General features: G+C 44.0%; 1 protein-coding gene across 6 annotated transcripts; it reads right to left on the minus strand.

Moving 5' to 3' along the window:
• Positions 1 to 227: 227 nt before the first annotated feature.
• On the minus strand, positions 228 to 50,163 carry lcor (ligand dependent nuclear receptor corepressor). 6 transcript variants are annotated; one of them, XM_029122225.2, is made up of 7 exons: positions 50,077 to 50,163; positions 18,593 to 18,658; positions 13,878 to 13,957; positions 12,168 to 12,294; positions 9,662 to 10,087; positions 7,010 to 7,106; positions 228 to 4,162 (listed from the first exon to the last, which is right to left on the minus strand). In XM_029122225.2, the coding sequence occupies exons 5-7, from the start codon at positions 10,035 to 10,037 to the stop codon at positions 2,980 to 2,982; spliced, it is 1,656 nt and encodes a 551-aa protein (XP_028978058.1). In that variant the 5' UTR covers positions 10,038 to 10,087; positions 12,168 to 12,294; positions 13,878 to 13,957; positions 18,593 to 18,658; positions 50,077 to 50,163; the 3' UTR covers positions 228 to 2,979. The 6 variants fall into 6 exon arrangements, with proteins under 6 accessions (XP_028978058.1, XP_010863890.1, XP_010863892.1 ...); XM_010865588.4 differs by having other exon boundaries at positions 9,662 to 10,090; XM_010865590.4 differs by having other exon boundaries at positions 9,662 to 10,090; positions 50,081 to 50,100.
• Between the last annotated feature and the right edge of the window lie 670 nt (positions 50,164 to 50,833).

The raw sequence follows: 50,833 nt of genomic DNA on the forward strand, positions 1-50,833 counted from the left end.
ATCTAAAAGGCTACACAACAAGTGCTTTGTTTATACCCTATCAAGGAGTATCAATCGAATATAGCTTTAAGTCAGTGCTGGACTACATTTGGTCAAATATCTACTGATTGGATGGGACAGATAACCAATTAGACACTTCGAATGCTCTGCATTGCCAAAGTGTTGGACGCATTTTATGCATGACCCGTGACCACGTGCTGCTAATGAAATCTTCGTGGGGGGGGGGGGGGGTTGTTCCAATTTGCTACAACAAAATAGCCAATCGACCCACGGGAGGGATGATCGAAGCCTAAGACAAATCTACCAGAATGGGGGGAGATTTGCCACTAGAGGCTTGGAATATGATTATAACGATTGCATACCAAATGTCGAATCCTTCAGAAGACACTACAGTGTTGGCACTGGAGTCCGTGTGAGTTAGCCAGAACAGACTGGTGCATGCCATTTTGTAGAAGAGAAAAAAATTCAAATAACACACACACATTTGAAGGAACGAATGTCAATTTCATCAGTGTGGAAATAATGGAGTTTTTTTTGTTTCGATGTCTTCAAAACATCTCACAGACTGGGTGAGCACCAGGCAGAAGCGAAACAGCAACATTTACCACAGCAGAGGCAAAGGAAATTCCAATACAAACGGGTTTCATTTTGTGTATTTTCGTCTCTCGAGATGTTCACACTCAAAATAAACGAAAGCATATTTTCGAGAACACTTCTAAGTAGGCTGGGTTTTTTTTTTCTCTCACCCCTGTCAAAAAGTGACAACAGTGATGAGACAGTCGTTTTCCCCTGCCTAAACGAGCGGAGCGGACAGGGTGCGACGGTAAAACCAAAATGACGACTAGTATAAAACAGAAATCTGACCAATTCAAGCAGTCAGCCAAAGTACTGAGGTGGTAACTGAGAGGAAGCAGCATACGCTTGGATCTAAGTTGCAGCTCTCTGGAAAGTCTCTTAGACACTAAAGCTTTCTTCTCTCTTGTTGCTTTCGGGTCACCCACTTCATCCTCTACCACCAGTAGATTTCTCATTCTCGCTCATGTTATTTCGTTTTAAAAGTGCTATTTTCAAAAGTGTATCTGCAAACTTCTGTCCACTTCTTCTTTGCCTACAGGCTGTGGAACCGCTTAACCACACACACAAGTACCCTGCCCTTCAATTTTAGGTCCTGCAGGAAAAAGGATCATGTTTTTTTTTTTTTTCACGTCAAGAGATTCCCCTGCCTCAGATACCCTGAGATCAAAATGAGGAAAAAGAAAATCTTCCAGAAATGCAGACTGGCTTTAAGTTCAGTGTTAATAATTTATAATATACCAAATCTGAACTCCCCTCCCAAATGCGAACCTACCCCATTTAACTGCAAAAATGACCACTCCCTCCCTCCCTCCCTCTCTCACCTTACAAATTCACACTGCCGTATTATAGAGTGATTTCAAAGTGAAAGGTAGGGAGATTACTTGTTTCTAACTCCGCTCAATTGGATGCTCTTGCTTAGCGATAATTACAAAAGAAAAGCCAAATGAGATGTTTTCTGTGCAGTGCCAGTGAGGCCAGTGAAAGCCTTCACTCCGTGCGTGGTCAGCGTGTGTCGGGGGGGGGGTGCCCTTCTCACCTCCCAATCCTGGTGAGCTGCGGTAACATGCCGGTTTTCCCTCCGTTTGTCACGGTGTACAGAAACCCCCGCCCGGCCAAATAGCTGACACATAACGCACGAAGCCGTTGTTCAGAAGGAACACCGGAAGTGGCTGAAGCTCTCCAAGGATCGGGTTCAGGAATGGATGCCCCTCCTTGCAGGTGAGTAAGAAGTTGGTCTTAACCGCAGATCTATGGTCAGATCAACAAGCCCTAATCCACACTGTAGCAATACATACATAAAATGTCAATCTGATCAGGGATCAGTGGTTGAAGACAATCACCTCCAGGAGGGGTGAGGTATTGTCTGAATAGGTCAGATCTAAGGTCAGTTCTGAGGTTTCTCCCAGTGAGGTCATGATTGGGGTAAGGTAAATGGCCCTGAACATGCCTAAGAGAAGAGTCGCCCAGGCATCAAGGTCAGACCGGCAATGCGAAATGCTAGCGCGGCAAAGCTGAGGTAACCTGGTTTGTCACCACCGAGAGGCGCCTATCAACGCCAGAACGAAAGGGTAGTGCAAAAGAAAGAGAAAACAAAAAAATAAATAAAACAGTACTGTAGAACAAAAAAAACAAATCTGAACTAGCATAAAGTTAGCAGTGGTCCACTGAAACTCACAAACATGCATCCCTGATTGACTATTTCGTGTGTCATTTACCATAGAAAGTACGGGGTCAATGTTGCTTTCGTCCACTTCTAAACAATAGAGGAATATCGAAGGTTTGTTAAAGCAAAATGGCGACCTGGCAATAGAGAGACAGGTGTTTGGTTCAGCTTCCTGGAGAGCTTCCCGTGGAACGATTAGTTTTAGAGTTGTTTAAAATCATAATAGTTCATTGTATGATGGGGTGGGGGGTCAAGGACCTTAAAAGTTTGATCCAAAGGGGTTCATTTTTGCCCACCCCGCCCCTAATATTTACCTAAATTGGGTTATTCCACTGCCCAGATTGCATTTTAATCCAATGCTGGCCAGTGTATCAAGTTCTGCAATTAGGTATTGGTGGTTTGGGGGGAATAATCAACATGCTGTACAAAATGTTGCCGATAATTGTCACATCACTTATGGCTTTTGCCGCATTTGTTTGGCTGCTTGATATAAAAGCTAAACAAATGCCTTGTGCAGCGTCAAAGTGACCGCCGCGAAACCAGCCGGTCGGTTTAGGTTTAGTTCTCCAGTTGGTTTAAGAATCCTCCTCATATTCCTGCGTTTGTGCTCACCCAGAAACTGCAAATGTATATTGGCACAAATAAATCTCCATTTCTTTCCAATTACTTAGTCTCAACGTTAAGATTTTTTTCTCTAAGAAGGAGTGGACGGAGGTTTTGTTGTGTTCGTCATTTCTCAATTAATTCTCAAATTCTACTTTTATTCTTTGCTCGTCGTTTAGCTCGCAGGGCCCCGGCGGCGCGTCGTCTCTCGGCGTGGCGGTTGGCGTAGTCTCCGATTCGGCGGCGGAATCCTGCCCTTCCGTCCGCATCGTCAGCTTGAGCTTCTTCTTGGGAGGGTTCTTCAGCGTGCCCAGGCGCTCCTTCACCTTGTACTCCAGGGTGCTGTGAGGAATGCCGTAGATGTTCTGGGCCTTGGAGACGCTCATCTTCCCGTTCATGACGACGGCGATGGCCTCCTCCAAAATCTCACTATTGTACTGGCGGTAGCGCCCCCTCTTCTTCCTGGGCTGCTTGGAGCCCGGGTCACCCTCGGTGTCTGAGGAGGCGTACGGCTGCCCGGAGGTCCCCTGGTCCAAGTCGGAGTTCCAGTAGTCGGCAGACCCGTCTAAAAAACTCCCCAGGCTACCACCGCCGGTGCGCCGGTTCTGCTTGGGCAGGATGGCCCTCAGCTTCCGGTTCAGTGCGTTTTCTGCCCCGCCGGGACCCATCACCACAGCGCCGTAGCTGTACACGTCGGAGGCGTGGGGGTCCCAGGACAGATCCATGCCGCGCACCTGGGGGATCTTCAGGTCCACGGGGGGGGTGCTGTGGCCTCCAGGCTCCCTCTTCACCACCACCTCGGGGTGGCTGTGCTGGTGGTGGCTCTTGGCCTTGGCGTTGCCATGGTGGTGGTGGTGATGGTGGTGGTGCGGGCCACCCCCGGAGGGGCTCCGGGAGGAGAAGGCCCCGCGGTGGCTGTGGTTCTCCAGGAACAGAGGCAGGTCTTTGAGGTCTGAGAAGGCGGCGCTGGCTTGCTTCAGCTTCAGCAGGCTGTCCAGGCGGTGGGCTTTGCCGCCAGAGGACCCCCAGGAGGAGCCGTCCCGCGCCAGGAGTGGGTGGGACTGCCCGTGGTTGCCGTGGTTCCTTTGGTTCAGGAACCCTGACGACTCTAGGCCGGCCAACGAGAGAGCAGGAGGCTGGCCGTGGAGGCGGTGCTTCTGGCTGAGGAGCTCCTCCTTGACGGACAGCGAATGGGCCAGCGGAGGCTTGGGGTGGGCGGAGCCGATGTGGCTATCCATCAGCCCATTCTGTGGGTTTCTCGGCAGCAGGACATCATCGTCCTCCACGTCCTGGAAGGCGTGGTCAACTCTCAGGGAGCGCCTGATTGGAGCAAAAATAAGAGGAGTGTTATCTGGAAAGAAGTCTAATGATATGATTTTGATAAAAGTAAATTTTTTATAAAATTTACACCACTACTACTACAAAAGCTTGCGTTTATAAGAATATTACTTGGATTGAGGTGGATCTTTATTACATAAATTCCATGTGTCATAGCAGAGCTTTTCTATTTCAGTACTATTTTGCTGTAAACATGCAATTTCATGTCAAAATGAGTTATTTTCCAAAGACTTGATAATTATCTGATCACCAGATAGCATATAGATACAAATAACTATTTATATATTCACTTTGTCCTACCAGTTATAAAATGTAATATTATAACTGAAGTGATAGGATTCCAAGTCTGGGTATCACACTAGAGATGAAAACCCTTTCAAGAAAATATTTTGTCTGTTTTGCAATTAGCTATTAATAGTAATTAATTTCAGACATAGCAGCTGACATCAAACTGATTATAACTTGTTAGCGGCGTACATAGGAGAGAGTAGCTGCATACTCCCTTCTCCCTACATGGTGAAATTCCTCTGATCGCAGTTATCATTTTCCACACTGCAGAATAATAGCTAAGACTAACACATAACGCATATGGAATCATGTAGCAACTAAAGACAACGTTCAATAGATGAATTGAATAGAATGTCTTTTCATATTATAGATTCTATTCGATTAATTTAAAAGTCAGTTTGCCGAATCTCTTTCCTTCTTAATTGAGCCAAGTATTTGTGTTGTGACAAGGTAGGGCAGGCATAACACCATCCTCATGTCTGTGCTGTGGTAGACCACATTATGGCAAGAAGAGGTCAAACAAGCAAAGAGAAATGACACCCCCTCATTACTTGAAGACGCGAAGGTCCATTCAGCAAACTTCAAGAACTCTGTACGTTTCTTCAAGCGCTGTAGCAAAAAACCATCATGTGCAATGATGAAACTCGCTCTCATGAGCAACGCCGCAGGATAGGAAGACCCAGAGTTCCCTCCAGGATGAGGATGAGTCCATAGAGTTACAGAGACACAGAGTCACCGGCCTCAGGAATCAGTAATTCACTGCGCCCCAGACTGCGGCCTAAACAAATGCCTCACAGGGTTCAGGAAACAGACGCTTGTAAACATCAAACTGTTCGGAGGAGACCGCGTGAATCGGGCATTCATGGTTGAACACACAACTGAAGGTCAGTACCAATGAGAAGACGAGACTTGCTTGGGCCAAGAAGCAGAATAAATAGACATTAGACTGGTGGAATTCCATCCATATCTACAGTACACACGCATATCTATTCACATATACAGATGGTAATGGTAACACACACAATACAGCTATGCGTCCATTTGTCCAACTAATTACATTCACTGAACAAAGCGATTGTAGTCAGGGCGGTATTGCATTTGTTACACCATTCTATTTTCTGATGTTTTTTCTTCCCATCAATTAAGAAGCTTGTGACGGACAGAGAAAGAAGCAATTAGCGCTGATTTCCTGGGGGTTTTAAAACATATGTTGTGACAGAGAGTCAAACTTTTATGGAGGTATTTAGCATTAGGTTATATGTAATTAAGTGTCTGTCTCTCTCCTAATTCAATTTGACACAAATAACACCTCACGAAGACAGAGACAAACATATTGGAACTTTTGTTCGTTTTTTTTCATCTAGCAGGACTGAAAAAGTTTTCAATCTTTTCTTACGTTCATAAAAAATATGTAATGTAAGTTACCAAGTTACAATGAAATACAATTAGATTAAAACAATCACTAAACCATCTTTGGATGGTAGATGTTCTGGGCGCTTAAACGCTATATGTAATGGCTCAGGGTTAATACATAACAAACACATTTCACACACACACACACACACACATCAACATTACACAAACATTACATATCCAATCTGTGAGTGCTAGTAGCCCCACGGACTCAAAGATTGGATCAACAATTAACCCAGAACAAAACGAATGTTCAAGCACGAGTAGGTGTAAGCTCACTACTGTCATTTGGGCTGGATGAGAACGTGTTGCTAAATCACGTCGGCGTAATTCCAACACCGTCGAGAAATGCACCAGGGGTCTGAGAGGCTAAGGACACCCAGAACAGAGGGCGTTGGAATCAGTTGGACAGGCTCAGACAGGGCCAAGCGGACACGGTCATTACTGAATGATGCACTCCTCTGACTAAACACAACAGGTATACTAAGATTGCATTTTGTGTTGACGACAGGGTGGAGGATTCAGCCAAAAGGAAATGTTTAATGACTAAACTAGTCCAGTTGTTTCTAATTTTCTTCGGACACTACAACCAGAACAATGACGACAGCAAATAATCCCCAGAACAACAGCTTCTGTCTCTAGCTGAGCAAATAAAGCGCCATAGTAAATCAGTGTCTGACTACAGAAACAGCTAAAGAGGAAGCACTTATCCACGGCCGTTGCCAACAAGCAGACAGGCGGCTAAATGCTAATTTCTAGGACCACAGACGTGTCAATCAAAATGGCGGAGGCGTCTATTAGTTTCAAACGAGTGGAGCCTGATCACTACTTTAAATGAGGTAGAGAGGACAGAAAAAATGAAAACCAACCGCTGGAGGTATCCCCGACATCTCTGACCTTTGACCTCTCATTCACAATGCATGGTGGAATACCTAAATAACATACGCGCATACTGACTATGGATTAGTGGCAGTTACCCTGCTTCTTTGTTTCTCAAAGAGCTTTTCATCGGATGTCACATCAGGAGGGTGTTTACTTTCACGACAATGAAGCTTTTAACAAAACACAGCTTTGTGTGTGTGTGTGTGTGTGTGTGTGTGTGTGTGTGTGTGTGCGTGTTCGTCTTACCCCTTGACAGCGGGCGATGTGGTGTAACTGCGAGAGTTTGTTAGGACGGTGCCGAGAGCCCCGGGGACCTTCTTGGTAGAAAGGTCAAGGACTCCATCTGAGGATGAAAAGACGCAACCACGTACACACGCACAGAAACACACGCACACGGCCGTTTTAATGTCCAATGTTGAGCGCCAGAGTACGTCTTAATACAACACAGTCTCAGTTGATTTCAAACTTTCCCCCGTGAACGCGATTGACACTGGAAATGCTCCGTTCAGTTACACGACTGAGTTACTCCGTGCATTACCGTGTCGGGCGAAGACAGAGCAATACCATGGATCACTCTAGTGAGGAAATGGTGAAAATAATCCTCCCTTCTGCCGGACTTTGTTCACAGAGGAGCAACGATCATTAAGGTACTCTTCCCAATGACTAAACACACACACACACACACACTCACATGCACTCACAGACTGGTGCACACACACTCCCCATCTTCCAACTGGTTAATAAATCCCAAACTGAACTAATCTAACCAGATATATGTGTGTGCATATATAGATATATATATACTGCGAGATTTTTATATATATATATATATATATATATATATATATATATATATATATATATATACACTCACCTAAAGGATTATTAGGAACACCTGTTCAGTTTCTCATTAATGCAATTATCTAATCAACCAATCACATGGCAGTTGCTTCAATGCATTTAGGGGTGTGGTCCTGGTCAAGACAATCTCGAATGTCAGAATGGGAAAGAAAGATGATTTAAGTAATTTTGAGCGTGGCATGGTTGTTGGTGCCAGACGGGCCGGTCTGAGTATTTCACAATCTGCTCAGTTACTGGGATTTTCACGCACAACCATTTATAGGGATTACAAAGAATGGTGTGAAAAGAGAAAAACATCCAGTATGCGGCAGTCCTGTGGGCGAAAATGCCTTGTTGATGCTAGAGGTCAGAGGAGAATGGGCCGACTGATTCAAGCTGATAGAAGAGCAACTTTGACTGAAATAACCATTCGTTACAACCGAGGTATGCAGCAAAGCATGTGTGAAGCCACAACATGCACAACCTTGAGGCGGATGGGCTACAACAGCAGAAGACCCCACCGGGTCCCACTCATCTCCACTATAAATATGAAAAAGAGGCTACAATTTGCACAAGCTCACCAAAATTGGACAGTTGAAGACTGGAAGAATGTTGCCTGGTCTGATGAGTCTCGATTTCTGTTGAGACATTCAGATGGTAGAGTCAGAATTTGGCGTAAACAGAATGAGAACATGGATCCATCATGCCTTGTTACCACTGTGCAGGCTGCTGGTGGTGGTGTAATGGTGTGGGGGATGTTTTCTTGGCACACTTTAGGCCCCTTAGTGCCAATTGGGCATCGTTTAAATGCCACTGCCTTTTTTTTTTAGCATTGTTTCTGTCCATCCCTTTATGACCACCATGTACCCATCCTCTGATGGCTACTTCCAGCAGGATAATGCACCATGTCACAAAGCTCAAATAATTTCAAATTGGTTTCTTCTACATGACAATGAGTTCACTGTACTGAAATGGCCCCCACAGTCACCAGATCTCAACCCAATAGAGCATCTTTGGGATGTGGTGGAACGGGAGCTTCGTGCCCTGGATGCGCATCCCACAAATCTCCATCAACTGCAAGATGCTATCCTAACAATATGGGCCAACATTTCTAAAGAATGCTTTCAGCACCTTGTTGAATCAATGCCACGTAGAATTTAGGCAGTTCTGAAGGCGAAAGGGGGTCAAACACAGTATTAGTATGGTGTTCCTAATAATCCTTTAGGTGAGTGTATGTATATATATATATAAATAATTAAACAATCAAAATGCCCCAAATATTTTAATATAGTCTATTTGGGGCATTTCGATTATTTAATTATTTCCCTGTCCTCTAGACCTAACCCCAACCTTAAATATAACCCATAACTTCTAAGTCTAAAAGTTTTACCCAAAAATCAAAATCTTCCCTGGTTTTCCTGTATTTGTGAGGACACACAGACACACTGAATCTCTCTCTCTCCCTCCCTTCCTCACACACACACACACACACACACACAGGCATTAGGTCAAAGGCATTCACGGATAATCCTTCCCAAATGGACAAAGGGGCAAATGGGGTTCAGGGTTAGTAACATTGGAACGTGTTTATCGGGTGGAAATCTCTCTTCAATCTTCTGGAATCTGCTGGAACAATAAGTACTTGACTGGTCCGAACAGACAGAACACGGTGTAATATCCCAACATCTTAGTTTCAGTTAGGACAGTGGGAGGTTTGGATTGGTGCAGTCTGCTGGCGATTCTGGGGAAATGAATGCTGAGATGTCTCTTTTATTATCCTCCTGAAGAGGTACGGTGTCAGAAAGGACTGGTAAGACAGGCCTTATGCTCTCAAAGCACCAGGGGGTAGACATGAGACACAAAGGGTGAAAGACCTCTAGGGGCGTAAACCAGGAAAAAGACAGACCTCTATAGGCGTACACCAGGAAGAAAGACCTCTATGGGCGTAACCAGGAAGTCATCCGGTTCAGACCAGTTTCTCTCACTTCCACTGTCGTGACACTGCTGACTATCTACACCTGACCCGCATCCGGTTCTGGACATGCCATCGGGCCTTACCCTCGGTCCTGGTCTCCGTGGCGTCGGGCCTCCTGACACTGAGGTCCAGCGGGGAGTCCTGGTCGGCCATCAGAAGCTTGCTGAGGACCGGGTTCTGTGCGGAGGCGGCTGCGCCGTTCCCTGCGTCCGGGGCGGTGGCGTAGTCGGGACTGAGGCCCGGCCCGGGGGTGGGCGACGGTGGGCTGGACGCCCCGGGCAGGGCGAGGGGGGCGGCGGGGGCCGGGGTGAGCGACGCCGCTCTCGGCAGTAGGAGGCTTTGGTCCTTGACGCCGTTGGGCTGTGGGTGACGGGCGTGTTCGGGGTGCCGGGGCGTGTCCTGAGAAGAGCTGGTTTTTGAGGTATATTCAGCGGCGAACTGGCGGATCATCCTCTGCATTATCTCGCGGGCCACTAGAGGAATGTGTGGGTCCGAGAAGCTGGGGAGGACTGCTGGACACGGACAAACACACACAGTCAGGCAAACACAAGACATTCGAATGCACAGACGCCCACTGGTATCAAGCAGACCAGAAGGACAAACGACTCAGGTTTAAATTCACGTATGTACTGAAAAATAAACATATACTGTATATGTCTATAGAAACCTTCCAAAATAAAGTGGCAATCAGCAGTTCAAACAAATCGTTCATTTTATACAAAGCAAAAAATGGACGCCCCTTGAAGTTAAACCTAAGGTACGTAATGGAGATGTAACTGAACCGTCATAATAATTGATGGCACCCTTCTGTAATACTACAGACACACCATCACACGTGCCCCTTACGAGTCCTGGATTAAAGTAGTACGCCACAGAGGAGGTGGGCTGTCACCTCAAACACTGCTCTCGTCTCCCCTGGTGACCAATATTCAGCCCTAAATAACAAAGCCAAGTGATTTGACAGACAGGCTTTTTGGAAAAACATTTCCTTCTGCAGAGGAATTCCACATTCTGTTTCTGAAGGGGACACTTCCTGAGCACTGTTAGGTAAACACTGGCCGTGTCCCAACCCGGACCCTATTGCACCACATTCCCTATGTGCTGCAGTATAAAACCTGCATTAAAAGTAGGGCGCTAAGCAGGGGATAGGATGTCATGTGGGACACAGCCTGTGTGGGCCTGAAACATGCCCTCCGGAGGGAGCTCATTGTCATTAGAAAAACTTTGGGATGAAGGGAGGAAAGAACAGCCTCGGATCAACACCAAATATCACTGGGACCTGAGAAGCTAGACGATAGAAGGATACACCCAACATCACTAGGATGTGAGTAGATAGAGGTAGAATCATAAAAAAGCTTAAGGTCCTGAGTAAATAAAGTTGGTAACACCAAAAATCACTAGGACGTGACACTTTTAAGGTAGAAACACCAAACACCACTAGGTCCTGATGAGATAAAAGTAGAAACACCAAACATCTCAAGAAGCTGAGGAGATAAAAGTCGAAACACCAAGCATCTCAAGAACCTGAGAACATAAAAGGAAAAACATCAAACAACACTAGAACCTGAGGAGTTAATGTTAGAAACACCAAACATCACTCGGACTTCAGGAGATAATGTTAGAAACATGAAACATCACTTGGACCTGAGGATATAATGTTAGAAACACCAAATATCCCTAGTACCGGTGGATATAATGTTAGAAACACCAAACATCACTCGGACCTGAGGAGATAACGTTAGAAACACCAAAAATCCCTAGGGCCCGAGGATAAAATGTTAGAAACACAAAACATCACTTGGACCTAAAGAGATAAGACAGAAACACCAAACATCCCTAGGCCCTGGCACTCCACTCAATAATATGCCAGTCTTTCTACAAAGGTTGTCAATGGAACAGCAGAAAAAGTAGCAGAAACATACTTTTTAACATTTACATTTAGTTTGGTTTACATTTAGTTTGGTTTTTGATTGTACGCTTTCCGAAACCTGCCAAATTATTCCGTTCTTTTATGCATGCGATTCGTTCTGTTGTCAAGGTTTTACATGTTCATTTCACCCGTCTTTTTTGTTCAGACAGCAGAGGCAGGGCACAGCATTGTGGAGCAGTGTCAACGTCTGGAGAGTTTTCAACGGTAGAAAGAGGACAGCGTGTGGGCTGCTGGATGGCTGGAGCCCAGCGTCGGCAGACAGACTAGGCACAATATGTCCACGTTGAAGAGGGGGCAATCCCATCACCTGGAGACATGTGTAGGGGTGGTAACCATGGTGATATTTCCAAGAACATGGCTTAAGGCACATTCGCTGTAGAGTCTTTTGAAGTGCGGGTTACAGTTGCGACATCAAAAAGTGGGGAGGCATTTGTTCTCGTTGTTGGATAAGGCGGGATCAGATCAGAACCGTCCAATTGTGACATTACAGCACACCAAGACGATCTGCTGAAATAACGCAGCTCTTAACTCCCTGATGGTTCTAGACTCCCTGATGGCTCTAGACTCCCTGATGGTTCTAGACTCCCTCATGGTTCTAGACTCCCTGATTAATTTTAGTTTCTAGTCACCCTGGCGGTTTTACGTGGCTCTCCACTCACCCTTTCTGTAGAAGACAGCATTAAGGAATTCTTCGGCTTGCTTCTCCAGGCGGTTGATTTTGGACGTGTCCTGTTTCAAATCCTCTGACTCCGATAATGCCTGGGGGGGGATGACGGCCAAGTGTTCCTGAGAAAGGACACAAGACAAAAGAGAAACTGTTTAGGATTTTAAAAATAGTTCTTTGTGACCAAGTGTTCCTGAGAAGGAGAAAATCATACAAACAGGGAGTATATTTTTTTAGGAGTCGACCCTTTATTTATGCAAGCCACACAGGACTAAATGGGTTTTATTCAGGTGTTCCCGGGCCACACACACAGGAACACATGTAAGTATGTTTTAAGGACGGCATTGTTTAGTTAAAAGTCACATTGTTTAAATGACAATAGGTGGGAAAAACAACCGAAGCCCATTGAAAAAAAAAAACTTGTGGCACAAGGGTGAGTTTTGGAAAAGACCCAAAAATTGAAATGGATACTTGTGAGCCATGGACTTGTGAAGTCACTGTGTAATACAAACAACACAATGATCGGTGGGGGGGGGGGGGGGGGGGGGGGGGTTATGCCGCTTATCTCACTGCTCCTGGAAACCAGTGGTGTGAATAAAAATGACCAAAAGAAATCTGGGCCAGGCAGTTTGTGGGCCAGGGTACCAGCCCCCCCCCCCCACACACACACATATCCCCACCCCTCCCCCATCGCCCTGACAACCCCCACTCTTCAGTGCCTGTCTGTGGGGAGCCTGCATACCTGCGGATCAATTCATCGACGGTTTCCGTCCCTCCGTGGGTCCTCTGACATTTCAAGCAGCGTAATGCACGGTTCAAAATCCCCCCCCTCGTGTCCTCACGTGCACCCAAGGCCACAAGCTCTGCGTAACGAGTGACCAGGGACGGACCTGCCCCAGTCTGAAGTCATAACGCGTCATTAGACGAGCAGAGTACTATTTGGGATCCAGCTCAGCAACGAGCGGAGGTCTGGCCCGCCGACAGGTCTGTGTTCACGGATCAACACGACCGTGTGATACGTTCTCAGTGCCAGATGGCCGACCATCTGGGTTGAAGAGGTCAAGTTGAGAAAGTGTAAACAAGAGTGGTTACCAAGGAGACGGGAGAGCGTTGGAGTTGGGGCTTCTTCGGGAGGCCTGGTGGTTTCTCCTGCCCGTATTTATAAATAAAGGAGCAACGTGTGATTAGCAAAAGGTGGCTGGACGGATGGGGTTTTGTTTCGAAATAAAAAGGTTCAAAGACTAAGACTAAACAGAGGACTAACGTGGTGCCCCTAACGACATGCTGAGGAGTAATCAATTAGCAAAATAACAGAGGAAGAGAGGTGACCACCAATAACGTCCACTAAAGACAAAACATATTTCAAGATGTTTTTCAAAATATCCCTCCTCTCCTCCCGGTCCCCGTTCCCTGATCCGGTCCCTCTGATCCGGTCCCTCTGATCCGGTCCCGCTGATCCCCTCCCCCGTAATCATTATGAAGTGCCCTTTCCACAAGCTAAATTGGGGTCATGACCGTGACAGTCGAGCAACAAAAATAATAAGAGCCAAAAAATACAGGAGTAAAAAGGGGATAAAACAATCGAGCATTAAGAGAGAGGAATTGTGCACAGGAGTGTGTACATGTGTACACGTGTTGCGTGTTGTGTGTGTGTGTGCGTGTGTGTGTGCGTGCGAGCCAAAGCAACTTTAACAACATCAATTACCTTCACTTTCTCTCGTCTTAAGCAGCAAAAAATACAATTTTCATCAAACGACCAATCCAACACTCCCTCGGGCTCGCAATCTGTGGGAGAGAAAAAACACATACGTGCACACAAGCACACACATGTCAGAGGGACGGCAGTTAGAAAAGCAGGCCACTGTGTGAGTGTGTGTGTGTGTGTGTGTGTGTGAGCTGAAAGAAACCATAACAACCCACAAAACAACTTCACGCTTTTCACAATAACACCCTTCGGAATATGAAAAGCATTTAACATAGCGACGCATTGCGTTGAATGGCATGTGGGTTCCTTTTCATACATTAATAAAACCAGATCTGAACTGGCCACACAATCCGGAGGACGACCTTCAATCGATGTGTGTACGAAATCCCTGACAGATCAAACTGGACCAACACTACGTGTTAATAAACCAGAACACACCTGAAGGCCAAGAGTCTCGGCGTTTATGTGTGTACGTGTGTATCAACCATGTGCGTGCACGGCTAACCGACTGCAAACACTCGGTTTGTGACAACCCGAGCGTTTGAGCGAGGCGCCACTTCGCCCCAGGACTGGTCCGAGGGGCTGGACTGGACGCAGGGCTCGAAGAGCCGCGCTCTGGGAAACGTGGCCATGGCGTTGGAGATGGATGCGGAGGCAGGTGCCTGGAGCTTCCACACAGGGTAGTTAACCTTCAGTCCCACACCGATCTTACCGCCCCTCATCATATGTACACATGTGCGTGCGTGCGTGCATGCGTGCGTGCATGCGTGTGTGTGGAGGAGGGGTGGAGTAAATAATATGCAGATGAAAACCGGAGACATTTCTCCTTTTTTCGGCCACACGCAAGAAACCACGCGTATAATTTGGCCAGAGGCGAGAGGGAGGGAGGGAGCGAGATGAAGAGAGAGACAGGGAGAGAGAGAGGAAGGGAGAGAGAGAGACGGAGAGAGGGAGACGGCGTCAACACCACCACTTTGTAACAATGATGACTGTATGAACTCTATGTCTGGGTCGTTGCCATGGTGCTGTGCTTCTTTTAACCATCAGTTCAACCCACATTGCTATTTAACAGGAGAGAGAGGAGAGAAGATGGAAAGAGCAGGTCTTTAATGAGGCATCTTCTGAACTATAAACACCTCCAACTATAAATATCAAATTACACCCTGGCGCTTAAAGTTGGAATCCCTAATTGAAAAAAACAACAAAGTGTTGTTCCCGCCCGTTAGGCTTCAAAAACAAAGGGACGGGGTTGGAAAAATATAACCACTCTAAAATTCACAGAGCGATGGATAAAAGGACTGACCCTACACGATATGAAATGTATAGTTTTAACCATGTTTTCTGTTGACGGTAAAAGTTATGGGGCGGTTTCAAGACAGGACTCAAGACAAATTCTGATTCTAGTCCAGGGCTAGGATACATTGGTGACAGGGAAACTATGGGTATAAATGTTCTGTTCTAGTAGGTACGACAGTTGAACAAATCTCACCTCAAGTTATATTTTTTAAGCATGAATGGAAACAAAGCTTTTATAGATAAGTGCTAAAATGGGCACAGAAACCAAGGGCTCTGGCATACAATAGATGGAAGAATTGAATCAAGTTCATGTGCCTCAATCATTGATAGAAATCAAATGTATAATGGTGGACTATTAAATATTACTGTTGTGTAACCTGTATCAGCACTGTGGAACAAGTTATTCCTAGGTTGGTCATAATATATACACAGTTGGTAAAAATGGGCTAAAGTCCCTAGTAGCTATGTTGTAGCGGCCTAGCGATCAAAATAATTATCTACGTTAAAATAAATGGACTGACAACAGAGGCCTGTTATTTATGAAAAGGTCTCGGTTATTAATATGGCGCTACCTCTTTCCGGCGTGTTCGTTTTAAATATGTCTACCGGTGGGAGAACGACAGTACCGGGCGCTGCTCCGTGACTGCAGGCTCCAGGTAATGAGAATGTCATACGCGCATCGGGGATATTATGATGGCGGGTTTTGTATTATAACCATGCATGTTTCCGAGTGTAAATCACATTTGGTTTGGGTCAGAGACTCTATGGCTAATTTGAAGATGAGCGATGGGGGTAAAGATTTAGGTGGTAGTCATTGATTTGATATTGGTTCTTGGCAGGGGCTCTGAATTAGGAGTTGGACTTAAAGTAACTGTTCAGTGTATCCATACAAAATGATGAGTAAAATAGTTTTCCTGCCAAAGAACGTTCATCAGGTATGTTAAAGAGCAGATTTACTATCTAACAATGGTGTGGGCAAACCTTAACAAGAGAATGGCGAGGGTGTATATCCGTCATAGAAAGTATCATTTTTAGTAGTACGCTGATGGGCCAGCCCCTAAACTTCGGCCACCATAGAGTTGGTTTCTTCGAGTGTGTAAGGATTCTGGTAGGTACTTCCTGGTTTAGCAAGAAACGCGCAAAGGACAAGAACGGCATCGGATCTGCTTTGAGAAAAGTAACTGAATACATTTTTTAAGGTAGATTTAACTTTAATGAAATCTGTGGAACATCATATTGTAACATAAGGAAGTTACATTACAACACCAGACCTAATCTGTACTTTCTTGTTCCAACATGGAGAAAGTCAATATCAATTTTCACCTCCTATTTTTATTCACCATCTAGGAATATGCCACAGTATAAACACTTGAATGAACTGACATCACTCGACTTGAAAGAGTAGACAGGAACTTGGCAACTGGAAACACTTCTACTTGCTGCAATATTGTGTGTTCTTTTATATTGCACGCTTGGGGCCATCTTCTTTTACCCATGGTGCATCAAAAGGTCAGAGATGAGTGAGTGCACCCCCATGGATTCCGTAGATACAATAGCACTAAGAAAGAGCCAATTAACTAACGTCCAACAGCTAGCATGACCCGCTGCCCTGCTGTACTCAACTGTTGAGAGAGAGAGAGGAGACACAGAGAGAGAGATGGAGATAGAGAAAGAGAGGAGTGTGTGTAGGCTTGTGTGTGTGTGTGAGAGAGAGAGAGCGAGAGAGAGAGTGGGCATGTGTACGCATTTACTCTGATGTGTTTTTACCTTTGTGTGGGTGTGTGTGTGTGTGTGTGTGTGTGTGTGTGTGTGTGTGTGTGTGTGTGTGTGTGTGTGCGCGCGCGTGCCTCTATCTGTATGACCACAGTACTGACATACATTTCTCTCAGACCAAACAGACCCACAAAAAATCTGAAATGAAATTGTATCTGTCAGGCAAAAGAACTCACTGTGAGATTTGTGACTCGTGCTGTTGCCGTGAGGAAGTTGCCAACAGGGCAGAAAGCAACTGTGCAAACATCATCACCATCCGGTGTTTCCCCTCATGTCATTCACACTTTGACTAGATGCACAACATTTTATACGAAGTAACATATGAAATGCCTTGACCCCTTCGAAACGTTCTGTGTGTATAGCGATTACTTACAATTTCTGATTTGTTCATAATGTTTGCCGCACCAATGAACTTCAAATTTACCGGGAGAAGAAGGGAAGAATAAAAGGGAGAGAAGAAAGAGGGAGAGAAAAGAGAAAGAGAAGAAAGACAGGAGAAAGATGGAGAGAAAAGAGAAAGAGAAGAAAGACAGGAGAAAGATGGTGAGAAAAGAGAAAGAGAAGAAAGACAGGAGAAAGATGGAGAGAAAAGAGAAGGAGAAGAAAGACAGGAGAAAGATGGAGAGAAAAGAGAAAGAGAAGAAAGACAGGAGAAAGATGGAGAGAAAAGAGAAAGAGAAGACAGACAGGAGAAAGATGGAGAGAGGCCACATATAGTACCAGGACAGCAAAACAATTGAATCTACTTTATCAAAAGAATGACACAAAAGTTATCAGTAGAAGAAACATATTTGACACATTGGAAACAATTCAGGTCCATTCTATTCCAAGTTCTGAAGAGATTTCAAGTGTGGGACAAATTTTTGGTCTCAATTTAGGGTTAGAAATTAAAGAGCACCCTTGTTTACAGTTAGTGTGATAGCAATATGCATTTTAAATGATAAAATATACAAATGAGATATTTATATTTTCTCCATATTCAATAGATTTAGTATTAATTGAATAAATGATAAATTAAGACTACAAAACAAATCGTGAGTATGTGAAACACTATGAATTCCAAAGGCATTCTACCCTCAAATAACTACTGCACAGTTTGCAGTTCAAGCTCTTTGTTGTCGTTTTGTTTCAAATCCAGCTGGAATACAGAGCCAAAAGAACAGATCTTGGGGCGAATGTCCTAAATACTAAGGTACTGAACTGCATGTAGGAACTGGGCAGGGTTTGGGACCATGTGGCTGTAAAAGCTAGTGGCAACCCTGGTAAAGCGGTTGATCTGTCATTTTAACACCTAGACTCTGGTAAGTTGAAAGGTGTGTGAAAAAGTATAGGCCCTAAGATGCGAAATGGTTAACTGCTGTTGTTGTAGTTGTTGTGGTCCATGTGGGTGGTGAAGATGTCTTTGGGTCAATTGAAGTTTAGTATTACACTGTGATACCTGAGTTTGTTGTCAACGATTCAAGTGGTTCTGGGTAAAAAATAAAGAAATAAAAAATCCAGCAATGCAGAGTTTGCTGGTTCGATTCCCGCGTGAGGCCCAGTCAACTGAATTGTGTGCAGTATTGTGTTAGTTTGCTGGCATGTACAGTCTTATACAACAATTCTCAGGTGTTTCATGTGACAGTCAGGGGACATGCTTACTGTACCTTGGAAAATTGTAATATCTTTGACTAGTCCCGGCCCGAACAGCCCTTCCAAAATGCTTTCAAACCCTGAAGCGGAGGACAGAGAGAGAGACAGTGAGGTCAGGGTCCAGGAAGCTCTGTGGAGGGAAACGTACAGTGGCTGGGAGGGCTGGAGCTTTAGGGCACCACCACTCAGACAGACAGACCTCCACCCAACCTCACACACACACACACACACACACACACACGTTCCCCCCCGCGCGCGCACACACACACACACACACACACACACACACACCTTGGCTTTTCTTTCCTGCTGGCCTCTTTTAAAAGCAAATCCCCTCTTTACCTAACGTAATTCTGCGAGCTAATGTCACTCACTTTTTATTAACTGTAAATACTGGATTCAGCTGTTGCTTGGCAACCCTGTGAAGTAATACAAATACATACATATTGCAGTTTTCGCCCTCTCTCCTCTTCCCGGCCACCTCCTCCCCCTCGTGTTCCCCCCCAACCACCTACTCCCTCTCCCAGACACCCTCGCTCCATCCCCTTCGCTCCCTAAAACCCCATCCAGAACGAAGGGGAGGGGGGCCGTGGATCACTCGGTGGAAAATCTTGGGGAGTGACGATTTGGTAATAGAGGGCTAGGGAGATGGGATGTGAGGGAGGTGGAGGAGGTGGAGGAGGTGAAGGAGGTGCGGTGGTGGAGGTTGGCTTGGGAAGGTGGGCTTTTGCACTTAACGCCAGGCCTAGGGTGGTGTCAAAGGAAACGTAGGTAGATCAATACGACTTAAAATAAAATGTACTTGTTCTCCATCTCATTCTCTTTTCCTCCACTCTCCTGTCTCCTGTCTCCTGTCTCCTATCCTCCAGTCTCCTCTGTATTTTTCTCTCTCCCTCTACATTACCTTTGTTGCAAAGGGCCTTTATTGGCCGGGAATTTTTATTTATTTACTGACATTGCAAAACCAAGTGAAATATCTCTGTCCCGGCTCTTTCTTCATCATCTACCTCTCTCTCCCTGGGCTAACAGAGGCAGAGTGCTGCCAATTGCTGTTAAGAGGGAGATTAAAGGAGCTTTAGGAACAAGTCAAGTTGTAACCCCGGCTGGTACCCATACAGACCCGGGGCCATTTTGGAAAAGACGAGAGAGCAATGGATGGAAGAGGACGGGCATGGGTTTGATTTGAACACAACACACAGCACATTGTGTTTCTGTACAGAATGCAAAACAAAAAACACACCCCCTGAATCCAGAATTTACACAATGCTCAGTTTAAACTTCGGTCAAGGACGCTGACAGATGATATTTCAATGAACTCTCACCAATTCTCCCTCGCAACCAGGTGTAATGAGAGTAATGCAGGGACATAACAATGCAGCAGTCTTAACTATTCACCTTTTACCTCTCTCTCTTTTCACTCTCTCTCCCCGTCTCTCACTAACTCCTTCTCTCTCTCCCTCCATCTTTCTCTCCATCTTTCTCTCCATCTCGCTCTCGTTTCACCCATTTTCGCCTCTTGTTCAGCCGTCTCTCTCTCGCTCAGTCTCAATTTTAACCCGCCCAGCACAACAATGGCAAAATCACAACATTCTGCTAAAACCTGCTCATGTAAAATTCATGCCTGGTTACAAAGAATAGCAATTTTGATAACTGAAAACAAATGCTTCAAAAAAAAATACTCTTCCAAAGCACCCCCCCCCCCCACACCCCCCCCCCCCCCCCCCCCCCCCCCCCCCCCCACCATCACACAAGCGGCAGAAGCAAAATACCTGCCCCTTTCAAGTCTAGAGAAAAATAATTAGGGAAGAACAGCAGTGCGTTTAAAAGCTAGGTTGAATGTTTGTAGCACAGAGAGACATATTGTAGAGGTTTTACCTAGATACATACAGAGAGTCATTTAGCAGACACTTATCCAAAGCATCCAGATCCATTGGTTTTCATATGGAAGGCATGCTGCATGCGGTGCCAGGAATGGCGGGATTCGAACCCACCCTCCTGGCCCCGCACGCAGCATGCCTAGACCACCTGACCCGGAGGGCCTGGAGAGAAGACCTAACATGAGCGTGTCATTGGTTCAGGCTTCACACTCAATAACCCAAGACCCAACCACAACACAGACAATGGACAGTCTCACAGACTAGAACAATAAGTGCAGATTGAGGTCTCACATTCTATATTATCTCTCTCTCTCTCTGTCTCTCTCTCTCTCTCTCTGCCTTTCTCTTTCTCTCTCTCTCTCTCTCTCTGTATCTCTCTCTCTCTCTCTTTTCATAGTGTATGCTGGGATTGAGTGTGGAGTTTTTCCACTCCAGGGTTTGTTAAACTGGTTCTTACTGTTTTCTCTTACATAGTTCACGTTTATCGTGCGTTTGTTTACTGTCACTGAGCACCGATAGGGGTGGTGTTTTTTTTTTATGTTCACACGGCAGCTGCCGGTCTGGGGCTGTTTGGAACGGGCCCTTCGAGGGTGGATACGTTTTGAGACGGAGGAGTGTAGTTTGGACGTGAGTGAGATCTGTTTGAGAGTATAATAAAAGACACACAAACTTGATGTTTACACAGCGAAGAAATGCGGGCGAATACAGTTATGCTGTCTAATGTTCCTGTTCGCTAGAGAAGAAATATTGAGGAGTTTTCGCTTCATGGTCAGCTTATGTCAGCAATTAAGAAGGTTCCTCTGGGCTGTTAAGCCCATTCGCAACATGCTGTTTCTCTTAGGAAGCAAGTGCATACGATCTCGAAAGACACAGAGGGATTGAATCTTGTGTTTGGTTTAGGCTTGACGCTTTTGCCTATTCGATTTTCGCTTCTGACGAGACCATGAAATGCTTTGGCTGTGGGTGAGTGGACAAGGAGAGCAGGAGAAGGAACAGGTGACGCGACAGCATTAATGAGGGAGTTACAGGGGGGAGAGGAGGTAGCTGATGGAACTGCGGAGGCGGTCTCTGAGGAAGTACTGTGTGGAGAAAGATGAGGTTGAACCAGTGAAGGATGAACTTGGTTACATTCATGATGTCAAAAGTAAAAGGTTTGACTAGTAACTGCCACACCAAAAGAAAAGTCACATGAGTAACTAGCGAGTTACACTCCCAAGACAATGAAGGGACACAGATGCAGTCCTAAATATTTCAACCTTTTTTGGGGGGTTTTCATCCACTCTTCCACGGTTTATTTATTTCAACCATAAGCAAGCTGAGGATCGCTTCCTCGAAAGGAAATAGGATGAGGGACTGCAAAAAAATATCTATGGTGTATGATGTAATGAAGTGTAAAGGTATATATGTTTTTTTTTTACTCACAATGATAAGACCAATAAAGTTATGTGGCAATAGGACAGGTGGGGCGATATAGTCAGAAGAGTTCAGCTAATGGGGGTAGTTGAAAGTTAGGGCCATGAATGAAAACATTGTATGATGATTGTGTACTCCCTTGTAATGGAAGCTCAGAAGAATCTTTTCAGAGCAACCTCACATAGCCTCAAGTCCCCATTTAGCGTGTCTTATTGCTACTCGAGAGCTGTCTTGCAGTTACCAAAACAAGTTGGTAACTGCAAGACTGTCCAACCACGTCTGAGACGACTCCATCTCTGAGGCCAGGTTAGAATGGTTTTATTGTTCTGAGCGTCAATCTCCGCTGTGTAGGTTCTGCGTGACTATCCCTGCAGGCTGCTCTGATCATTGGTTAATAACAGATTTGTCAGGAGTTCAACAGGATCTTTCAGTCCCGTCAAACCCAAGAGTGCCTAGTGAGTCCATTTGTTGGTGGACAATAGTTGAATTTCAAATTCAACAATTTGGAGAAAAAGAATATACAGAAGGGTACTCTATGGAGGCACTGAAAGTGTTCCGAAAGATAAGGGTGTCTCAAGTGCTAATTTTCAGATAAGATAGGGTGGCTCTTCAACACGTACGTATGTGCTGTACGCAATCGCTATTGAACCAAGGGGTGTACCTTTCAGAAGATACCCCTCCGGTTTGTCCCTTAGCTTATGCTGAGGATGTGCTGACTGTTGTGAAAAATCAAGAACAATCTGACAGTTGGAGCTTGTTCATATGTTTGGGGTCATTTCTTCTTGTAGGACAATGGTTTTTTCAGGGGGGCTGAAATGGTTGTATGAGAGGGGGAGTGTTTTTGGGAGTGTTCCTAGGAGATGAGCTAGGTAATTATGCATTGTCTGACATAAACAGCAACTTGATAATATATATTTTTTTTTATTTAGCATAACATTTAAGACATGCTGAAGTGAGTGTTAGCTGAATATAGCCTATTGATAGAACTGCTATGCTCTCAATCAGCTGTTCACAACAGCTTTTGGCACAGGAGTCTACCAGCATTAGGTTAAAGTAGTCTGTGTCTCTGCAACAACATAGAACTGGCTTTAAGAAAACTCTTAATATTGTTAGCTAGCAGCTACGTACTTATAAACAGTAGCTATCTAACTTTGATGGGATAGATGTATCTTTGTATGTGCTGCAGTGGTTGGCCCAATACCTGTAATTTTATATGAAGTAGATAGTTGCTGGTTTAGCTAATGCACTAGCAAGCTTAGCACATTATGCTAGCTTTTGTGACATAGTCAAATATTAATAATTGATGACGCCAAGCACAGCTCCAAACTATGCAAGAACTATTCAGGGAACAAGCAGTCTGTTATAATAAGCTGGTATTCTGTCTATAATGGAGTGGCCAGCACAGTCACCGGATCTCAACCCTATTGAGCTGCTGCAGGAGCAGCTTGACCGTATGGTACATAAGAAGTGCCCATCAAGCCAATCCAACTTGTGGGAGGTGCTTCAGGAAGCATAATTACCTCAACAAATTGTCAACTAGAATGCCAAGACTGTACTTGCTGCAAATGGAGGATTCTTTGACGAAAGCAAAGTTTGAAGGACACAATTATTATTTCAATAAAAAAATAATTTCTAACCTTGTCAATTACTATATTTTCTATTCATTTTGCTATGGTTCCAATTCAAACTCATTTAACGTATGTTTTCATGGAAAAAAAGGACATTTCTAAGGTACCCCAAACTTATGAATGTAGAGGACACAGACAGCAATAAAGTGTTTTGTTCATTTGATACAATTTTAAAGCAAAATACTCAAAGACCCATATAGCCTTGGTCAAAACACAAAGGTGTTTTTCATTATAAGCTATGACTAGATGTTTTTAAGGTGTACGTGCATGATTGTACTATATGTGAGAGACACATTTATTCAGGGCCAAAGTGGATCTTAATGGTGAGCTGATATATGGGAGTTCTTCAGTCCTTCACTCTGGTTGGACAATGGAATAGGAACTACGATATCATAATAATTAAGAATCAAAATAGATCATTAATTATGACTATTATAACTATTGTTTTTCAGCCATTATTTGATAGTTTGAAGTAAGCTGAATAGGCTGTGAGAAACTCTCTCTCCCCTCTTTCAATTTAAAGGGGCACAGGAAACATGTTTACAGCAAGCGTGTATATCTCCATTTCTCACTCTTTGTCTCTATTCTCGTTTAAAAAGGGGATCATTAGCAGTCGAATCATAAAACGAAATAAAGTGAAGCAAACACTCAAAATATTCAGTATAAAGCCATCTGAAATATTATACTAATGATACAAAACACAATTTTGTAACAAAGTGCAAATGGACTATAACTGTGAAGGGGAAAATCGGTAATGTGATCCACTGTTTCCCTTTTGTCATGGCGACAGTCTTGCTGCTGTGAGTGAATATGGCATTTCAGACAAAGGATACCGGGGCCATGTTTGATTATTTTTTTAAATTATTTGTAGTTCCATATGGACAGAGGGAAACGTGTCTCAAAATGTATCCGAAATTTAGCAGGAGATTAGGAAGAGCAGCTTTGGTTTCACCTCTCTTTCTTGCGCTCTAGCGAGAGAGATCGAGAGGGGCGCGCTGAAATAGGGAACATTTTTATAGTTTAGTCGGCAGACATGTTTAGCCAGCCACCGGAGGACGTTACGTCCAGTGTTAGCGCAAGGATACGCCACCTGTAATACATTTCTAATGTACATTTGTTAAGTAGATATCTCAGATACAGCAGGGAGCTGGCTTCAAGAAAACTCTTAATAAAGTTAGCTACCAGTTACTAACTTAAAAACAGTAGCTAGCTAACTTTTGGGTGATATATTTATCTTTGTATGCGCTGCAGTGGTTAGCCCAATATCTGTCATTTATATGAAATAGAAAAGACAAAGTTGGTGGCTTAGCTAACACACTAGCAAGCTTAGCACATTATGGTAGCTTTTGTAACATACTTCCTGAATACTAATTGATGCACCATACACCTTAGCTAGTTGTAAAATGTCATAACCATGACTTGCTTTTCCAATAATATTATTTGCAGGTATATTGTTTTAGATATTGGTAATTTCCACCTGTGTTACCTAAAAGACCTTCTCAAGATGGTGCCACAACTCTATGTTAAGTTCAACCACTGAGATATATTACAAGTTATACAACTAGCTTGAGCAATATTTCATACTGGCCCACCTTGTCACTTTAGATATCCTCAGCAAAAAGAAAATGAACATGAAAGGGTAAAATATGAAAGTAGCTCATGTATGTTCAGTGTCAAAAAATTCTAAAGCACTGAAGAAATCTATCTTCATATGTGCTTTAATATGAATGAATATACTTAGAAAGCAATATTATGTTTTTGTTCTTGTGATTACATTTTACAGCAATATACTCAAAGACCCATATAGCCTTGGTCAAAACACAAAGGTGTTTTTCATTATAAGCTATGACTAGATGTTTTTAAAGTGTACATGCATCGCTGTACTCTTTGTGAGAGCCACATCCATTCATGGCCAAAGTGGAACTTAATGGTGAGCTGATACATGGGAGTTCTTCAGTCCTTCACTCTTGTTGGATAATAGAGTGGGAACCACGATATAATAATAATTAAGAATCAAAATAGATTATTAATTAAGACTTATTACCATTGTTTCTCAGCCTCTATTGGAGAGTTAGAACAGGAGATAAATAGGGGCTTTATTCGCATGTGAAACATGTTTACAGCAAGTGTGTATATCTCTTTATCTCACTCTCTCTATTTTTATAAAAAAAAAGGGGATTACTAGCAATCCAATAAAATTAAATAAATAAAGTGAAGTAAACACTCTGAAATTCTAAATAAACAAAAGGTTCAGTATAAAGGCATTTGAAATCTTATATAATTAGCTATGCACAATATTGTAACAAAGTGCAAATCGCCTATAAATGTTGAGTGGAAAACTGGTTATGTTGTCAGTGATCCACTGTTGTCCTTTTCTCATGGCAACAGTTCACATATCTTTCGGCTGTGACTCCACACGGTATTTCAGATAACAGATACAGGGATTTATCCATGTTTGATTATTTGTAAAAATTATTTGTGGTTCCACAAGATCAGAGGGAAATGTGTCTCAAAATCGATAAGATATTTAGCAGCTTTGGTTACACCTCCCTTTCCCACGATCTTCTGAGAGAGAGATCGAGAGGGGCACACTGAAACAGGGGAAACGTTAACGGTTTATTAGGCGGACTTGTTTAGCCAGCCACCAGAGGACGTTAAGTCCAATGTTACCGCAAGAACACACCACCTGTATTACATTTCTAATAGAGCATCTTTATTAGGTAAATGTGTCAGTACCGAATGTGTCAGTACCGAATGTGTCAGTACCGAATGTGTCAGCACCGAATGTGTCAGTACCGAATGTGTCAGCACCGAATGTGTCAGCACCGAATGTGTAAATTCTGAATGTGAAATTATAGACAAACTGCAGCGGATCTGCAACCACATCTTCATACCCTCCAGACACAAAGGGCCGTGACCTCCTGGCATACTGGTGCGAGGGGTTAAGGGCGTTGTTGTTTTTTGTGATGTGGATGGAGGTGGGGTATGGGAATGGCATATGTTTTTGTTTAATATTCATGTTTTCATATATGTTTAATGTATATGTTTTTTTTAATGTTTTTTGACTAGCTTGATGAGGTTCAAAGTAGCGCCAGTGAATGTCTCTTTTCAACTAAGACGATGTAAAACCTACACACACCCACTCTCTTGGTATTTTCTGTCTGTCTCTAACCCCGGACTCACACACACAGACACACACACACTGCCTGCTCCACATAGGAGTTAGTGAGAGAATATAACACATTCCAAATGAAGGGGAAATTATGCAGGACCAGGCAAGGTAATCAATTTGACATTATATGTGTGTCTGTGTGAGTCAGCCGTAGTTTGGACCTCGTCGAGACCCTTAGAAGCACCTATATATAGACCAGTAGATGTGTGAATTATTTAGTGATGTGAAGACCAGAGAGAGCAGGGGGAGGGTCTGCCAAAAATATAATGTAAAAGTTACAAATATTGAAAGAAAAAAACGACAGCCGACTAAAACCACAGGAATGGAACTATACACTGGCATTGCTTATAGTTGAGAAATGCTTATTTGCAAGCAAAACATTACCACAGAGCTCAATTAAATATACTGGGCCAAAGACCTGTTCAGATAAAGGAAAAGTGTATTTTCTTTAAATTGTGTATACATGATTACAAAAAAAAAGAGTTAAGTGTGTGTAATGTGTGTAATGTGTGTGTGTGTGTGTGTGTGTGTGTGTGTGTGTGTGTGTGTGTGTGTGTGTGTGTGTGTGTGTGTGTGAATTATAACTTTGATCTGTGATTATCCCAGCTAGCTCATTATCATTAACTAACTGTACATCTCTCTGGATAAGAAAGACTGCTAAAATGACAAAAACCTGTGTGTATATGGAAAACATGCAGCCAAAGTTTTTCCCCCTTTAATTAAAAGAAAATCAACAAATGCATTCTGGTGAGAAATTGATTCCCCCTGCTAACATCCTACGCTTCTTCTGAATGATACTGTCCTCCATCAGGCTCACTGCCAGTGTCCTGGAGCTATGGGTCTGGGCATGTTCCAGACATCACCCCATACATCAATAATTTGTTCTGGTTTCAAAAAAAGTTAAGGAAAATATAAAAGAGAAACGTCAGCCTCAGTTAAAACAATAAACCTGTTAATTAATCCATGGTTGTGAGTGTCTCTGACAAAACGTCCTCAAATGGTGCTAAAATGAGACAAACGCAACTAGTGGGGACATTTTCTGTGGAACATGTTTTTCAGTCCTTGTGTTTGGTTCAGGGCAAAAGGTAAATTAGGTTATGGTTAGAATTTGGTTTAGGCATTACAGGTTAAGTTAAGGATTAGAAGACATTATTGAGGTTGAGACTAGGGATAGAGAAAGTTTTGAGGTTCAGCTAAGGATTTGTAAATGTTTGACATTTTAAGGGCAATCAACTTTGGTGTCCATTAAACATATATGTGTGTGTGTGTGTCATGCTTATTTATGTGTGTATGTATGTGTGTGTATGCAGCACACAGAAGACAAGGGGTTGTGTTGTATGATAATCCTTATCCTATATTATAACAACCAATAGTGTGACACCCTGACTGCTCTTATCCAATAGCATAATGGCCAATAGTCAGACACCCTGACTGCACTTATACTACAGTATAACAGCCCATAGTGAGACACCCTGACTGCTCTTATCCTATAGCATAACAACCAATAGTGTGACACCCTGACTGCTCTTATCCTATAGCATAACAACCAATAGTGAGACACCCTGACTGCTCTTATTCTATAGTATAACAACCAAAAGTGAGACACCCTGACTGCTCTTATTCTATAGTATAACAACCAATAGTGAGCCACCCTGACTGCTCTTATCCTATAGCATAACAACCAATAGTGAGCCACCCTGACTGCTCTTATTCTATAGTATAACAACCAATAGTGAGCCACCCTGACTGCTCTTATCCTATAGCATAACAACCAATAGTGAGCCACCCTGACTGCTCTTATTCTATAGTATAACAACCAATAGTGAGCCACCCTGACTGCTCTTATCCTATAGTATAACAACCAATAGTGAGCCACCCTGACTGCTCTTATCCTATAGCATAACAACCAATAGTGAGCCACCCTGACTGCTCTTATTCTATAGTATAGCAGCCAATAGTGAGACACCGTGACTGTTCTTATTCTATAGTATAAAAACCAATAGTGAGACACCCTGACTGCTCTTATTCTATAGTATAACAACCAATAGTGAGCCACCCTGACTGCTCTTATCCTATAGCATAACAACCAATAGTGAACACCCTGAATGCTCTTATCCTATAGCATAACAACCAATAGTGAGCCACCCTGACTGCTCTTATCCTATAGCATAACAACCAATAGTGAGCCACCCTGACTGCTCTTATCCTATAGCATAACAACCAATAGTGAGCCACCCTGACTGCTCTTATTCTATAGTATAACAGCCAATAGTATGACACCCTGACTGCTCTTATCCTATAGTATAACAACCAATAGTGAGCCACCCTGACTGCTCTTATCCTATAGCATAACAACCAATAGTGAGCCACCCTGACTGCTCTTATTCTATAGTATAACAACCAATAGTGAGCCACCCTGACTGCTCTTATTCTATAGTATAACAACCAATAGTGAGCCACCCTGACTGCTTTTATCCTATAGCATAACAACCAATAGTGAGCCACCCTGACTGCTCTTATTCTATAGTATAGCAGCCAATAGTGAGACACTGTGACTGCTCTTATCCTATAGTATAACAGCCAATAGTGAGACACTCTGACTGCTCTTATCCTATAGTATAACAACCAACATGCTCCATGGCTGCAGGAGAGGGAGAACTAGGTCATCCATTCTGATTGGTTGACAAATCCTCCCCCAACATCAAACGGGTGGGGACAAGTGGGGTGGAAAGAGAGAGAGAGAGCGGGGGGATGAATAAGAGAGAGGGGCAGAGAAAGGGGCATAAGGGATTGAGAGAGGCACATGAAAAGGTCCCCGTGGAAAATCTACCCAATTTCACACACAGATTTCACCCTATGATTTAAGGGCCTGCTTAAGCTCCAATTCTCCCACATAACCACCCTTCCACCAGAGCAGTAGTAGTAGTAATAGTATTGATAGTAGTAGTAGTAGAAGTAGTAGTTGTTGTTGTAGTAGTAGTTGTAGTAGTAGTGCTGATAGTGGTATTGATAGTAGTAGTAGTAGTGCTATTGACAGTGGTAGTGGTAGTAGTAGTAGTGCTATTGACAGTGGTAGTAGTAGTGGTAGTAGTGCTATTGACAGTGGTAGTAGTAGTAGTAGTATTATAATTGATAGTGGTAGTAGTGGTATTGATAATGGTAGTAGTAGTATTAGTATTGGTAGTGGCATTGATAGTAGTAGTAGTGGTATTGATAATGGTAGTAGTAGTAGTAGTAGTTGTAGTAGTATTGATAGTGGTAGTAGTGATAGTAGTAGTAGTAGTAGAAGTAGCAGCAGTATGACCCAGCTGATGGCTGGCTGGTCCTTTGGGGCCCCGGTGAGTAGTGGTAGACCACACACCACACAACCAAAAAATTTAATAAATACACAATGTATTCCAGAAAATAGTCACGCACGAGCAGACACACGTTCATGGAAATCCACGTCAGCTTGCCTCTCTAATCATCTAATTATTATTTAGGGGAGGAGGGAGGGAGGGAGGGAGGGAGGGAGGGAGGGAGGGAGGGAGGGAGGGAGGGAGGGAGGGAGGGAGGGAGGGAGGGAGGGAGGGAGGGGGAAAGAGGGAGAAGGACAGAGTGGGAGGGAAGAACAGTAATGGGGAGATGTGTTCTGTGTTATCATCTATTAGCATCATCCACAGCACTTCCCTTTTTATGTGTGACAGGGGATCATGCCGAACAATCGGATTAGCATCTCTCGCTAAATTGTCTCTGAAGAGAGGAATTAGCTGCTCAAAAGGGCACCGAAAAAAAGTGGATGTTGAGAAGGAAAGTTCGGGGAGTTTCTCTATTTTCCCTCCTTTGTTTTCTCTTTCTTTAGCACAGTTTTTTTTCTTTCATCACACCATTTCCCAGCACCTCTTTCCCTCAGCTACCTTCAGTCAAGCGGCACAGGCTCTGGCAGGGGTGTTGTACAAAAGTCTTAACGAGGACCGAATCAATTACAATTAGAGACGCAGGAAAGGTGGGAGGAGAAGGAGGAGTGGAAGGGGGAGAAGGGCAAGAGGAGGAGTGTGGGTGACTGTTAAGCGTAATTAAATCGTTTCCAATTCCCCTTAAAGCTCTAAGTTCTTCACAGGGAAGCGGCAAGAAAAGAGAGAGAGAGAGCGGGGACAGAAAGCACAACAGAATCTGAATGGGAGCGGCTAATTAATGTATTTTTCCCCAATTAATTGCACTTCCAAATTAGCAGTGAGCGAATGAGACAAGCGCCAGAGGAAAGGACGTGAGAGAAGAGGAGACATCAGGCCTGGGTTAAATGGGCTGGAATGATGGGAGTCAGAACTCAAGACAGACCTCTACAGGCTAACTGACCGCTCTGAAGTCCTGTCTGGCGCTACACTAAAGATACATGTAGACAGACCTCTACAGGCTAACTGACCGCTCTGAAGTCCTGTCTGGCGCTACGCTAAAGATACATGTAGACAGACCTCTACAGGCTAACTGACCGCTCTGAAGTCCTGTCTGGCGCTACGCTAAAGATACATGTAGACAGACCTCTACAGGCTAACTGACCGCTCTGAAGTCCTACGCTAAAGATACATGCAGCGTGCTTGACTGTCATTTTTAAAGATCGTTGCCTTGCCATGCTAGTGGCCAATATGCTGTCGCCTTTATAACGACTACAGGAAACTGTCACGAAAGAGCTAGGCCAGTGATCACACCATCATAGATGGGCAGAGAGAGTTTATGATCTGTCTGGTGAAAAAACTCCCAATGGGAATGAGAAGAAAAAATTTAAAAAAACGTTTAAAAGAGAAAATGACACTGACAGCGCTGTCAAACATTTGTCTAAAAAACTCCATGAAAACGTGTTTAGCGTCAAAACAGCTTATTACGACAAGTCCATTTGCCAAACACCGAGGTTCTGTACGTCGCCTTGGAAAAAATGGAGGGCGTGACAGGAAGTGGCGTAGCCAAGCTAACATACAGAACAGAGGTGATTATCCCATTATTCACAACAACACAATGTGTGTGACAACCTTTGTTGATTTACAGCAGTGTTTCCCAATCCTGGTCCAGGGGACCCCAATGGGGGCACGTTTTTGTTTCTGCCCTAGCACTCACACACCTGAATCAAATGTTGCACTACCACGCATGCACCATCAACAACACTGATTTACAGCGTATGGATTTACAGTGTTCGCCAGGCCATGTCCGCCGGAATGTTTTGTTGGTCAACAGCAGACAGGTTTTTTTCAATCCCTTTAATCTGAGAGATAGCGGAAAACCTGCCGTGGTTAAAAAGGTAACGCGTGCCCACCCTGCACAATGGGATCGGAAACGCCTTTTGATTCACGGCCGTGACGGAACAGAGAACACCTGCCGCGGATGTTTATTGACGGCACCTGCCAAGGAAAGGGGGTCGACAGAGTTCAAAGTGTTTCACCAAACACCTTTAGCAGTAAGGGGGGGTGGGGGTGGGGGGGGGGGGGGGGTAGGAAAGGCGAGAAGAATATCACCATTGAAGGCAAACATGTTTGGGGATTTGAGCGGCGTGGTAGGTGTGGATGTCTTTCCAAGTCCGACACGTTCCACTGAAAACTGACAGCATCCTATAACCCCGGCAATAAAAAATAAAAGGGAGGGAGGGAGGGAGGGAGAATCCGCTAAGGGAGCAGAGTTCAGGAATGGTGGGGGTGATTACTCAATTTGGTTGCATTGCTTTCAGATTCCGCAATGTGACTGCGTCACTAAATCACTTAGAATCCCTCCAGCACACGCATTCTAGAGTCAGGGGTCACGTGACTCTGGTTAGGAGCCACACAAGGCGGAGATCTAAAAGAAAAAGCGATGGACATCACATCATAAAACAATACGTATGTTCTAGGCGGGAGAAAAGGTGAGCGTTGGGTAGTCATCTTAATTGTTATTCGTGATTAACTGTGTGTTCCTTTATCCACCAGACCACGAGCCGAGCAACACAACGAGAGAAAACGGACGGATCGGATAAATCCTTGTTGTGGTTATTATTCAAAAAGGGTCTTGAAGAACTGAGATTAACACCGTCCTCTAGTTCTGCACAAAACTTTTATTTTTATTTTTTTTTAAAGGTGTTATATCGAAGTGCTTCAACACATTAACTGCCTAGATTCTATCTTCTCCTTACTAGAAAAAAACTGAAGCAACAATGTTTTCTCCAAAGATCGAAATCTGAAAGAACAAAAGCCAACTTATAAATGCGGGCACAGTGTTAACCTAAACATGGGCCCCTGGGCTCTTCTCATGTAAACCAAGGATGAACAGAAGCAGCGAAAGCCTGAGCAACAACACACCGAATATGGACTTTTATTCTGAAGAATCTGCTTGGGTCTGACACTTCAGCTTGTTAGCTGAGCCAGGAATACACATAATTGAGTGTCTTGTTACTTCGAGACACGCGTACTTGTTAGATTTCTACTTTGAAGTTGATGTGTAAAATGATTAGCACCCTCGAGTGTAATGAGACTGCCAAAAGGTTGTTTCAGCAAGTGTCAACTTGGGGTGGGGGGGTGGGGGGGTGGGGGGGTGGGGGGGGGGTGCCGACGCATGCCACTAACATCTCTTTTAGTTAATTGTTATTCAGTTGGTTTGAACTTTTATTGAAAATGTGGACTAGACTGTGCAAAGTTTGTGTAGACTCACTACGTGACATATACTGCGATAACACCAAAATACACACACATCCACACATTTGAGTCATCCATTAACACACATCCACACATTTCTCTCAACCATCAACACACATCCACACATTTGAGTCATCCATTAACACACATCCACACATTTCTCTCAACCATCAACACACATCCACACATTTGAGTCATCCATTAACACACATCCACACATTTCTCTCAACCATCAACACACATCCACACATTTGAGTCATCCCTCAACACACATCCACACATTTCACTCAACCATCAACACACATCCACACATTTGAGTCATCCATTAACACACATCCACACATTTCACTCAACCATCAACACACATCCACAAATTTGTGGTGTCCATCAACACACATCCACACATTTGAGGTGTCCATCAACACACATCCACTCATTTGAGGCGTCCATCAACACACATCCACACATCAACACACATTCAGACACAAACATCCCCAGCAGCTCCATATAACAGTGAGCTGTGTTTGTGGGTGAGGAGAGAACACATGGGGCAGTGGGGCAGTAGTACTAGTAGGAGTACTACTGTAGGAGTACTAGTAGGAGTACTACTGCCCCTACTTCTATAATAGAAGTAAAAGTAGCAGTAGCAGAGTAGTAGTAATAGTAGTATTAATAGTTGTATTTGTAGTAGTAGTAGTAGAGGTAGTAGTAATAGTAGTAGTAGTGAAAGTATTAGTAGTATTAGTGGAAGTAGTAGTAATACTACTATCGTAGTGATAGTAGTAGTAGTAATAGTAGTAGTAGTAGTATTAGTGATGGTAGGAGTAGTAGTAGTAGTAGTAGTAGTGGCAGTGGTAGTATTAGTGGTATTAGTAGCAACAGCAGTAGTAGTAGAAATAATAGTACTAGTAGCAGTAGTGGAATCCAGAAAAAAAAGATTTGTCTACGTAACCTAACATGGGGGTCGTTCAGTCAGTCAGAATCCTACAGATGTTCCTCCACATGAATTGTAAGGTACGCCTACTGAATATTAATGGAGGTGGATGAAGGGGATGCTAAAGCTTTTATTCCTTGTGATTAAAGCTAGTGACCTCCATTTCTAATGAGTCAATGTTATTCTTCACAAGTGCAAGTAACAACTATATTATTATTTAAAAAAGAAAATGTAATCCAGTATGAACATATCTATGCTTCTCCCTGTTTGACTGATGACAGGAAGGTCAGGAGTTAAACCTCTTTTAGGGCAAGCACTCCACTCCGAGACAACACGCACAAACACATATAAACACACAAACACTCAAAGACAAACACAGGTACATCACACGCAATGCAAGACAATTTTTTTTATTAGTCAATGTTATAAGTCTCTATCTAGTATGAACATATCTATGCTTCTCCATGTTTGCAACTCTTGACTTAAGAATAAGTACAGGAACTGCCAAATAGACTATGTTCATTGAAATGTATTAGTTAATGAGGTATGTTCCAATACGGCATTCTCTTTTGCCAAAAACAAGGAATCTTGACACTGTTTACATACATTTGAAGTACTGGAACAGTCCAAGTCAAGCATTGCCTGTTAGACTCATGACAGGAAGGTCAGGAGTTAAACCTCTTTTAGGGAAAGCACTCCACTCCGAGACAACACGCACAAACACATAAACACACAAAGGCACACACAAACACTCAAACACACACACAGGCACATCACATGCACAAGGCAAGAGGTCCAGCGAGTTACTGAAACAAAGTTGACACAAAGACTGGACAGCAACCAACCGGACCGTGGGACAGCCAGGGGGCGCGCTCATCATGTTCCCCCAATAACGCCACGCTGTATGACCAGCACGGGGACCAGCGGGCGGAGCCTCCGAGGGGTTATCAGTTCAGACGCTTTCATTATCTTTCAACACGCAGCGCTCTCTAGGAATGACTGTGGTGTTATGCTTACCTAACCACACACACCAGCTATGTACTGTAAACAAGTCTATTTTTTTTATCAAACTACATGGGAATCTAAATACTTGTCCCTTGCAGCTCACTTGGTGCTTGCAAGGCCAGGTTCGTGGGTTTGAGGGACCAGAGTAAAAAAAAAAGTTACAAGAGCGTCTGATTTGAATATGTCAACGGACTGAGCGGAACGGAATTCTCAGTGTCAGTAACTAGGCGCCCCCTCTAAAAGTTGTCTAAACTCTCCCCGCATATAAACATGGCTCCGGGTCACGATGACAGCTGAATTCAACGGATCTACTGAGTGAACTCACTACAGAACCCTCTACGATACTGTATCCACAAAGCTCTGGTTCCGATTGACCTCAACTTGGTTTCTTCACGGTAAACAAGCGCGGAGGACGGCCAATCACAACGCGGACCACCCACAGAATGTAGCTAACGCCAACGATCACCGATACGATGAGACGGATAATAACGGAGAAGACGCGGATCTAGCTCATTGTCACCTTGGAGAGACGAACTAACAGAAAGCTGCAGATGAAAGAGTTACCAACTCTTATCCTTTTTACAGTCGCCAAGGTGTAGGTTTCATTGTCTCCGTCACAAATGGCACACTCTTATCGATCTAGCGCGCCTCCACTGACCCGGCTTGTATGCGGCATAGTGTGCTGAACAGGTTGACATTTGGGACAACGCCTCTATGCTGAATATCTCTGCGAGGTTTCTATAGGAGACCTTTTGTGATATTGTCAGATACACGGATTGACGGACAGAAAAGAATTCAGTCCGTCGACTGGAGAATAATCTTTCCGCTAGCATGCCCTCAACTAACAGCACAATGTGACAGGACGCAGCCACACTGAGGAGGCAGTCAGAGACTAGTGACAGGCAGAAGGGGTGAGAAATGTGAAGCTTCGTAAGAAAATAATACGGAGGAACTGAGTGAGGAAGCCAGAGAGAGGAGAGAGGAAAAAAACTGATGGAGAAAGAAAGAGCAAGGAGAGAAAAAGTGAGGCCTGGTTTTAGTTGTATTTTGCTGAACCTTCTGTAAACCTGAATTAGCTGGTTGTAAGTTAAGAATGACAATGTATGGAGATTTGGAAGATCGCCTTTTCAATGCTCCGATAAAATTAATGTGACAAGAAGCCACGGTGGATAAACTCAACTGTATGTGTGTGCGTGTGCGTGTGTGTGTGTGGGTGCCTCATATGAAGGTGTGTGAAACTGGAGGGGAATATAGCTAAGAGCAAAACCACCAGAAAAAAAACTAAGCACAAAAAAACAAACTACAAAATGTTAACATAAGATGTCCTCACACACTCACACACACACACACACACACACACACACACACACACACACACACAGAGAGAGTGCCGTTGGGCAGATAAATCTTATGAGGGGTTTATTTAAAGAACACTCTGGCATCAATTAATTTATTTCAGGATTTCTTTGTAACCCTGCAAACACAATCTAAATACACTCTGAAATAAACTCCCTAAACAGCAGGATAGCATTAATAATTGGTTAATTATATAGTTTTATTGGTTTTATTCAAGCATTGTTGTTGTTTTGCTCAAGGTGGTCTTTTTCCACTAAACAAATAGCCTTTTTACCCTACGATAGTTTTAATAAAGCTCCTTGACCTGTAGGAAAGGACGCACAGAGAGTAACAAGAAACATAGATATATATAGACAGACAGATAGAGAGACAGACAGACAGATAGAGAGACAGACAGACAGACAGATAGAGAGACAGACAGACAGTGAGACAGAAGAGGGAAAGACTAAAATTGACTGATAAAGAGAGAGACAAAAAGAGAAAAAGACAAACTAAGACAGAGAGGGAAAGGTAGAGAGACTGAGAAGACAGTGACAGACAGAAAATTAGATGGACAGAGAGAGACAGAGGAAGAAAGAAAGACAGATAAAGAGACACAAGAGACAAACATTATTCTATTAACCATAGTCAAGATATAAATTCCATAATATTTAGTAGTTGATTCATAAAGAACATAACTAAAGTACAAATAACGCATGCACGGAGTTTAACTGTTGTATCTTATCAGAACACAAAATACAAACGTTTCACTCCAATGTTTGTAAACAATGTGAATGTAAAAAAACCGTATGTACAATCGTAGAAAAGAAACCATCCCAAAATTGTTCTTTGACTGTCCCAATAGGAGAACCATTTATTTTTCATGTTGAACCACTTTGGTTCCAAATAAATCATTTTAGATTCCATACAGAACTCTCTGTGAAAATGGCTCCACCCAGGACCCAAACTGTTTCTACCAAGAAAAAAAAGTGTCTTTAAAGGGTTTCACATGTGAAGTCAAAAGATGCTTCTGGATACATGTTTTCTAAGTGGGTTAAAATCCGGGCTGTCATCAGGGCCAGGCCTGCTGGCCTGTTTTCTTACAGATGGCGCAATCGCCCTGCTTTCAGAAAGACATTCTCCACTGAATCTCAGTTCTGATATCGCCAGGACAAGGCTGGGAAACATTAGCTAAGCTTATGACACTGCTCATGATCACTGGGCTAGTTAGCTCATTAGCGGGACAAATCAGAACACTTGACTTTAGCGTGTTAGCCGTAAAACAGAGACCTTGCCGCTGTCCAAAGGACAAAGAGTCAGTAGCAACATGCAGCGATGTGGATTCATTTATTTACTATTTAAGCACTGATGCACTTAAAGAGGCGACAGTAAATCACACACCGTGGCACTGGAGTTGTCCACCCAATGAAAGACAATTGAGAAAAGGAAAAAAAAAACTGTAGCAAAAAAAATTATCTACAAAAGCTTCTTTGTCACAAGTGGTGCACCGTTTTGGGGGTCTGCAAACAATGTTTCCACAATGTAGGCAAATATTACAGATCGGCAATGTAGGCAAATATTACATTAAATGTATATCTAATTATAGAAAGAGAAGAGAAATTACCATATCGACAATCTATATTAATGAGGACATTGAGGGGATTGGCAGTGGTCTGACGTAAATGATGAATATGTCCTTAACAGGAAATACTGTACATGGACAATTAAAAAAAAACACTGGCACTGAGGCATTTTTTCTACGTCCTCCTCGCCCCCTCCTCAAAACTCTTTGGTCCCTCCCCTCTGACGTCCTCCTCCAATGGGCTTGGCGGAGGAGCCGAGGAGAGGAGCAAATTGAGATACTGATTTCCTGAGAAATCTGCTCTTCACTGGTCTACAATACTACAGAGCATAACTCAGCAACTGAAAACCCTCAACAGTTTGTTATGCTGTTGAGGGTTTTTCATCACATCCGGAGAGCATGTAAAAACAAATCCTTTCTGTTGCAAAGGCCATTGTTGGCTAGCACGCGCGGTGGATATCAAACTGCTATTGTTGTCGAGGCAACCGTCATTGACATCAGTGGACAAAGACACATTTTCAAAATACTACTGTGCAAAAAAAACTGTGTCTACGACTCAGTACCATTGGAACTTTGCAGACGGTTTGTATCCTGTCAGACTCTGCAGACTTTACCTCGCCATATCTGATTTGAGATCATTGACATCATGACAACATTTGTATGGTAAGCTAAAACAGGAGAAGTCTTCATTTTAACAAGCAAAGTTCTGAAACGCTGTCTAAAAATACCATATTTAATATTTTGTTCAGACCCTTATATATAAATATATATATATATATAAATATATAAAGTGTATATATTACACCCAATTTATATTATACACCCATGTCTATGAATTTTGAGAGGAGTAACATTTCTCCAGACCCATCACTCAGTGTATAACCACGAAGAAATGAAGGATGCCAGGACGTCCTTCAGTACGTGTGGAGTCTGGATTACAGTTCTAGGATGGTATTTAACACCTGGTCTAAATGGATCTGCCAAAGGAACAGAGCGAGAGAGAGAGAGAGACTACACAACACCAGCACAACCACCCACACACACACACACCCTTGGTGGCTATGGACATACTAATGTCATGGGATCCCTAACTAAGCATGACAAACTCATGACAGTCACAAAGACATGCATGTGCTTTCTTGCTGTGTCTTCACGCGAGCTCTGCTCGTGCTCTATATAACGTGCATCTATAGAGTTTCAGCGCGTGTTTCAGCGCGAGTGTGAGCGCCCTCCGTGCGTTTGCTCTCTGCAAGTGTGTGCGTGCGTGTTTGGGTGTATGTGCGTGCGTGCGTGCGTGTTTGCTGCACCCATTTATCATAAGATTATCACACCAAGTCACACTGGCTACCATCAGGCAGAAAGATGAGATCAGTCACAGGCAGGGAGCTCCGCTCAGACCGACAGACACGCCGGACAGGTCAACAGACAGGTCAACAGACAGGCCAAGAGACAGACAGGTACGCCGGCGCACAGAGAACCCTACAACAAACGCTGTGCCTCCGAAGAGGATCGCGGGGGGTCATTAAGTCACTTTAGAGGCAGGAGGCTTTATACCTCCTCAGAGTCACTGTTGAGATAATAGGTCCATTAAACTCTCTAGATAGTTCCCCTGCCAGGAGGAAACCCTGCATGCTACCAGAAGATTGCAGAGGTCCATGGTCTTTAGCTCTGTGAAGGGCACAATGATAGAGCAATCAGGCAAAGTGGGAGAACGGGAGAGAGGAGAGGAGAGAGAGGGAGCAGGAGGAGAGAGGGAGGGAGGAAGAGGGGGAAGGGCAGAGAGCGGCGGGGGTGTTGGTGGGGGGGGGGGGGGGGGTGTTGGGTCGGGGGAATATTTAACATCAGGCCAAAGAAGCTGTCAAAAATACAGATGCTGCGTTTTTAATTAAACAACCAATCAAAGTCTGTCTGGGATGTGGATTCGTCATTAGCATTCAGGCGCTGACACAATGCACACGCGTGTGTTCATCATGAGGCACACGCGTGTGTGTTCTGCGCTCTCTACGTTTTACTGGTCTCGCATGTTTCAGCTGATTACTGGGGTGTAGCAAAAAAAAAAAAAAAAACGCATCAGTAACCACTCCTGAACAACGCAGAATAAACAGAATAACTCTGACATGTAACATTTGTGTGTCGTACCGGTCCACTTAGCACAGAGGGAAAAAAATAAAAGTAAAGAGGAAATGAATTAATGAAATGTGACCCGTGTTCAGAACCAATCAGAAATGTGTCAAGTGTGATCTGAGTTTCTGGCAGCGTAGACTGAATATCTGTTTGTGTGTGTGTGTGTGTGTGTGTGTGTGTGGGGGGGGGAACATGTGCCCATTCAGAGTGCGTAATTAAGTCTGTGCGTGTTGACAGCGTGTAAATCAACTGGACCCGAAGTGTGAGTGTGTGTGAAACACTGTTCAAATTCAGATGTGCAAAGCTGGTAGAGTCATACCCAAGAAGACTCAAAGCTGGTAGAGTCATAACCAAGAAGACTCAAAGCTGGTGGAGTCATAACCAAGAAGACTCAAAGCTGGTGGAGTCATACCCAAGAAGACTCACAGCTGGTAGAGTCATACCCAAGAAGACTCACAGCTGGTAGAGTCATCCCCAAGAAGACTCAAAGCTGGTAGAGTCATACCCAAGAAGACTCAAAGCTGGTGGAGTCATACCCAAGAAGACTCACAGCTGGTAGAGTCATACCCAAGAAGACTCAAAGCTGGTAGAGTCATACCCAAGAAGACTCAAAGCTGGCGAGTCATACCCAAGACTCAAAGCTGGTAGAGTCATACCCAAGAAGACTCAAAGCTGGCAGAGTCATACCCAAGACTCAAAGCTGGCAGAGTCATACCCAAGACTCAAAGCTGGTAGAGTCATACCCAAGAAGACTCAAAGCTGGTAGAGTCATACCCAAGAAGACTCAAAGATGGCAGAGTCATACCCAAGAAGACTCAAAGCTGGTAGAGTCATACCCAAGAAGACTCAAAGCTGGCAGAGTCATACCCAAGACTCAAAGCTGGTAGAGTCATACCCAAGAAGACTCAAAGCTGGCAGAGTCATAACCAAGACTCAAAGCTGGCAGAGTCATACCCCGTTAACCTAAATAACATCACTTTGAGGGCTATGTTCAGAGCAGACCCGCAGCCTCACCCATAAATGGACACATACATTCTTCCAAAACAAAGAAACCAAATCCCCAAATTCCTGTGAAATCCCAGTTCTAAATAAGAACTGTAAACCGGCAGCTGTTAGGAACACCCCACGTTGAGTACATAATCTGAACCCATTTTGGAGCGGCGAGCTAAGTGCTTGAGTGGGTTTGATAGGGAGCCAGAACATGTGACACACACACACACACAGTACAGCACTATAAAACCGATTAAACCATATGGCCACTTTTAAGTGTGACACTGAAAGGTGCACACACACACATACGCACGCACGCACACGTGAGGTGTCTTCATGCCACTGGTGTTGAATTTGATTGGTGATCCCAGTGGGATAATGTACACAGGAATAACACACATTTGGCGTACGAGGTGCATTTTTCACCGCCACACACTACGGAGACCTGCAAAACGCGGCCGCTTACCGAGGAGAGGTTACACGAGACTCCGTGAAACATTTCAATTTTTGCAGGTCAGACGGTCGCCATGGTCGGCGAGACTGGAAAGCAGAGACAGAGACACAGAGGCAGAAAAGAAAGGAAACAGAGAAAGAGGGTGAGAGCGAGAGAGAACCAGCGAGACTATGAATCGCAGGAGAGACCCTAACTGAACCGTCTAATATTGACACAGCGCCACAGCGGCAGATGGTTATTTGAATGTCATGAATATTGGATGACATTAGCTGTAATAGGCAGAAATACCTTGATGAACACCCCATACAGAAGGACACTGGTACGACAAGGCGGTGAATTCAAGTGCTGCATGGGGCACTGGCTCTGTGTGTGTGTGTCTGTCTGTGTGTGTGTATATACACACACCATTAAACATTTAAGCCTTTATACAACAACAGAATGACTTGCACTTGAACCTTTCCCTAAAAAGCCATGCAGCCTAATGTAACTGAATTATTCCCACTGACCAAAGGTGGCTGTGTGTTAATCTGGTTAACAATGGCTACCTTTGACCCACGCCACACATTCAAACACTTCACCTGGCACCTGTTTCTTCACACACACACACACACACACACACACTTAGTATTCCATCAAAACAAACATTGGTTAGAGTAATAACACAGTCTGTTGGATTAGTATTAGCATACATTTATGTGGACTGCTGAGGAAACTATACAATGACATTCCTTGACTGGCGTTATAGCTGCGGTCAGAATTTAAAGGCCGGTCAGACGGCCAGTCAGAATGTAAGACGAATCGGACGGCCAGTCAGAATGTAAGACGAATCGGACGGCCAGTCAGAATGTAAGACGAATCGGACGGCCAGTCAGAATGTAAGACGAATCGGACGGCCAGTCAGAATGTAAGACGAATCGGACGGCCAGTCAGAATGTAAGACGAATCGGACGGCCAGTCAGAATGTAAGACGAATCGGACGGCAAGTCAGAATGTAAGACGAATCAGACGGCCAGTCAGAAACGAATGAAGCAGACTTCCTTGCCGTCTGCCTACGTACCAATTAGGACTGTGGAAGAGCTTCTACAGAGAGCGGGGTGAAGAGAGGGAGACGGAGTGAGACCGGGAGAGGGAGACGGAGAGAGACTGGGAGAGGGAGACGGAGAGAGACCGGGAGAGGGAGATGAACAGACTGAGTGAGCGGTAGAGACAGACGGGGGAAACAGACGAAGAGAGAAAGCAAAGAGAGAGGGATGGACAGACGGAGGGAGGGAGAGACGGAGAGAGCGAAAGGAGAAAGAGAGAAGGCGATCGGAGAGAAATATACTTCAGCTTGCAGTTGCACTTCAGCGACCTTATCGCTTGGGGGCGGGTATAAAACACATCACCAAGGCAACACAAGTTCCGACAGACAGGAGTGCTCAAGAAAGTGCCAGACACACTGACTCCCCACCTCAGCCGACCATGGCCGTAGGACACAAGCGGATCCCGCCCGCCTCCCCCACAGAAAGTACAGAGCTCGCCTTCGACGCCGAGCAACACCGCGTACAAGGCCGCGCACACACGCTCTTCGGCAATAACGCAGCGGGAACCGAGACGGGCCAAGTGACCCGGTGACATTTCGTAGCGTTGGATCATCCCAAGGAGGGCCCAAGATTTGCGTTTTCATTGCCCACAATGCATCGCCCGGTGGCGAACCAAGCTAAACACTTAAATAACCAAGTCATGAGATCACGCCCTGCAGCGGGTTCCTGGGCCGTGACATCATCGGAAGGGGGTGGCGGCTTTGCAGAGTTGGAAAAGGATAAAAAGAAAGTGATATTTCTCCTGACGGTGTGTGTGTGTGTGTGTGTGTAACAGCACGGTCAGTTGACCTTCATTTGACAACCAACATGAGGTGACAAAGAAGCACACAGTACTTATACACCCACACATACACACACACACACATACACACACACATTGCTACAGCCATAAATCTTAGCTTGCCTTGTCATCTCCGTTTACCTTGGGTAGGTATGTCAGTGTCTCAGGGTAGCTGAGGACTATACCGCCGACAGGCAGATTTAAAATGAACCAAAACGTCCTGAGGGCTTCTAACCAAACCATCGTGTGGTTTAAGTATGACTCCAGAAGCGCCCGGTGACTTCATGACAAACACACCTCTGTTTTAAATGTCTCCACCAAGAAAGAGAGCGCATTCAAAGGTCCAACGCACATTCAGACCCAAAACTGAACAGACATAAAGCTCCGGAAAAAATTAAGAGATCACTGCACCTTTTTCTTTCCTTTCCAAAAAAGTAGTACAAGAAGGTTTTGAGTGAGGAACAGAAGGATTCAAATGAAGAGACCACTACAAATTGAACGCTTCTGTTCCTCACTCAAAACTTTCCTTTTCCACTTTTTTGGAAAGGCAAGAAAAAGGTGCAGTGGTCTCTTAATTTTTTCCGGAGCTGTATGTGCTTTCCAAGCCAGCCTCATGGTTTTAGGGACGATCCATAGTCAATGTAAATTCAGATATGCTAATTGTACAGTACACTGCAGGTTTTCCACACTGAAGTACAGTGGGGAGAACAAGTATTTAATACACTGCCGATGTGGCAGAGTTTCCTACTTACAAAGCATATAGAGGTCTGTAATTTTTATCATAGGCACACTTCAACTGTGAGAATGATTTTTTTATAATTAATTTGCATTTTATTGCATGACATAAGTATTAGATCACCTACCAACCAGTAAGAATTCCAGCTCTCACAGACCTGTTTTTCTTTAAGAAGCCCTCCTGTTCTCCACTCATTACCTGTATTAACTGCACCTGTTTGAACTCGTTACCTGTATAAAAGACGCATGTCCACACACTCAATCAAACAGACTCCAACCTCTTCACAATGGCCAAGACCAGAGAGCTGTGTAAGGACATCAGGAATAAAATTGTAGACCTGCACAAGGCTGGGATGGGCTACAGGACAATAGGCAAGCAGCTTGGTGAGAAGGCAACAACTGTTGGCGCAATTATTAGAAAAATGACCTGGTCAATGACCTGAAGAGAGCTGGGACCACAGTCTCAAAGAAAACCATTAGTAACACACTACGCCGTCATGGATTAAAATCCTGCAGCGCACGCAAGGTCCCCCTGCTCAAGCCAGCGCATGTCCAGGCCCGTCTGAAGTTTGCCAGTGACCATCTGGATGATCCAGAGGAGGAATGGGAGAAGGTCATGTGGTCTGATGAGACAGAAATTGAGCTTTTTGGTCTATACTCCACTCATCATGTTTGGAGGAAGAAGAAGGATGAGTACAACCCCAAGAACACCATCCCAACCGTGAAGCATGGAGGTGGAAACATCATTCTTTGGGGATGCTTTTCTGCAAAGGGGACAGGACGACTGCATCGTATTGAGAGGAGGGTGGATGGGGCCATGTATCACGAGATCTTGGCCAACAAACTCCTTCCCTCAGTAAGAGCATTGAAGATGGGTCGTGGTTGGGTCTTCCAGCATGACAACGACCCGAAACACACAGCCAAGGCAACTAAGGAGTGAATCCGTAAGAAGCATCTCAAGGTCCTGGAGTGGCCTAGCCTGTCTCCAGACCTGAACCCAATAGAACATCTTTGGAGGGAGCTGAAAGTCTGTATTGCCCAGCGACAGTCCCGAAACCTGAAGGATCTGGAGAAGGTCTGTATGGAGAAGTGGGCCAAAATCCTTGCTGTGTGCAAACCTGGTCAAGGACTACAGGAAACGTATGATCTCTGTAATTGCAAACAAAGGTTTCTGTACCAAATATTGAGTTCTGCTTTTCTGATGTGTCAAATATGTCATGCAATAAAATGCAAATTAATTACTTACAAATCATACAATGTGATTTTCTGGATTTTTCCCGTCACTCACAGTTGAAGAGTACCTATGATAAAAATTACAGACCTCTACATGTTTTGTAAGTGGGGAAACCTGCAAAATTGGCAGTGTATGAAATACTTGTTCTCCCCACTGTACATCAACAAACTCCCTATCTTCACCTCTATCCCTCCATCACTACTCTCCCCTCTCCCGAACGAACACGGCAAGAACTCGCCTTACCAGACTACATTACCCAGAGTGCACCAGCAGCGAAGATCCCTGGCTGGCGTTGTGCCCATGCCTACTGGGCACGGCACGCGTAAACAAACACTCACATTAACCCTGTCGGTCTGAACGCTCAAACAAAACAACCGACTGGCCCAGTCGCGGGACGGAGAGTGAAAAACAAGAGCAAGAGAGAAACAGAAAGTTTCCGGCAGCCTGTTAATCCAGCCCCAAACTCTCCAGAAAAGGCACTATACCCACATAAATAAGTTATAATTAATAGTCGACTGGAATTATCCTTCATTATCATCCTGTGCTAGTTCCTCTTCCATTATCCAGCAAGAGTGAACGACTGAAAGAACTCCCATACATCAGCTCACCATTAAGATCCACTTTGGCCCTGAATGGACTGTTACTCTCACATATAGTACAATGATACATGTACACTTTAAAAACATCTAGTCGTAGCTCAAAAAGAAAAAGAAAAAATCCTTTGTGTTCTGGCCAAGGCTATATGGGTCTTTGAATGTGTCGCTGTGAAAACATATCAACAGAAGCAAAGCCATATACGATTGCAGTCCATCGATTCATATTATAGCACACTTAAGGTGTAGTCGCCGCCTAATTGAATTCTTGTATTTTCAGTAACAGTGCATGTCTGAGAGACAGACGGGAAGACAGAAGACAGCATTTGGTGCACGGCCAAGTCCTCACGGCCTTGAATATGTGACACCAATCAGAGGAACTAATCCGTTACACTAGTGAGGTCCGGATTCCTTCTTTTCGGCCCTCGGCCCATTTTCTCTTGTCCTACCCAGTTCTTCCCTCGATCAGTCTGCGGGATTCAACCAAACAACACTCACGGCACAGCTAGCAGATGAGCAGTTTCCCTCCTACAGAGAGCCTACGTTCCCTCCGATAGTAATTAATTTATTAAACAAAGAAGGGAGAGCGCCACGGGTCCTTTGAGTATTCTAATCACATACCATCGGCCTATTAGTACAGTGGAATAAGAACAATTAATCACACAATTACACGTGGACAAAGTGTTGCGCGCGCACACACACACACACACACACGCACCACGGGCAAATGCCTCTACACACACTTTAAGATGATCTCTGCGTGGTTTTCTGCGTGTTCTCTCCTGCTGGGTGCTGATGTAATAGGATGTTATGGTCAGGGGGTCACTAAGGGGGTTGTGTGTGTGTGTGTGTGTGTGTGGGGGGGGGGGGGGGGGGGCACGCTTCAATAAACCACAGATTTATGCATCTCCTGGTAGCACTTTTTTAAGTTTGCAATACTGATGCGACACAGAACAATCCATCAGAAGCACAGAGACACAAGAGTTCTTTCAAATATTAATTCCAGGACTAAACACACACACACACCCACAAACCGCTCCTTATTTCCCTCACACCTAGTCAAACTCACACACACGCAAACCAAATTCTTGCTCAAATATTACCTCGCACACAAAAGACTAAATGACTGAATAACTTTGTGGAATTTGGCTAATGGAAATATTTTCTGCAGAAAAAGGAGCTGCCTATCCAGAATTCATGAAATACATCTGTGAGTGTGTGTGTGTGTATGGGTGGGTGTGTCAGAATGTTCGTTTTTGAGGACAGATTGCACAGGGTTTAGTTTTAGGGATTTAACGGACTTTGATCTGAAACGTGGCGAGGGCATAGGAGAGAGGAAGTCTGCCATTTTGAAACCCAAAGTTCAAACCCATTTATGACATCTTGAGGTGTTTGTCAAGCCCTTTTATACTGCTGTACTGAGGCAAGCAGACAGACCTCCGGAGCCCCTCGGCATTCTAGTAATCACCTCGGCCCTCCAAATTAAACTTTAGAAAATGTTTTCGCAGACCTTATTTCACAAAAATGAGTAGTAAATGTAAATGTAATTAGCTTCTCAGACAGTTTGGGAATGTGTGTGTGTGTGTGTGTGTGTGTGCCTATAGCACAGATGGGCACGAAGAGGCTCAGCGCCCCAGCAGAAGAGGACAGTAGATTACTGGTCAGTGCAGACTGAGAGCAGGTTTTTACTGCAAATGGCACATCAGACTATATGAATACACACACACACACACACACACTAAGCAGCCATATCCAACTCATGCATTCTGAGGTATTCTAAAAAGCAGATTGTGGGGCAAAGGTACACACAACACACCACATATTTCACAAACCCTCCACAAGACAATTAACTAGCTGAGGAGGTAGGAGGCAATACTCTGAAGCATCAGAGCAAGGCCAGGTATCAGCTACACAGAGAGAAAGAGAGAGAGAGAGAAGAGATACAGAGAGAGAGAGAGAGAGAGAGAGAGAGAGCAAAAAAAAGATGGGGGGATTGGGAGACTCGGATTGAGAAAAGGGGAGAGGGACAAAGAAAGAGAGAATGAGATGCATTTTAAAGTTTAGAGATGTAATTAATTTGCAAGCCCACAAGAGAACATGTAAAAATAATTTACAACGGTGGGGGTGGGGGGGGGGGGTTGGAGGGGGGGGGTCATAGCATCTAATAAGATTAACCTTTGTGCTAGAGGATACAGAGAACCTGCGCTGTTCATGAACATCAATATGCCCAAAGGCGTACATACATATAGTTAGATTCACCATGGAAACATGGTGGGTGTTTGCCTGGATAATATCGAATTGAACATTAAACATACGTGTATGGGCTAAAGATCCCTGCCCCGAATGCAACCGCCTAAAAACATTCCGAAGGATTTATTGACTTGAGAAACTACGAATAAGGCATCGATACGAGCTAGCTGATTAGCTGACAGTTTAGCTGACATCCCGTGATAGAATGTGGGTGACAAAACCAGACATGATTTGGCTGTGATGTTGAAATGATAAACTCGAGAAAACAGAATGTAAAAACCTTTACTCTTAAGTTTACAAAAGCACTGATGATGTCCAAGACAGGATTACAAAAATGTTACCGATAGATCATACCGTTGTAATATTATTAGCCTAAAAAACAGATGATATAATGTCCCATAGGATATACACGAAAGGGCCGTCAAGGTGTGCGGGTCAGAGCAGTAGGACAAGGGTCCGACAATCTCCCCACAATATCGTGGCAGGTTATTTTAACGGACTGCTACAATCTAACCTACATCCGGAGAGTTGTTGAAACCGGCGGGTTAAGAGATCAGAACGAAGTGGATCATAATATCGCAATAACACCGTATTTAGCGATGTTTGTCGGATTAAACAAAACTAATGAATGAATGGACAGTGGGGGAGGGGGTTATGAGATGCATCGGCATCAAGAAAATCTCTAAAGATTCGTGGAGGTACGAAAATAGTGGTATTATGCTATATACACTGTAGGCTATTATAGAAGCACAGGAAAGGTTCTCTAGGAATTCGAATACCATTCACAGGGTGGCACTGCAGTTTTTAAAAATAACGGAATGTCCACTGCATCGGTTTGCATCAACACAGCATGCAATCAATAATCAAAAATATTAAAAAACGTAATTCGTTACAAACTGCACGAAACAAATTTAAACTGCAGAGTTCAGCGTCAGTTCGAACAAATTATTTCAACAAGTATTTGGCTACAACCAAAAACAACAGTACACGTTTGGTTAGCGAGATAAAACGCTGTTTCATTTTCTTTGTCATCCCCCACCTTCCCTAAAATACAAAAATTATTTTCTGTGACATTTCCCCAATGCAGCAATGCGCGCTCCCCAGTGTCGATGTCGAGGGCAACAAGGTAACGCGCATCACCAAACCCGGCTTCAGTTTTAAAGGTGGAACGCGCACGGCCCTCCCCCAACAAAAATAATACAGTAGCCTACAATAAAACCTGGAACGCGCACCAAGGCACAGCGAACCAATCCTTATTGGCTGAGCCACAATTCCATCTATACACGTGACACGCCCTGCTTAAAATAAATAAACAGCAATGAAAAAAAAGACAAAAAATGGTCCCTCACCCCAAAATCAATAAGAACCAAGAAAAACTGACTTGTAACATCCACTTAAAATAACAGCACAAAGTATATAACTCTAAGACACATGACAATAGCATCCAAAGCATAAAAAAACTTAAAAGTGTATATTTGGGTTGTTCCGGGGGGTAGGAGAGGCAACAGCCGTGCGTACAAAAAATGACAGCTCGCTCCGCGCTGCGCTCCGGACAGCGGACAGCAGCGGCGGCAGATTTTCCCCAGGACATCACAGCCAAACCGTTTAAGTGTTTCGTCTCCAAACCACGCACACACCGGCTCTCCAGCCGAACCTCCATGCAAGGCGAAACGAGCTTACCTACACAGTGAATGAGTTTGTGCCGCCACGAGTCAAGTTCCTGCCGAAAGCCGCGCCTCTCGATCGTGCATTGCTGCCTTTTGCACAGACTCGCCATTTTCTATCGGCCCCTCCCGCGGACGCGCAAATTCTGCTGAGTGCTTCCCTGGCTGCGAATACGTCACCAATACTTTTTTGAGGATTATGGGTGGAGTAAAATATGTAGGGGGGACTTATTAGCCGCAGCATCCCCTCCCGGTCCAACCCACCACCCACCTAAAAGACCCCCAACAGTTCAGTTTTTTTGTTGTTGTTGTTAAAAATATGAACTAACACCAGTGATGGAATTTAAATCTATAACAGTGGCATAGGCTGTAGAGCTCAGTTACAAAATGTATCAATTCATTGTATAGTGTATTGGCTATAGGCTCAATTTGGCAAAATGTGTGTTAAAGGGCATGCAGCATGCAACGGTGCGAGTCTACATGCGCAGTGGAGAGCTATATTGCAGTAGGATTTAATGTAAACGTTTGTAATATTGTCAGCCGTCATAATGAAATATAAAGGTCAATGCCACTCATTTATTAAAAGTAAACATAACACATTGAATATATCTAAGGTGTAGCATATACAGAACAGAGATCTAATCAAATTATAGATCAAAGATATCTCTGTGTGTTGGCCTGTTGATGTATAAAAAGTAATATCAACTTTATTGAATCGAAATTATACTAACAGTTTGCTTGGCTCTAATTATTCCTTCCTAATATCTTTAAAA

Source organism: Esox lucius, chromosome 9 (assembly GCF_011004845.1).
Source record: "Esox lucius isolate fEsoLuc1 chromosome 9, fEsoLuc1.pri, whole genome shotgun sequence".
NCBI lineage: Eukaryota > Metazoa > Chordata > Actinopteri > Esociformes > Esocidae > Esox > Esox lucius.

Excerpts from the sequence above, each read along its gene's own strand:
- lcor (XM_013135240.4), bottom strand. The coding sequence starts at position 14,195 with ATGTATGAAAAGGAACCCACATGCCATTCAACGCAATGCGTCGCTATG. Across the intron at positions 7,107-9,661 it reads CACGGAGACCAGGACCGAGG|ATGGAGTCCTTGACCTTTCT; the intron begins GTAAGGCCCGAT and ends TTTCATCCTCAG. Across the intron at positions 4,163-7,009 it reads ACATCGCCCGCTGTCAAGGG|GCGCTCCCTGAGAGTTGACC; the intron begins GTAAGACGAACA and ends TGCTCCAATCAG.